Here is a 72,089-nt window from a genome sequence, read left to right on the forward strand (position 1 = left end):
CCTCCTCTGTCTGTATCCATAACCCAGTGTACTCAGATAAACTGAGTTTCTGAAAGAATTCTACTTGCAGTCCGTCTTCACTGACATTGAATGCAATTGTTTGGTCACAGATCAATTTCAGTTGAAAGAAAAGTATGTGCCAGGAGTTCCTGTGATCCATACTTCATTTCTTCTTCTACTCTCTTTCAATTCTTCCTCCCCAGTAAAAGAATCAGAAGAGAATTACCATCTGACTACGCAGTATCACAAACAAAAAGATACCAAATTTGGCTCTTGCCCCTCTCCTATCTTTTCCTTCAATTTTATCAAGGTATCAAATTATGCAGCAGTCTGGGTTTATACTGAACCCCGAATTCAGAAACGTGTGGCACCATAGTCACATCTCTACCGAGAAACTTACAGATATAAAAATGAGCATGCTGCTAGGTATTTTCACCAGCTAGACCCCCCTGACCCCACCTTTATAGCCCACCTGCTTTTTCACTAACCGTTGCCTTACATTTTTCCTTAAACTCTGCTTTCCAGCTTCTCTCTTAACTCAGGCAGATGAAACCTGGAACCACCCTTGAGCTGATAGCAACTGCTGACAAGACCTCCTGCCAGCCCAGACCACACAGACATTTTGAGTTAAACACCTGACTGGTGCCTGTGTAGATGGACCGTGGAGTAATCCGTGCAATGACAGGCAGTTACCTTTTCCTCATCAGAATACTAAAATCTCTGCCCAGGGAGGACCCTCAGCCTCATTTACATAACCTGCAATGTATGTATAGGCTTGTTTCCTTAGGGAGCATGCACGACCTCATGCCTGCCTCTACTGTGCTGTCAAGACACAAGGCTCCCCTATCTAAATATTAATCCTAAGTCTAAACAAAAGGTACCATTCACCTTCTCTTGGGGAGTCACAGCTTTAAAAGCCATTCCTCATGATCTCCTTATTTATTGTAAATAGTTTGCTTTGTGTGACACCTCATCTGGTGTCCTTTCTGTGACTCACCAAGGAGTGAACTCTTGTTGGTTTGGTTACAGTATGAACACTAAATTTCCTTAGTGTAGCATGTCTTTTATTATACTGGCTCCCTAAAAATGAGATTACAGAAAACTCTTTTTACTTGGTAATTCTGAGAATGAATTTTTGGAATAGTTTAATGGAGAATGCCCCCATGGAAATATCAGGTGGCCCATGTCACAGTGTCCTGCCTTAATAGTTCGTAGGAATGTCTCTTGCCAGATCTTTGAGGTCTCTGAGGACAGGAACTGGGTCTTGCTCATTTTTGTATATATTGCTGAATATTTCATAGGTACTCAAAAATGTGCATTGAATAAAAGAGTAAATGAATGAATAAATGGACCAATGAAAGAAATAGAGGAGAGTAGCTTATAGAAATGAAAGACAAGTAGAATGGTAAAAAATCCAAATAAGATTATTTAAATCTTTGATTACTAGGGGATAGATTAAATCTTTTTCTTTTTTCTTCCTGGAAATAGCAAGAGGAGTAAATTCTTACTCCTTGCTTTAAATGCCTCTGTCCTTCAAGGTCAGTAAAATCAAACAATTTAGTCTTGTGAAGATGGCTTAAAGTGACTTGGGTTAAAAGTGAAGATTTATTATGTTACTTTTTATTATTTTAAGTAAGCAGGTGTAATGAGCAGTGACTTGAGGGAAATGAGAGAGTAAGGAGTGAGGATATCTGGGCGAATACTGTCCCAAGCAGACACACTGCAGGAGCACAGACCCTGAAGTCTGCTAAGGAAGCAGTGACTGGGGCCCAGAGAGTTGGGAGGAGAGGGGAGAGGCTCTCAGAGATCAGACTGAATAAAGACTTGGAATTTTACTCCGAATGATGTAGGAAGACTTTAAGGAGCTGGAGTAGAGGAATGTAATAATTGAGTGACATTTTCAAAGAATCATTCTGGTTACTGTGATATCAGGGTAGAGACACAAGAATGGAAATCAGAAACCTGGAGGAAATGGAAACAGATGGAAAAGATCATCTCAGAAAATGATAAACACAGGCAACAATGGTGATGTGATAGAGGCTGGGGATGGAGGGGCTATTTTTCACTTCAGATAACATCATAGGGTCAGTCTTTCATAGAAAGTAACTTAGTTTGCGGGGCGCCTGGGTGGCGCAGTCGGTTAAGCGTCCGACTTCAGCCAGGTCACGATCTCGCGGTCCGTGAGTTCGAGCCCCGCGTCAGGCTCTGGGCTGATGGCTCAGAGCCTGGAGCCTGTTTCCGATTCTGTGTCTCCCTCTCTCTCTGCCCCTCCCTCGTTCATGCTCTGTCTCTCTCTGTCCCAAAAATAAATAAAACGCTGAAAAAAAAAATAAAAAAAAAATAAAAAAAAAAAGAAAGTAACTTAGTTTAGCTTAGACCTGAAGATGAGAGAAGCCAGCTGTATGAATAAGTAGGGACTGGGGATTCTTGGCCGAAGAATAGCAAGGGGGAGCATTGCTCACTCTTGATCACACAGACAGCACTGCAAGAATTTTTCAGCTAACTCTAAGCCATCAAGCCACAATTTTAACCTTTAAATGTGGCTCAAATTGGAAGGTGTGAGGTATAGCTGAAGTGCACAGGCTTCAGAACCAAGCTACTTTTACATTATTTCACAGTTTTCCCCTTATCAGTTTTTCTGTCCTGATCAGTCACTAAACCCCTCTGAGCTTCTCTTTCCTGGCTTAAAAATGGGAATGATAAAACCAACTAGACAGGGGCGTCTAGGTGGCTCAGTTGGTTGAGTGTCGACTCTTGATTTCAGCTCAGGCCATAATCCCAGGGTCATGGGATTGAGCCCTGCACTGGGCTCCATGCTGTGCATGGATCCTGCTTAAGATTCTCTCTTCTTCTGCTCCTCTCCCACCCCACCTTGCACTCTTTCTCTAAAAGTAAAATAAAATAAAATAAAATAAAATAAAATAAAATAAAATAGAATAAATCTATCAGTGCTGTTATGAGGATTAAACACATAAAGCACATAAAGCAGCTAGAATGTCTCCTGATATATGTTTTGTGTTCTTCTTAAAATGAAGAAAAGGGTAATGTGTCATCATACCTGGATAGAACAAAGATGCCTTTTCTTTGTAGTAGACGTTGCTAACCTGGAGCTTAGGGAAGTGCTTTCCTCTGCTTCTCGGTGTTGGCTTCACGTACAGATGGGTTCTGCCCACACTCTGTTGGAGGATGTGGGTGGGTTTAGAGTTGACAGTCATACAGTACGAATGCTGCGTGGGCCACCTTTGGCCTAACCTTCCTTCTGGTTAACAGTTCACCTTTATGCTATGCTGGCCTAGAGTAGAAGATTCTTTGGTAAATTGAACAGGAAACATCCCCAGGCATAAGTCCAAGAGACCACAGGAGTGTGGAGGCCACAGCTGATGCTCACTTAGGTGCTATCTGCAACAAAACATTTTTTTTTTAAACACAAAACCTTAAGCTTACTGATCCATAATTTTAAATGTAAATATTAAATAAATGATGGAAAAGTTTTTGTTGGTTATGTTACTCTGAGAAAGTATTTTTAACGTTTCAGTAGTATGAATCTCTGCCTACACGCAGACTTTAGCACTTCAGAAACGTAACTTTGTTTTTCTATAACCCAATAGAATTCTGCTTCAAGACCTCATTCCCCTGATGACAGGAACTAAAATCTCAATCAATTCAAGGTCCTGCCCCTTTCCACCAGGATAGTGGCTAAATTCTGTAGCTCATGTTGCAGGGCACAGCGATGTCTGGTTTTTGACTGTCATCTGTCCATGCAGACATTTTCTGTGATATCAGTTATCAGGTCTGGTTCTGGGTCATCAGTCCTGCAGATTTCTACTGTGCTCTCCTTTGCTCTAGGTCTGGCTCTCTCTGCTGCCTCAGAGCCCCTCCTGGCACATGAAAACCCATTGACTGCTCTCCCTGCCTACTCTAAAGCTTGGAAGCTGGGGGAAGGGGTGGGGCAAGGTGCTGTCAGGCATGTACTTTAGTGTTTGTACTTTAGTGTTCCTGGGGCCCCCTTTCTCAGGAATCTCGTCCACTTCTCAGTTCTCTCCAATCCCCTCTGATTTTCTTCTATCTAGACTTTTATATCTCAAAAGCCACAAACCGTACTAGGCATTTTTCTGGGTTATCTCACCTGTGTTATCATAAAGACAAGATGTCCACTTGCTTTAATTAGGAGAAGGGGTTGGATAATGAGAAATACCTTGGAAAAACTATTGATTAATATTTAAAAATATTACTCTGCTTCATTTCTATTGCACAGTAATCTTGGCATGACCACTGCTTATGTAGAACAAATGCAATTAATGAAATAACCTTTTATTAACTTTAATCAAAGCTGATCATACATGTAGAGAGAGGAAGATATTCACTCCATAAACAGTAAGAAGGTCAATGTTCATTGTTGTGTCCCTAGTATGACTCCTGGCTTTGGTTCCTCAATGTTCTTCTAAAGATAATGGAACTTTGTTTAGTGACTCAGGTTACCATGGTTTAAACGTGGCCTCCATCTCATATTCTTAGATGGTTCTGTCTAAATCATGTCCCCTAGTATCAAAAGCAAACTGGTTTAGATTTATTTTACACTAGTAAAACATGGTCCTAGAGATTATGATCATGAAAAATTCCAACATATACTATATTAATTCTAGCCAAAGCCAGTGATGTAAACTCCTGAAACTAAAAGAAGAATATAATGGCTTAAATATTTGGAAGGAGTTTGATTCTGTTTATCAAAATTCATTGACACAGAAGATATTGTTAGAGGTTTCTTTGTTCTTGGGTCTGTCTCATCCATCTTCATCTTTCAGCTCTTTTTCCTTCGGCATGTAGTTATAATTCTCAGACTTTCTGTGGTAGGTGAGATGACCAACCTTATGTGCTTATAGATTATTATTTAAGGAAAAAAAAAGGACTCTTTTTTTTATTGTTACTCTCCAAACATCAGTTATCTGGAAGGCTTATATTTTCTTGGGTTGTGTGTCCATTCGTAACTCAATCACTGGAACCAAAGAGATAGAGTTCTCTGATTGGTTGGTTTTTATGTATTTAAAAAAATTTTTTAAATGCTTATTTATTTTTGAGAGAGAGAGAGAGCACGAACAGGAGACAGGCAGAGAGAGAGGGAGACACAAAATCTGAAGCAGGCTCCAGGCTCTGAGCTATCAGCAAAGGGCCTGACGTGGGTCTCCAACTTACAGACCGGACCGTGAGTTCATGACCTGAGCAGAAGTCAGATGCTTAACTGACTGAGCCACCCAGGGGCCTCTGATTGGTTGATCTTAATCACTTGCTCACAACTATAATTGACAGCTCCGCTAGGTCTACATGGAATGTGGAAACATTAATTTATGATAGAAAAAGCAGTTTTCTTTTGCCAGGAGAATAAAGAAAGACTACAGTAACAAAACAGGTGTCTCTACAAATGGGAGGAGGGAGGAAGACTGAAGCTCTCTTTCCGTGTTTCTTTACAAATCTGGTTTTGTTTTGTTTTGTTTTGTTTTGTTTTAATTTTTTTTAACGTTTATTTATTTTTGAGACAGAGAGAGATAGAGCATGAATGGGGGAGGGGCAGAGAGAGAGGGAGACACAGAATTGGAAGCAGGCTCCAGGCTCTGAGCTATCAGCCCAGAGCCCGACGCAGAGCTCAAACTCACCGACTGTGAGATCGTGACCCTAGCTGAAGTTGGACGCTTAACTGACTGAGCCACCCAGGCGCCCCATGGTTTTGAAGTTTTGTCCACATTTATGATGTTCCATGAACTATGATGGGAAACCCCTAATACTCAAGGCACCCCGTAAGAAACAGCAATGGCTATTTCCATATCTTTCAATTAGTTTTTCACCTTGTTTTTAAAAATACTCTGAATTTTGTCATTAATGCATATTTTGTTATTTTTCTTCCTCTATATCCTGCTCCATCCTATATCATTAAATACAAAGGGGCTTTTTAAGTTTGCACAGTTGGTTGAGCGGGTGATTTAGTAAGCCTCATAAGATGGTGACAAATACCCCTTTGGGTGGCATTTGATGCATTGTGTTTTTAAAAATTATTTCCTAGTTTCTTTGGAGGTTACCTCATTCTAGGTGAAAAAAAGAAAGAATCCCAAGAGCTGAACTATAGGATCCTTCATCATCTATCATACTCGTATCTCAGAATCTAATTCCTCTTCCTCACTTTGTTTCTTTGGCATGACACATGCTCCTGCCAAAGTCAGAATTATCAGTGATACGGAGAATGAGACTAAGTCAGATTTACTGTAGCTTCTGGATAAAGCACCTCCATATCAGGCGGCAAATGTCAATATCATTGACCTCAAGGGAGATATGTGGTTTTTGCACATTGTAGCTTTGGGCTTGTCAGCCAGCAGCGAAGCATCAAAACACCTGCAGAGAAGGGTATTCTCATGATCAGAATGTAAAGTGCCATCGCTGATCCAGACTCAGGAAGGGCCGTAACAATCCTGAGACTGTGCAGAGAAAACTGAACATGGGGTCAAGTATCTGAAATTCTAGCCCCGGATCTTCCTCTGCATTTGTAAGGGTTCATGCTTAACCACTGGACCGCTTTCTGCATTACTTTCATCTTTGTTTGCTATAAATTTGATGGCAACCAATGACATCTGGACTAGACATTTCTGCTCTTTTATTTATGGCTGTAAGTCTTCCATCAATAATATTGTGCTGGTTAATTTTATGTATAACTTGATTGGGCTAAGGGATGCCCCCAGTTAGCTGTAAAACATTAGTTCTGAGAGTGTTTCTGGAAAAGATTAGCATTTGAATCAGTAGACAGAGTAAAGATTGTCCTCACTGATGCAGATGGGTATCATCATATCCACTGAGGATGTAGAGGAAGAGTAAATTCTTTCTGTCTTCTCGAGTTGAGACATCTTCTCCTGCCCTCCGACATTGGTGCTCCTGGTTCCTAGCCTTTGAACTCAGACTGGGACTCCCACCCTCCATCCCCTGATTCTCAGGGCTTCAGACTCTGACTCAATCACACCACCTGTTTTCCTTGTTTGCCAGCTTGCAGATGACAGATCATGGGGCTTTTTGGCCTGCATAACCATGTGAGTCAATTCCTATAATAAATCTCCTTTTATCTATGTAGAGAGATACATATATCCTATTGGTTCTATTTCTCTGGAGAACCCTGACTACTACGAACAAAGCCTTGAGTAACATGGAAAGTCCCAGGACTTAAACTTCTATCTCTGTATTCTTGACACAGTGCTTATTCTTTCCCTTCTTTTTTTTTTTTTTCATTTTTTTTTAATGTTCATTTATTTTTGAGAAAGAGAGAGAAAGCATGAGTGGGAGAGGGGCAGAGAGAGAGAGAGAGGGAAACACAGAATCCGAAGCAGGCTCCAGGCTCTGAGCTGTCAGCACAGCGTGGGGCTTGAACCCATGAACCATGAAATAATGACCTGAACCGAAGTCAGACACTTAACGGACTGAGACACCCAGGCACCCCTTAGTCTTTCCCTTCTTTTTAGTTTTGTGATTATTGTAGGTACTCCTTTCTTTGCTAGTAAACCCTTTTCACTCTAAAGCCACAAATTTCTTTTTTCCCTATGTCCTCTGTGTTTCTTTGTAAAAAGTTAATAGGAGCTAATGTTTCATACACATATACTGTATGGCAAAATTTATGCAAAATGCTTTACACTCATGGCCTCTTTTATTTCTGGCTGCAACCCTATAATTTTGGAGACTATTCTTATTCTAATTTTACTTAAGGAATGTACATGAGAATCTACATAAATGAATGAAGATTATGGAAAATCTTCCAGTATTACACATACTCCAACAGTATGTGTAAAGTAATAAAATACAACACTTTCTAATTTTTAAGGCCTTTAAAAATAGTTGACTGTTTATGGGGCACCTGGGTGGCTCACTGAGTTAAGCGTCTGACTTTAGCTCAGGTCATGATCTCATGGGTTCGTGGGTTCAAGCCCCGTGTAGGGCTCTGTGCTGACAGCTCCGAGCCTGGAGCCTTGGATTCTGTGTCTCCCTCTCTCTCTGCCCCTCCCCCACTTGTGCTTTCTCTCTCTCTCTCTCTCTCAAAATTAAATAAATGTTAAAAAAATTTTGAAAAAATAAAAAAATAGTTGACCGTTTAAAGCAAAAACATAAAAATAAAAATAACCAAGGAGATTTATATATGTGTAAATGTGAAATGTACGATAACAAGACCACAAAAGAGATTAGGGAGGAAATGAAGGCTTCTTGTTTTAAGTTTCTTGTACTATACAGGAAGTGCTTAATATTATATGAAAATAAACCATGATAATTTGAAGATGTGTATTGTAAACCATAGAGCAATGACTGAAAAAAAATCATACAGAAAGGCAGGGCTAATAAGCCTATAAAGAAAATTAGACAAAAACATAAAAAATATTGTTACTTTTTTAGAAGATATAAAAAGAAGGGAAGAGCCTGTTTTAATAATCTAGAAGGAAGATGGCAGTTTCTTGGATTGTGGTTGTTGTACAGGATATTGTAAGATGTTTTGTGCTGGTCTCAGCCTATCTATAACCAATGTGGTGGCTGGACTTGCCCTTGGGGTCCTTTTTTTTAAGGGTATTTTTTTAAGGGTGTTTTTTTAAATTTTATTTTTAAGTAATCTCTATACCCAACGTGGAGCTTGAATGTACAACCCCAAGATCAAGAGTTGCAGTCTCCCCCGACTGAGCCAGCCAGGCGCCCCTGTGGTTCATATTATGATTGCAAAACATTCTCAGCAGTAACTATTAGGAAACTTTGAAAACTCAAGGTTCGTTACTTACAAGTTCTATAAATTACATGGCACACCTGGGGCCACACAGTGAGGTTGCAGGGAATGGGGTGAGAGAGAGATACTTGGGCCTGGCGTGCTACCTTTATTGGGGTAGAGGTGGGGGCCTAGGGTTTCACAGGCTCACTCTTTATTGGTAGATTTAAAACATAAGAGTGGAAACTTAAAGTGTGAAAAGAGAAAAAACAAGTAGCCCAATTGGTTATTTATGGAAGTCAACCAAGATCTCTAAGACAAAGTTGGGAGTGGCTCAGAACTTTTAGTAATTTGGGCATGGTTACAAAGTAAGTGGGGCACTGGGATTGGAATTAGATGATTTGACTTCTGAGTCCAAGCCTTATGATATAGTCTACAGTCATCGTGCAAGTTCTCTAACATATTGGCTCAGGACTGACAGAGGCCAGCCCAAACTGGCCTGCCATTACAGGAAGGGTTTATTCTTGACTGTTTTGTGCCTCACTTGATTTTCCTGCTCATGCAGAGTGAAAGCAGAGGAAAAGAACACAAGCACACAATGATCCATCTTTATTTCTTACCTCTCAACTCTGACAACCAGACTGTGCCGGAAGCCGAGCTATCCAACCAGCCTGATGGCAGGGCCCGGATGGTGGGCAGATCGGGACTGCAGGGCTGCTCACCAACAGTGAAGCTTCCTGTACTCCCACTTTTATGTAATTTGGCCTTAATAAAAGTCCCTGGGGAATTGTCTGTTGGGGAATTGCCCTCTGAGAAAAGAACCATTGGAGAAGGAAATAAGATTCCGCGAGGAAATTGTGCAGCCCTACATCTAGTCCTTCCTAACGGAAGGATAGCCCCATACATTTCCCAGCCAAGGAAGGAATAAATGGATTTAAAAGCCCCACTCCAGCAACAAAGGAGTGTATCTATGGGTACAAGTTACTCCAACCCCTAGGACCACTTGGCCCCCAGGAGGCATTCCAGATGATAATTGAACCTAGTCGGTTAAGGTATAGAATGGTTCATTAGTTCCTAGGTGCATTGTCTCTCTGAGAATGCATAAGACATGGGTTCCCAAGGCCCTCTTGGCCCCCTCCTGGCACCTCGGACAGAGGCGAATACTTTTGTCCCTCAAACCACAAATGGTTCGGGGAAACAACTAAGAGGTCATGTCCCTGTAACTGTTCCGCTTGAGGTGTTGAGAGATAGGTGACCTTTCATGAAAACAGCAAAGCAAATGCTTTATAGATTATAGATAAACGTAGATACATAATGAAAATAATGTAAGAAATTAATCAATAAGCAAAGGGCAGGAGGGAATGTTATGAGAAAATAGCCATGTTATTCCTTAAAGGGTGATTATACATAGGAACATTTTTAGAATTAGGTAATGCCAGAAAACATAGATGACGCACTCTACAAGGAAATTGCTAACAAATATAATGCCACATTTGCCACAATAAAGTGGCCAGTCCAACACACTGCTGTTGTCTGTGTCCATTTTTATTTTTGTTTTATTTTGTTTTCACTTTTTCACCGATGCCGTTCATCCTTTGGGAACCCCTGGACCTACTGGAGCCGGACTCCAGCAAGACTGCATTTCCTGACTTAGCTCCAGGACAGGCAATTCTTAACCCAAGTGCAGATTTTATAGCTGGCTTCAAAGATCCAGCCGGACTCCTGCTGCCCCGCACTTACCCGTGGCAGTCACAGATCCTGGCTCTTATGATGGGAACGTCCCTGGCTCAAGTCATAATTACAGAGGACATTGCTACTGAACCCGAGGTTTCTAAGCAACAGATAAAGAGCCAGTTTGGCTGCATATCCTGTCCTTCTACCACGTCCGTGGTGCTTGTTATAGAGACTCTTGGCTACTTTGCTGTGTGTCCATCTGCTAAAATGGCAACATGCCCTCTTGTTCTGTATTTGGATTCCTGCCGATGGCCATGGTTGCCAGGCCATGACAGACGCCTACAGATCAACACAAGTGTTAGATCTTTTCTAGCTCTGTCTCTTCTAGCAGCCGCAGACCTTGTAAGACATGATGTACAGATGATAAATGTCATCTGCCAAATAACATGACTATTTGCGAACGGGATTAGGGGAAGGAGCTGGGGCGAAGACAGGCTGTACCACATGTGAAACCTGGAGTGTCAAAATCCTCTATATCTTTGATGGCAGAACGGGTCTAGCTAGAGGGGAAGAGGAAAGCTCAGGACAGCAAGGCATGCCAATTGGTTACAAAACCTCAGGCAAACACAGACCTTGGAAGAGCAGGCATTACTGTGAACTTCCTCCAATAGAGGCGACTTGCCGAAAGCAGAATCTGACAAAGTTCGGAGAAGTCTGTGTAATGAACTAACTTCTCTTTATAATAGAGAAGATAAGCAGAGGATCTAAAATCTCATCTTCGTGTCTGAAACCTACGGGAAATTTTTTTCAACAGCCTTAGTTCTAGGCATTTGAAGCTCAGACAAATGCACTTCTGTATATTGCTTGTGAACCTGCTTATTTTATAATAAGCTGCAGAGTGATCGGAATGGGGTACAGAGGATACAGCTTTCTCAGATACCCTTTACTCTTATGGATCAAGAATAGGATGGGGCAAAAAACTTATTTGGTCTTTTAATCAAAAGTTTGATAATTAAGTCTGCAATAATTTTAGTATTAAAGGAATTAAATAGTTATCAAAAACACTATAGGCTGACATGTTTAAAGAGTATGTAAGAGTGCCTGAGTGGCTCAGTTGGTTAAGCATCCAACTCTTGGTTTTGAGTCACAGATCGTGAGTTTGAGACCCACGTCGGGTGCTGTGCTGACAGTGCAAGCCTTCTTAGGATTCTCTCTCCTCCCTCTTTCTCTGCCCTTCCTATGGTCTCTGTCTCTTTTTCTCAAAATAAATAGATAAACTTAAGAAAATACAAAGAGTATAATTTGATGAAACACTCTAGCATTTTTGAGATACTTTGTAGCAACATTTGAGATAGTTAATGCTGTTTTGATGAGTCCTAACAAGAAGAAAAAAATGCAAAAGCAGTTTTTGTGTCAACATTTTTGGGCACCTACTGCTTGCTGGGTATTACATATACAGACACACAGTATTCATACTGACGACTGCATGTGATAGATAGCTTTACCTTATTAATAATAGTAAGACAAAAATAATTATTAAATAATATATTATTATTAGTTCCAGTTACCTGAAGTAATTTTGTGAGGTTATTTGTTGTCCCCCAGGTACTTATACTCTAAGTTTAGGTGTAATCTAGGGAATTATTAAGTGTAAGTAGAATGTCAGGCAGATTTAGAACAACTTTGTTTCACACTTCTGTTCTAGTAGCAACAAATAGACTTGTAGGTTTCTGAGGGAAATAAGGGAGTTAGGTTTTATATATTTAATTGTATAAGTTGGACTGTAAGCTATGTATTGACAAGGAACACTTTTGTCTTCCTAGTTCCAAGAACAGGAACCAGGCATTGAATTTGTTGAATGAATAAATAGATGAGTAGTGAGATCAGTGATAACTGGCAATTTCTTCTAAATTTATTTGTTGTAAAATTAATATTCTCTGCAAACACACACACACACACACACACACACACACACACACACATACACACTTTTTTTTTCTTCCCCAGGAGAAGGTGCTGAGAGACCCATTAGGAGGATAAGATGATAACAGTCCAGGTCGGAAAGAACAAAAGCATGAGGCAAGGCTGTTGGCAGGGGGACAGAGCAGGAAATGTTGGAATAGCCCCTTCTGAAGAAAGTTGAGAAGTATTTACCCATGAAATGCATGCTATGAAGGCAGCAGGAGAAAGGAGGAACAGTTGAGGGTCCTCCCAGATATCCAGTAGACACCCTGGAAGACAGGATAATGCCTTGACAATAGCATTAAATGCTTTGAAATGCTTTGAAAAAGGAACACTGAGTTCAAAACTCAGTCTCAGGTCTGGAAGCATCAGACAACAGTCAAGAGTATGGACAACTGAGGGACGCCTGGGTGGCTCAGTCAGTTAAGCGTCCGACTTCAGCTCAGGTCGTGATCTTATAGTTTGCATTGGCTTTGGAGACAAGAAGATCCTTGTTATCTCTGGATCTTCAAGCAACTTACATGACTGTCTGACTCTCATGTGAAGCAGGTCATTTCTAGGGGACCCAGGAGAGGACAGTTGTAGGGGAGAGGCTGCTGCTGTCTGTGGTGGTTGTGAGGATGAAATTAGAGAAACAGAATGTCAGTTGTAGGTCACTAAAAAAACCAGTTCCCTTCTCTTTCCCTTCCTCATACACAAATCCATTACCACCAACCCATTTCCCCTCTCCCTCAGCCCCTTACACATGGCTTATAAGGAAAGGCTTTGCTGTAAATTAAATGGAAAGTTGGAGCCCCGCGTTGGGCTCTGTGCTGACAGCTCAGAGTCTGGAGCCTGCTTCAAGTTCTGTGTCTCCCCCTCTCTCTGCCCCTCCCCCACTCATGCTCTGTCTCTGTGTCTCAAAAATAAATAAATATTAAAAAATTAAAAAAAAGAGTGTGTACAACTGAGTCCCACTTGACCTTTTTTGTCACAGTTGCCACTTTTCTCAGCCCCTCAGAGACCTGCAAATGCTTGGCCCATAGTACGTGCTCAGTGAATGCAAACTGATTAAGGAAATGAATGTGTTTACCCAAGTTTCTCTGGAGGCTATGACTTCTCAAAAATACCAACAGCACCTGCCATATAATAGGAAATTACTGAAGAACAGTGGCTTCCTAAATAGACTCAGAGATTATGATTAGGGGCTTTTCAGTCTTTTAAGGGCTAGCCTTGAAGCAAAACCAAATTAAATGATAGATGTGTGTTTCCTGCACACAGATGACATTTATTCCCCTGACTCTTTGGTATTGCCTTAAAGGTCCTATTGGTTTTTGTTTTTATTACTGAGTTTTAAATGGTAACATTTCAGATGACATTTTCCTATCAGAAAGTTTGTTGCCATTAGCAAGTATAACTAGTCACTCAGTGTTTCCCAAGTTATCCACATGTTTTCCCACATTATTTATATTTTATCAATAATTAATGAAGCGGTCTTAATGAAATAGCTTTATCTCCTATTAAATAAGACTTGAAAAAATTTAATGTTTTTTTTAATTTTTGAGAGAGAGAGAGAGAGATACAGCGAGAATGGAGGGAGGGGTAGAGAAAGAGAGGGAGATACAGAATGTGAAGCAGGCTCCAGGCTCTGAGCTGTCAGCACAGAACCCGATGCCCCAGGGCTCAAACTCACAACTGTGAGATCAAAACCTGAGCCGTAGTCAGATGCTTAACCGACTGAGCCACCCAGGTGCCCCTGTTTCCCACTAAATAAGACTTTTAATTGAGCTGTGATAAATGTATCCTCCAGGTTTCCCTTTTATTTATTCACATTTCTTTGTAACCTCCGTTTAATGGATGATCACCAGGAACCCAAAGGATCTGAATCATTCACTAGAGGTATTGGGGTAGGAAAATAAAAGTAGAAAAGATCTTATTTTTTCCTTGACAGAAAAGAATGTACCACTGAGATCAAATTGGATGGAAAAGACAGATTCTAAAACCATCCCTACTTCTGTACCTGGACTAATCTGTCTGTTGTGTCAACTGTGACAGTTGGGTTTTTTTTTTTTTTTTTTTTTTTTGGAACGCAAGTGTGTGATTTAAGCTTTGATTGCTCAGGCATCCACTTCAAAGATGGCTATCTCAGATAAACACTTGGACAGCTACAAAACCAGAAGAGCATGCTGCCTGCCCTTCCATGCCAGGCTCTTTTGCTTTAGAGATCTTGGCTGATTTTGAAATCTGACCTTTGAACTGCTGGTGGTAGGGTTTTTTTTTTTTTTTTCCCTCCCTCTTCCCGAGCTTTTAATTCCCGCTCTTCTGTTTTAAATTCACAAATAAAGAGAGAGCCCATGAGCAGCCTTGACTCTGATGAAAGCAGACCCCAGACTCTACCCCGCTCCCCGCGTTTGCCCTCAACTGTGACTTCTGCGCTCCAGGACTTGTAAGTCATCAAGCCTCCTCCCCCCGACACGCCAGTTTCCTAATGGTTATCGCTGAGGACATCTTGCAGTCATACTGAGAACCACGAAGACTAGTCCAGCCACAGTACTGGTTAGTGAGGGGCTGAGAGCGGCACACAACATTGTCCCACTGGTGAGTAAAGTTCTTTTCCTCCCCTGTAGATAATCTTTATTCACGTCACTCTCTACATCTGGATTATCCAATTCTTAATAATTATTCAGCACCGAGTCCAGTTCCTCATGCCATTATGAAACATTTCATGTTCATTACAATCCATGATTTATCAAACACCAGTGGGCAAGCCATTACATTATATTTATTTGACAATTCTATATGAGAAATGTTAGAATAAAGGATTGGAAAATAGTGCTACAAAAATGAAGAGCTTTTTCTTTCCTTCTGCTTATCATTTTTGCCACTTAAATATGTTGCTTGTTGCATTTTTTGTTGTTGTTGTAAAATTTAACTTTTGTAAAATTGAGTCTGTTTTCATGACAGAAAAAAATGTAGAAGGGATAGTAACAGAGGGAGTGATGGAAAGTATGTGTATAGGTCGATTATTGGTTAAGAAATGCAGTTAGGGGCACCTGGGTGGCTCAGGGGATTAAGCGTCTGACTTAATTTCGGTTGAGGTCATGATCTCAGGGTTGTGGGATCCATACAGGGCATGAAGCCTGCTTGAGATTCTCTCTCCCTCTGCCACGTACCTGCTTGCACGGCATGCAGGAGCTCTCCCTCTCTCTTTCTAAAACTAACTATTCGTTTATACACAAATAAATGCAGTTAATCTGCTAGTCTGCCTGGGATTTAGGGACTAAGACACTGGATGGCTTCTGTGTGTGTGTACATGTGTTTCCTTTTCCTTTTTCTTTTTGAAAAAGATGAAATCTAGTTCTTGGTTAGGAAGAGTTGAATGTTAAGAACTGTGGGCCCACCCACCACCTGCACACCTGCACACCTGCCTTCTTCTCATGATTCCCCCCCACATGCATATTGAGTGACAAAGAATCATCATATGGGTTTAGGCCTTATAATGTGAAGTAAATAAATCCCATATGGTCCCCTGACATCTCTTTCTAATAATTGTATTAGCTAAATCTTTCTGTTTCACGTGTTCATTTGGCTCCCTTAAGAAAAAGGGAGCCAATGGGGCGCCTGGGTGGCGCAGTCGGTTGAGCGTCCGACTTCAGCCAGGTCACGATCTCGCGGTCCATGAGTTCGAGCCCCGCGTCGGGCTCTGGGCTGGTGGCTCAGAGCCTGGGGCCTGTTTCCGATTCTGTGTTTCCCTCTCTCTCTGCCCCTCCCCCGTTCATGCTCTGTCTCTCTCTGTCCCAAAAATAAATAAATGTTGAAAAAAAAAATTAAAAAAAAAAAAAAAAAAAAAGAAAAAGGGAGCCAAAGCCATGTATCATGACCTTTGGAAAGACCCACAAAACAGGATCAGAATGATTGCCCTGAGCCTCCAAACAAAGAGGTAACTTTCTGTGGTTTCTTTCTTCAATACCTTCTTCTTTCCCAAAAGCAAATTAGTAGCTGATAAAATATGCTATCATAAATGGGAACCTTTATGGTAATGGGGCTGCTAAGGAACAATTTGCTAGGATGGAAAGTCAAGAACTCCTTATTCAGAGATCACTTATAGTTATGCTATTAAAACTGGGTGACTCAGGGGCGCCTGGGTGGCGCAGTCGGTTAAGCGTCCGACTTCAGCCAGGTCACGATCTCGCGGCGGTCCGTGAGTTCGAGCCCCGCGTCAGGCTCTGGGCTGATGGCTCGGAGCCTGGAGCCTGTTTCCGATTCTGTGTCTCCCTCTCTCTCTGCCCCTCCCCCGTTCATGCTCTGTCTCTCTCTGTCCCAAAAATAAATAAAAAAACGTTGAAAAAAAAAAAAAAACTGGGTGACTCAGTCAGTTACGCATCCAACTGGATTTGGGCTCAGGTCATGATCTCACGGTTTGAGAGTTCGAGCCCCTTGTGGGGCTCCACGCTGACAGTGCAGAGCCTACTTGGGATTCTCTCTCTCTCCCTCTCTCTCTCTGCCCCACCCCTGTTCATGCTTCCTCTCTTTCTCTCTCCCAAAATAAATAAATAAAAACTTAAAATAAATAAAATAAAATAAAACTGTTTGAGGAAGGTATGAACTCCTGAGTTCTAAAGGGCCATGGTGAAATGGTTTTCATTGGTGGTCAAAGAAGTACAGGTGGGAAGAGTCCTCTTAGGACTCTGGATTTCAACAGATCAGCTATGGTACATAGATGTCAGACAAATTTTTCAGTATTGGGCCAGCTGTCAAATTTTATATGATGTGTTTAATTTGTGTTAGAAGCAACGGAGGATGTGTATTCCTACTTGGCATACAGTAGATGGAGATTTGAGCTGAAGGCTTTGTGCAAGGTTGTACATAGGTGTGTCCCATTTGCTGTAAGGCAAAAAAGGGTAGTATGGCATGGAAATGGCATATTTACAGGAACACAAGGGATCTCTGTTAAGTGAAAGGAGTAACGTAGTCAAGTGTTCTATTCAGTAATGAAAGGGCACTGAAAAGGGGCTGAAGAAATAGTAGATACCTGTGAACAAAATATAATCTTCAAGTTAGGTTGCAAATTCTAGAACTTAGTGTGTGTTTAAGAATATAGAAGACTGAGCATCACCATCTTAATGTTCTTGGAGAGATTTTGTGGGATAGAGAAGATAGCTCTGGGAAGGACTGTTGGACACCTAAGACTAAGATGATGAGTTATGTTCCTTTGAGGCCTCTTATGGTTGTTCCAGTCCATGGTCACCAGAGCTCTTGCCAATGAATGATGTTGGTCATAAGAAAGCCAGCTGAGTAGGGTACAGCTTGGTGCAAACTCACAGTGCTTATGCATTGGGGATCTAAGTATGGGGACATAAAACACTATAACTTTAACTATTTTAGTGTTCTGGGGAGAACACAAATACTGGGTGCCCTGCTATACATACTATACCAGGAGGTAAGTCCATGACTCTATGGAATTACATAGAGGGGTGCCTGACATACTAGTGGCATGGTGGGTGCCGGAGAAGGCTGCCCAGAGGAGAGGAATTTAAAAGGAAACCAAGGAGAAAAAATTAGCAGGGAAGAATCAAAGGTTTGATTACAGTGTGGAAAATGCCTTGCTGACGAATGGAATATTTCAGACAGGAGGAAAATTAAAATATATACCATATTAATGAATGACAGTTTCATCACCCTCTCCAGAGGACAATTTATTTTTTATTATTTTATTTTATTTTTAAGTAACCTCTACACTCAACGTGAGGCTCAAAACCACAACCCTGGGATCAAGAGCCACACGCTCTACCAACCAAGCCATCCAGGCACCCCATCATCACATTTTTTTAATGTTTACAGTATGACTAGGTTCATAGTTTGGTTTATGTTATGTGTAATTAAGACCAATTTACTTATTTTCTCTCTTGATTGGCTAAAAAAATGTTATTCTTTAAAAAAATTTTTTTTTAATGTTTATTTATTATTGAGAGACAGAGACAGAGCATGAGCATGGGAGGGGCAAAGAGAGAGGGAGACACAGAATCTGAAGCAGGCTCCAGGCTCTGAGCTGTCAGCACAGAGCTGGACGTGGGGCTCGAACTCACAAACAGTGACATCATGACCTGAGCTGAAGTTGGACGCTTAACTGACTGAGCCACCTAGGCTACCCCCAAAATGTTATTCTTCTAATTATCCTTGGATAATTTCTTTTAACTTGGCTTTGTAGAAGTAAAAGGGAGTGAAGGTGTTGGTAGACCAGGGAGTTTTGCCCTGATGAAATGATCCAATGATCAAAAACACCTGAGGATCAAAATCAGCAAAATCAAAAGATATGCTGTCTTAAAAGATTGGGTACATTTGGTTCTTTGGGGATGGTGTGAAATAAGCCCTGGAGTCAGGGAATCAGGGTTCAAATCCCAGATAATCTCCATGATTTTGGAAAAATATATGATCTCTGTATGTATCACTTTATTTTATCTTATCTCATTTTGTTTGGAAAATGCGGGGAGTTAGACTTGATGATTGATCGTATACCTTTCAGTTTTTTATCTAATTTTGTATTTAATTCAATTGTCTTGTGATGACAGCATCTAGCAACATTAAAAAAAAAAAGATCTGTCTTCCTTTAAGTGTGGGCTAAAGATAGAAAGGTAGCTATAACGTGATGGTTTATTGTCTAGGTTTTGAAAATGAACTGAGTTCAGACCTTAGCTCTGTAACTTAATAGCTTTGAGAACCTATTGTTTACCTATTTATTACCCTTATTAGTAAAGTGGCTATAATGGAAATACCTTATGTCATGGGGCTGTTGTGAGGAATACAGGTCTTAATACATGGAAAGCTTTGGCATCGTATCTAGCATATAGTAAATTCTCATAAATGTTCTTACAAGTATTCACTATCTTATTTGGGATGTTTAATAAATATTTCAGACAGATTAAAAGGCCATTTTGATAAAAATGACAAAAGTGCTAAAAATGGAAAGTGATGAGTTGGACACCTTTTAACAGCCACTTTGGTTTTTAGCCAACGTTCACCAGTGAATAGAAGAAAAGACACAGTCTGTCTTCCAACATATGTGAAACAGTTTTGGAAAAGGTGTGGAACAAAACTATAATAAATGAGGAAAGAAGGCTGGAAAGTCAGTGATCAGAACATCCTAGATGGAGGGGAGAAAGTCCTTGGAATTTGAGGTGAAGCATGAAATGACTAATGACAGAAGGATGCTCATGCAGCATGTAAGAGTCAAGGGTCAACTCCTCCTTCTCTGCTTCTACATAATATTATTTAATATTAACAGTAATCTCCTTAAAGCCTGGTTTGGTTTTCCCAAGAGAGTCTAACACAATCTGGATTATTGTACATTAGGAAGTGGGTGGATGTATAGCTTGCTTGTTTTGGGGGTGCTCGGGGCTGGAAAATCAAGATCTCTGCTCATGATCAGTGTGCCACCGTGAGCAGGTCTGTGGGCCAAGTGAAGTCAAGTGTGTTGCCAGAGTGGAAAACCAGGACTGTAATAACAAAATGGCTGAGATCATGGCTGGAAACAGGGTGCCAAGAAAAACAAGCAAGCAACAAGGAGGAGGCGCAACAAGGTTGGATCCAGGAGGTGGGGGACTTAGGGCAGACAAGTATAATTAAGCACGGTGATTAAGAATAGGGCTCTGTTATTCCTCTGCTTGGGATTCCAATTTGTAATCTCACAAGTGTGAGGCATTTGTGTGAGCTGGGACCTTGTTAAGCCTAGTTTTTCAAAAGTGATAGTGCTGGCTGACTCATAATCCTTGCCACTCAAGGGATGTTGGCACTGAAGAAATGCCAGCTCTTCCCCTCCCCCATTCCCTTTGCCTCACCCCTCCTGTGAGCGAAGGCTGAGCATATATAGGGATTGGAAAGCATGACACAGAACATGTAATGTGGATTGTCACTCCTTTACTTTAGTTGGAAGAACAGAATAGGACCTGAAACATGGTGGTGGGTAGGCATATACTGAGAAGGGCATTTGGAAAACATGCTTGGTGAAAAGTCTGCGACATCGCATTCTTTTGTGATAATCCAGGAAAAGGAATAGACGTGAACCTTGTCCTTCTGTGGAGAAGAAAGGAGTCTGGGGATGATTCCCTAGGCGGTAGGCAGTAGGGAGCTTTTGGGGGCAATATAGGGTAGTTACTCAATGAAGCCAAGCTACAGTTCAGGGATATATGTGGCCTATGCTTGGATGAGCTAAAAGACAATCTGCTGTAAACGTCTGTTGTAAATGTCTGTTTGATGGGAAGGAAGAGGGTGAAGTAGGGTAATGGTAGTGCAGACGGAAAGAATGGAGGAAGACAAGATGTAGTGGTTTGAGGGGCGCCTGGGTGGCTCAGTCGATTAAGCGTCCAACTTCGGCTCAGGTCATGATCTCGTGGTCCATGAGTTCGAGCCCCGCATCGGGCTCCGTGCTGACAGCTCAGAGGCTGGAGCCTGTTTCGGATTCTGTGTCTCCTTCTCTCTCTGACCCTCCCCGGTTCATGCTCTGTCTCTCTCTGTCTCAAAAATAAATAAATGTCAAAAAAATTTAAGAAAAAGAAAGATGTAGTGGTTTGAAGGTTGGACAAATGGTGTTTATATATGAGCTTCTGTCTAACTTAGTTCTTCGTGAGAAGGAACTTGTTGGTTATGTGTCTCAGCAAAATTGAGGAAGGTTAATTTGTCCTTCTAACTGTTCTATCTAGGGTCTCTGTCTTACCATCCCATTTTTCCTTTTTCTTTCAAAGTTTTCCCTGTGAGAAAGAATGAACAGATTCACACAAATTGGTAAAGGCATAATTTGTTAATAAGGCATAGTATATTCATAAAAGCTTTCTTTGGGGCCCTGGGCTGGCTCAGTAGGTAGAGCAAGCGACTCTTAAGCTCAAGCCCCATGTTGGGCATGGATCCTAGTTAAAATTAAAGAAAAGAAAAAAGCTTATTTTGCTACAAAAGGCACTGCATCTAAAATGCTTAGCACAATGTCTGGCTCATGGTAAACCTCCAGTATATTAGCTATTACTACTAGTAATAGTTAGAACAGCAATAATGGCCCTTATAGTCTAATCATTATTATTGCCTTTTATGTGAAAATGATTTTAGCCTGGCAGGAGAAGTGATTATTCTCCAAGCTAGCATCATTCTAGGGAGCTCTGATAGATAGCTAATTAATGGCAGAGGCAACCATTAAAATGATAGATATAAAGACAAGGTACCACCAGGTCTAAGAGAACATACTTTTTAAAGATCTATCTTCTGATATCATTTTAAGAAGCCAAAAATTCATGAGAAGAAAAGTTAGGCTGAATTATGATATAATTCTCATTGTAGCTGTGTTATGGTGGTCTAATTTATTTTCCTCTTTTCTTGATGTCTAAATTTTTCTGATTTTTTTTTTTTTTGTAATTGAGTCATAAGTTGGATTCTGCCAGTTACCTTGGATTCTACCCTGATACCTTCAGTAAGTTATTTATCCTTTCTAAACCTGAACTTAATAATTTAAAAATGGAAATAATAATCCTCCCTCATAAAATTGTTTTGAGCAGCGGGTAAAGGAATGCCTATCAAGACCTTGAGCATAGTAGCTGATACATTATAAGTGCTCAAGGTATTTTGTCACAATAAATCCTTAATGATAGAAGTTAAGACTTATGACATAAAATAACAAACTATACAGTACAATTCAGCTAATTTATTTAATTTGTCCATTAAGGATTTATAAATTTATTAATTTGTTTAACAAGTATATATTAGGCATCTACTATGTGGGTTAGCATTGTTTTAGGTGCTGGGAACACAGAAGCGTCAAAAGCAGACAAAAACCCTCACCCTCATGATACTTAAAGTCCTAATAAATTTATTTTGTTGTAAGTACAAGAAGGTGGAAATAAACAAACACGAAGTGTACAAAACCAAGCCAGCGTGTGCTTCCATGGGAAATATATCTAGGTCTGAGGAGTTTCCTCAGATCTCATGATTTAGGTGTCCGCTTTAGCTGGTCACCAGAGGATGATGTATGATATACAGGCTGGGACGTTTTAAAACATGTGTCTGGGATGCTGACATATATCAACTGGGCTCAAAGTCCTTTAAAGATACTGAATGCTCCATGAATGAAATGGTTTCTAGGTAATTTAAAATCTTTGTGACTCTCTTTCTAAAATTCTATTTAAGTAATGTGTTATCACTGCAAGGAGAAAAAGGAAAAAAAAAAGACAATCAATGAACAGGAACAAAAGATAATGAATCAAAAGTGGCATGAATGAGTAAAAGGAGCTCAAATTGAAAGGAGCAAGACAGCTGCCAAGCCTGAGAAAGGGGGGAGGGGCAGCAAAGATTTACATTTATGAGGATTTAAAAAAAATGTATCAGACAAACTAATTAAAACTACACATTTTAATTGGAGTTAATTAGATTGGGTAGCTGAATGAAGGACGTGGTGGGGAAAACCCTGCACTCTTTTCTCTCCTATGAAACACACTAAAGGATGATGAAGCAGTGGCAGTTAATCGGGACAAAGCCCTCTCTGAATCTCAGAATGTCAGAACCCAAGGTTTTTAAATCAACTGTCTAACACCTTCATTTGACAGATGGGGACTCCAAGAGCAGGGAAGAACCCAAGGTCACCCACGGTGCCAATCCGGGGAAGGACTTGTGCCCAATTTCCCAAATTAGAACTTTTCCTACCGCACACTATTGCAGCTGAAATGGGTGTGTGCCACTCCAGAAACAAACAGAAGAGATTTTCAAGTCAATGCCATTTAGAAACAAAGTTACCAGGTGTATCTGGAAATAACTGTTTTGACCAGGGAATCCACATAATCAAAATAGCAGTTGGGCATTCCTTGCCCTGGTGTGAACATGAAGTGGTTGCAAAGAAATGAGGGAAGGAGCAATGAAGCTGGCTTTTTTTAAACATTATTATTATTTTTTTTTTATTTTTAAATCTCTACATCCAACGTGGGGCTCAGACTAACAACCCCAAGATCAGGAGTTGTGTGCTGTACCACCTGAGCTAGCCAGGCGCCTCGTGAAGCTGGCTTTGATTGCAAAAGCTAACGTGAGATCCAGTTTGCTTATATCCCTAAGGTGACCTAAATATTTTCTTCTCTTCTCTCTGTGCCCTGTGAAGGACCTTTTGTGCTGAATTGCATGACTGTTTAACAAAGTAATTTATTTTCTCTGTTTTGGTGTAAAGAAAAACTAATTATTTTGGCAGTGAAACATCCGTGGAATTCAATGGAAAGAAAGGAAGGTGTTTTTACTAAATGGCATTCAAACTACTAGATGTCCAATGGAAAAAGAAGTGAACATTGATACCTACCTCACACTGTATATAAAAGTTAATATGAGATAGATCATAGATCTGAATGTGAGGGCTGAGGGAAAACATTGGACTGTGGTTTTGAAACATTGCAGGAAAACTTTGGAGGATGTCTTTGTGACCTTAGTGTAGGTGAAGATATTAAGCATTAAGCAATAACAACAACAACAAAGAAATGATAAATTGGGCTTTATCAAAGTTAAAAAACTACTCATCACAAAGCACCAGTAAAAGAGGGAGCAAATAGATGCGAGAGAAATATTCATAATATAATTCATAATACATGTATATTACATAATACATGACAAAGCTCTCATATCCTTAAAAAATATACAATTCTGATGGATCAGTGAGAAAAAGACATCTTCCCTACACCTATAGCTGAGTGCTTGAATAGACACTTAAAAAAGAAGATATCCAAATGGCCCATAAGCATGTGAAGAAAATGTTTGATACCGTTACTCACAAGAAAGTGCAAATTAAAACCACAATATCGGTGCAGTGGGATCCCAGCAGCAGCTGCAGCGGCTCTTGTCTTTTCTGACTGTCCTTGCTATCTCCCTTTTGCGTCCGGAAACATGGCCCCTGGTGTGGCAGTCTCTGATCGTGTCATCAAAGTCTTTGATGACATGAAGGTTCATAATTCCTCAACACCAGAGGAGGTGAAGAAGCGCAAGAAGGCGGTACTCTTCTGCCTGAGCAAGGACAAGAAGAACATCATCCTGGAGGAGGGCAAGGAGATCCTGGTGAGTGATGTGGGCCAGACCGTAGACGACCCCTATGCCACCTTTGTCACGTTGCTGCCAGACAAGGACTGCCGCTATGCCCTCTGTGATGCCCCCTACAAGACCAAGGAGAGCAAGAAGGAGGACCTGGTGTTTATCTTCCGGGCACCTGAATGTGCACCCCTTAAGAGCAAAGTGATTTATGCCAGCTCCAAGGACGCCATCAAGAAGAAGCTGACAGGGATCAAGCGTGAATTACAAGCAAACTGATACGAGGAGGTCAAGGACCAGTGCACCCTGGCCGAGAAACTGGGGGGCAGCGCCTCATCTCCTTTGTGAGCCCCTTCCAGCCCCCTGCCTAGAGCATCTGGCAGCCCCAGACCTGCCCGTGGGGGTTGCAGGCTGCCGCCTTCCTGCCAGACCGTAGGGGCTGGGGGGATCCCAACAGGGGGAGGGCAATCCCTTCACCCCAGTTGCCAGTCACCTCACCCCCTGGACCTTCCTCCTTCCTCCATCCCTGACGGTTCTGGCCTTTCCAAACAGTACTGATTCCTCTTGGGTTGAAGCCAACCAAGTTCCCCCCAGGCACCCCAGCTTAGGGGGGGCTGTATTTTTTTTAACGATACCCCATTCCCCACCTGTTCCTCCCTTTTCCTGTGCTGCCAACTTCTAACTGCAATAGTGACTCTGTGCTTGTCAGTTTAGTTCTGTGTATAAATGGAATGTTGTGGAGATGACTCCTTGCACTGCTGGTTCACCTCCCTTTGCCCCTAATCTTCGCCACTCATGGAGGCAGGACCAGTAAGGGACCTTCAATTAAAAAACAAAAACCACATACACACACACACACACACACACATGCACACAATATCACTGCACTTGAATCAGAATGGCAAAAAATTAAAATTTTTTCAATGTTTATTTATTTTTGAGAGAGAGACAGAGACAGAGCACGAGTGGCAGAGGAGCAGAGAGGGAGACACAGAATCCGAAGCAGGCTCCAGGCTCTGAGCTGTCAGCACAGAGCCAGACGTGGGGCTGGAACTCATGAACCATGAGATCCTGACCTGAGCCAAAGTTGGACACTTAGCTGACTGAGCCACCCAGGTGCCCCACGAATGGCGAAAAATTAAAAACAAAACAAAAGCAAAAGCTAATGATACCAAATGTTGGGGCAAGTGAAACTCTTACGTATTGCTCTTGAAACTGTACAATAGCTCTAATATTTTGGAAAACTTTCTAATCAAGTTAAATGTGCACTCACCTAATAACCTAGCCATGCCACTCCTAGATAAAAAGTAAAAAGCTGATGTGTTCATAAAAAGACCTGTACAAAATGTACACAGTAGCTTTAATTGTAACAATCCTAAGATGAAAACAACCTACATATTTAGCAACAAGAGAATGCATAGATAATGACAACAGGTTACTGTGAAGTAACAAAAAAGAAAAAACACAACGTGGTCAACTATCAGAAATGATTTTGAACAAAATAGGTCATACACAAGAGTCCCTACTGTATGGTTATGTGTTTTGAATTTCAAGAACAGACAAAATTAATCTATGTTGATAGAAATTAGCATAGTGACTACTTCTGGATGATTTAGTAGTAGCCACATTGAGGGGAATAGGCAGGAGGGGACTTTCTAGAAGATGGACATGGTATAGATCTTGATCTGGCTAGTGGTCATGTGGTGTATATGAAGAGCAGCACAAGAGCAGGATGTAGAACAGGTTTTACATTAGACTGTATGTAAATTATACCTCAGTTAAAAAAAAATGTAGGGAAATGATCAAATGGAAAATTTGAAATGGTGTAGCAGAGCTCGGTAAGCTTTTGGCCCTTTTCCCCCCAGAGACTGATGTCTTTCCCCTCCTTGTTCTCTTCCTCTCCCCTCTTTCCCTACCCTCTCCTTCCCTCTCCCCTTCTCCTGCCCTTCCTTCTCCCCCTCTTTGTAAGCTGCTTATGTATAGGCGAGTTTTTTTTGTTTTGTTTTTGTCTGTTGGATGAACCTAATTGATAGGAAGAGGGTGACCCCAAGTTAACCATATATTGTCCAAAAAACAAGACATTTCTGAGAATGTAAGGATGCTCTAAAACTAATTAGATATTTTAAAACTATTTGTTTATTACCCCCGAATTGTTCTTAATGTGCTTAGACTATCTTCAAACTATTTTCAAAAATAAATTAAAAAATAAAAATAACAGATATTCCTAAAAGTTAAAGCAAATAAGTAGATATCGCCCTACCCTTCATTATGTTGGCTGAGCAATAAAAAATAAGATAAGCATAACAATTATTCTTAGTATATTTTCACATACTTTAATCAGTTTTTTGGATGTACCTATCTTTAGGATTGTGTCACTGATATTTTTCTGAAAAATGTATTTTAATATAGTCTTATTAAAGCTTTGATAAAAGCTTTGGGTTAATAAATTTGAAAGTGCTGACATCTTCAATTGACTTTCCTTTGGTGGCTCATGTTTTTAACTGGAAAAAAAATCTCTCCTGTGTACAGAGGTACTGGGTAGGCTCAGAGAAAATGGTTCTAGATGAAGTATATTCTCAATTTAAGTTTTGTTTTGTATTGAAATGTGTAAGTAGTTCCACTCAAATATTTTCACTGTACTGTCTTTGTGTCTTTATTCATATTTCACCTTACATATTTTTACAAGACAAAATCATACAATTAGTTTTCTCTGTTTATGATTTTTTTTGCAAGTTTCATCAAAATTAGATGTTTAGCACAGAAAGCCTTCTCAGGTTTATTCCAATTTTGCACAGAATATAAATATATTGAATTGAAAATAAGAGCTCCATTAAAAGACTCTTCAAAAGTCAAGCTATATTAAAATGCCCTTATAGAATTTCAGAATACAGAATTATATTTGTACATATCTTTTGATTGCCACTAACCCCACTAGCTGGTGGTCTGATGGATTTTTACACTTTGCATGCTGTGGTGCAGGAAAAGTGACTAATGTGTCCAGTAGCTGAGAGGTATCACAGAATCAAATAATTGTCCACTGGTACCTCAATCCAGAGGAGTTTGCTTTCCCTGGTGTCTTGAGTCTGAGGTTCCTTTGTTTTATGAACAGCTGTCCTTGAAATGGAGTTCCTGAGAAAGATCATGAAACCAGAGAGGGATTATCACTAGTCATATTTCAAATTTATCTTCCTACTATAGTGAGTATTCTGTTAATTGCCCATGTGGCTCATACACTGCCGGGAGAGACCATGGCAGAAATTGGGAGCAGTTAGTGGAGGGGAGTCTGCAAAATCCATTCTAGCATATTCTTATACAGTTATTAATAATGAAACTTCATACAAGATGAGAAACATGAAACAAAAACTAACCTGGATGGGAAGTCAAACACGTCAATGCAGACTGTTTTAGATACGGTAGGGTGTATGGTCACTGTAGCTTTGGGGCCTAGGTCAAGCTGGGAAGGTCATCACCTTTAGAGTTGCCTGGAAATACACAGAGCCAAGGAGGATAGATTAAAGCATGGCTAAGGGGAAGAATGAATTGAGTATCTTAGGGGGACTAGAACAGGCATCAAGCTGTAGAAGGGCTAGTGAAGCATGATAATAAACATTGTGGTCAGTACCAATTTAGGAAAAGGTTCAGGACACATAGTGAAAAGTATGTGGCAAGGCATATGTGATTGGAAGCTAACTATGTGAACCCTAAGCACGAGGTAGGATATAGTAAGTATTAACAATAACAACAACAAAATAACTTATTTATTGGGCCAGTTACTCTACTAGGCATCTAATCAATACAACTATCAGCAAGATTTGCATTAATATCTCCATGACACAGATGAGAAATATGGAAATAAAGGAGAGGTAAGGAATGATTAGGGGAAGAATGCAGGCGTTGAATCCCAGATCTGTTCTGCTCCAAAACACACATGCTTTCTACTATGACACTCTCGTCTCCCTATTTGTGTTACATGGAACTAAACTCTGAAATTTTGCAACCTGAGCTGCCCATCCCACTATTTTTATCCATCCTCTCAAATTTGACCTTTACATTGACTCAGGTTTGGATTCAAAGCAGCTGAGTTACTTGAATATATAGGAGTCATGTTGGCTTAGAATCCATGTCTGTTTCACACTTAACTCCATTCTGACATACTTGCTGTAATCTCTACTTCCTTGTAGAGTCTGGGATGTAGTTCAGGCCCTTGTTTCACCTGTGAGCTCCCTTATTTTGGATCCTGGACCAAAGAAATCTGGGGCCCCTTCTCAAACTTTGGCATTTAAAATTTTTGTTAAAAATAAACTGAAACCATGGGGTGCCTGGGTGGCTCAGGCTAAGCATCCGACTCTTGGTTTTGGCTCAGGTCATGATCTCACTGTTCGTGGGTTCGAACCCCACGTCAGGGTCTGTGCTGCAGGGCCTGCTTGGGATTCTCTCTCTCCCTGTCTGTCTGCCCCTGCCCTTTCCCTGGTCTCTCTCTCTCTGTCTCTCTAAGAAAAAATAAATAAATAAACAGAATCAAAATTATTGAGCTCTGTACAGCCCCTTTAGGAAAATTCATTTTTCCCCTCCAGTGACATAGAAAAAACACCATAAAAAGAAAACAGAAGATGGGGCACCCATGTGGCTCAGTTGGTTAAGCGGCTAACTCTTGATTTCTGCTCAGGTCATCATCTCACGGTTCGTGACATGGAGCCCGGTGTCAGGCTCCACACTGACAGTGCAGAGCTTGCTTGGGATTCTCTCCCTGCCCCTACACTGCTTGTGTGCTCTCTCTCCCCCCCTCTCAAAATAAATAATAAACATTTAAAAAAAAGGAAAAAAGAAGAATTCTTAACCTATTCATGGTTTTAGACCTGAATTTAGCTTTGTCCTGCTCTTAAAACATCTGATCTCACTTCATTGCTACGTCTCCTATTTCTTGTTTTATCTTTGTTGGGACTTGGCATTATTTTCCTGGGTTTTCTCTTGACCATATTAGTTTATTTTCTCCTTAAAGCCTCTTTAAATTGGTACCTCCCTATGGGTAGCACATTCACAAAATTTGTTTCAGTGTCCAAGATGTGATAATCCCCGAGTAAATGCAACCTGATTCAAAACTGATAGCTCCAATTGAGAGGCTATGTATAATTGTTTGACAATAACACTAAGAGAATTAAAAATCAAATACTACTGTGGCCTCAAATAGCTTCAACCCAGTGATATCTGCCTGTATCTAATGTCCTGATAAAATTTGCTTATAAAAAGCAAGTAGAGGGTTAAAGCTTGGGCCTTATCTATATCCACATAAAGAAAATTAATGAAACTATAAACTTTTAGGGCCGATGACCTGGCAGACTGCAGATAGAAGTCAGTCTTCTCAAGAAACAAGGGATGATGTTATGAAAAAAACATCTGGTAGAGTCTTTAAAAGTCTGCACACTGTTTAAGGTTCTCATTAACTATAGGACAAGCATCTTCTCTTTCAGAAGTTTAAGCAGGAACAACCACCATGATGGACTTCAGGGGCCTGTGTGGTGGCCTAGCTGAGAGATGGGCAGCAGGAAAAGCCTGAATCTGCCAGTTTGGGGACCTCATGGGCCCTTGCCCTAGGAAGAGATGCAAACTGTCCATGTGAACAATAGCCATCTCTCTGCTTGTAGGGTAAAAGCCACTGCATTTTTATCTCATCACTTGTGATTTTCTCTTTTTACAATGTATTAATCGTTTCACTTGTTGCTTACTCTCTTTATCACATAATAATTGTTCAACCTTGGACAAGAGTTGCAACTTCTTTGAGCCTGTATTTGAAGGTATAAAATCAGCGGATTGTATTAATCAGGTTTTCTTGACCTTGGCGTTACTGACATTTGGGGCTGGATAATTCTTTGTTGCGAGGAGGGGGCAGTCCTGTGTGTTGTAGATGTTTAGCAGCATCTTTAGCCTCTACTCAGTAGATGCCAGTAGGCTGCCCCCTCCTCAGGTATGACAACCAGAAATGTTTGCAGGCACTGCATACATTCCTGAGGTCACAACTGCTGCTGGTTTTGAACCACTGTTCTCAAAGTTCTCTAACTTCCCTTCTACTTTGTATATTCTGTCATATATATTCTATTGCTTGGAAATACATTCTTGCCTTTTCACTAGATAAAATCATGAGGATGAGGGGCACAGTGATCTAAGCTCATAATTAATAATTCATGCTTTTTGGGAAATCTGGCTTTGGGCATTTGTTTCTTCTTCATATAAAGTTTATTTTCTCATTTACAAAGTAGTGTACTGTTGTTCACTATTATATTAAACAACAGAAAAGTATCATGAAGAAAAATGTCAGTCTTATCTAAATAACTAAGGAAAGTCACATCAATATTCTGGCATTTTTTGTAGGCATTTTTTGTAGGCATTTTTTTGACCTAAATTCTTCAATAAAGATCTACAATCATATTTAGTGGACTTTTGAACCTGTTGGTAAACTTGCCTGAGAAATGGGGAATTTTTGTGCAGTGTCACAGTGTTATTCCCATAGAACAGGATAATAATTTCAAATGAGAATTGTTAAAAATTTTGTATTTACTTTGAGGTAGAGAGAGGCAGAGAGGGGGAGAGAAGGAGAACCCAAAGCAGGCTCCATTGTGTCAGTGCCAAGACCAGTGTCCATGACCCGTGACATCATGACCTGAACCAAAATCTAGAGGTGGATGCTTAACGAATTGAGTTACCCAGGCACCTCTAAAATGAGAATGTTTACTTTTAAGCTTCGTTTTAGTGTTATTGTGAAAAGAATTCTAAATACTTCTTGTGGGTTCAGTGCTGTGTTAGGCTTAGTTACTCACTGGCATTGGCACTATGCTGATGATTTATTAGAGTCCCATAGGAACATGTTCCAGGATTTTTTTACTCTGTGAATTTTTTATTGTGGGTTTCCTATTTTGCCTTCCTATTTGCCCAAGTTAAGTGAGTGACACATTCTTAGTTCTTTTATATTTGAGAATGTCTTTTTTTCTGTTATTAATGTGTAAGAGATAAATTGGCTGACTGTAGTCTCTAAAGTTTATATCGTTTCCCTTCTCAAATTCTCTGTAAATTACTTCATTGTTTTCTGACATTAAACATCTTAAGATGGGATCTGAGGAAGGCATAGTTCTTGGTTTTTTGTACATTAACTGTTTTTGTTTTGTTTTGTTTTTGTTTTTGGTTTTGGTTTTTTTTTTTTTGCACAGATACTTGGTGGATTTTTTTCCTTATTCATCTAGTTCAAAGATTTTTCTGGGATATATCTAATGAGGCATTGTGCCTTATTCGTTTTCTTGCAATATATTGAGTTCTCTATACATAGATTTTGCTTTGTTCAGTTGTGAACGGAATTTTAGACTTTTTTTTGTGTCATCTTTTTGGATTTCTCTCTTAATAGCATTATTCTAATGACCTAGCCTATAGGATGGAGGTGGGAGGTGAGGGAAGAATTAGAGTGACCATACATGAGAATTTTTCCAGGTCAGTCCTGGTTTCTGTTGGTTGTCCTGGTGTAAATATTAATTAAAATATTAATAAGCTCTCTCAAAAGTGTCCAGTTTGAACTGTTCATTCCATTGGCTGCTCAACCCAGGATGGTTATTACTCTATAGTCCATGGGTGGTGAAGCTCTGTCCTTCCTGCTCCATTACAGTAACAGGGAAGGAAATGGTCTACCCAGGGCAAAGTGGGGACACGCCGTTGGCGTTCTTGGAGGAGAGAAAGCGGATAGCAATCCCTGGCCTTCTTGCATTCTGAGCCATTCTTTCCCCTGGTGAACATGTCTGTGATACATTACTTTCTCTCACATTTAGAGCTATCGTACACAGAATGACTGAAAATAAAAGGTAGAAAAAGGCAGAACAGGCAAATAGCAGCTAAATGAAAGTTTGGTATACTTATAAAGTCAGACCAAAAAACAAAACCCAAACCAAACCAAGACAAAAAAAAAAAAAAAAAAAAAAAGGAGACAAAAACAAATTACCAAAACATGCCAAGCATCAATGAAAGTTACTCTATACTGATAATGATCAAGAGTATCTAAAGCTCCTGAATACCTATGCAGTTAACAATATAATGTCAAAATACACATAGTTCTAATATAGGTAATAATGGGAAGATATAGATAAAATATCCATGGTAGTTGAAAGATTTTAACAACTCCTCAAAAAATGAAACATCGAGATGACAAGATAAAAATTAATCAGCTCAATATAAACTATGCCTATAGAGTTTTACACCAATAAACATAGAATACTCATTCTCTTTAATGCACCTGCCACTGTCAAAAACATTAAATTTACACAGATGTCTTAGATGAGCTGCCCTGGAAACAGCAGCTGAGGTGGAGAGTTGCATGCAGAATGTTTATCGGGATGTACACACTCTAAGGGACTTGCCCGTACACAGGTGACAGTGGCATATTAGGAAACTGACCCACAGTGAAGTTGCAAGTGAACCTTAACCAACGCTTACAGAAACTCTGGGTTGGGGAGGACCTTCAGAGATAAGGGGACTCCGTATTCCACTGGCTGCAAGTTGCACCAGGGAAGGGTCATAACCTTGAGAGAGACATTTCTTTGCATCTCAAGGTGATTTCCATTGAGAGACATGCTGGAAGTCATAGGCGGCTGATATTCCCAGCAGCTGGGGAATATGTGAATCAGCCCTGAAGAGCCCAATTTATCAGAGCATCGCGGCTTCCATTATACTAGATCACAAAGAAAGCCTCAACACATTCAAAAGAATGAGTGTGGTACAGACTGTATTCTCTGGTAACAAGACACGAATGCATTAGAATTAGAAATCAGTAACCAAAAAACAGCTTAAAATCCCATATGCCTTGAAACTTAAAACCAGACAAAACAAACTATGACATTATCATCTGGTTAGAGAGGAAGCCATGAAGATAAAATGATGAAATACTTAGAATTCAATGGCAATAAAAACACCACATGTGGAAATTTGTGAGATGAATGTGAAGTAGTACTTGATAAAAAAAAAAATTAAAGCTTTGACTATGTTTATGAGGAAACAGCAATGATTTAAAACAAGTGAGCAACGAAAGAAGCTAAAAAATTGGAATAAACACAAAGAATCAGGAAAAAAAGAAATAGTAAAGTTAAGGACAAGAGTAAAAATACGGAGGGGGATTAAAAGAGGTAAAATTAATAAAACGAAAGCACAGTTTTTGGAAAGGTCTAAAAAGATTGGTAAACCTTTGGTAAGACTGAGGGGGAAAAAGGAGAAAGGACAGGAGGAGATTTAAAAAAAAGAATGACAAAAGGGGAGATAATTACATCTATGTGAAGAGATTAATTATTGTAAAAGAATATTACAAAGTATTAGTACATTTGAAAGATGAAATTGACAATGAAAAAATAAAATGGAATAATGGACATCAGAAGAAATAGAAAAGGGAACAGTAACAGTGCAGATGAAATTATAATATCTTTCTCCCCAAAACCACACACAGATGTTATCAGGGAGCTAATATTTATCTAATACAAGTTGTTCTAGAAAATTTTTTTAAAAATAGGAAAATTATCTAATTCATTTTATGAGGCTAATACAGCCTTGATTCTAGAATTGAATAAGGGACAAAATGAGGAAAAGAAGAGAATAATTTCACTCATAAACATATCTGAAAATATCCTAAACAAAATAATGCAAGACCAAACCAAGTAGGCTAAAGTGAATAATATTTATAAAAATAAGTATATGAAGATGGCTCAGCTTAGAAGATCTATCAAGACCAAAACATGGAAAACAAAAACATTAAGTCAATGGAAAAAACAGTAAGAAAAAATCTGAGAAATCTAGGTGGGAAAGAGTTTCTAAACCTAATTTGAAAAATACTAGCCACGGGAGAAAAACCTGTGATGGATTTTATTATAATTTGTCATATCAATATACTTAAGGAGAACAATTCAAATAACCATGCCAGATTCAGAAAAGTATTTGAAAAAGCTGTCCACTTATTTACGATGAAAGAATTCTCAGGAAACTAAGATGCTAAAGATACATATTCCCTTTGAAGTTAAGACAGTGATTCCTCTGTCACTTCAACTGTCTGTCCACATACTGGAGATTCTGACAAATGCACATACTATAATTAAGAAAGATGTATTTAAAAAAATTAGAATTGTCATTATTTGCAGATGATTTAATTTTCCATAGAAAATACAATAAAACCAATAATAATCTGCAAAAACCAATACGAACATTTGGAAAGTTGTGGAATACAATGTGCCACAAAATTAATGCCACTTCTCAATATCAAAAATAGTGAAATAAAATAATAGAAAGGTATTGTTTGATAAATTAAAAAAATATTGTTTAGGAATTAACCTATTTAGAGATGCATAGAAGCTATAGTGCAGAAAAAAAAAAAAGAAAAAAAAACCTCTAACAGTGCATAAAAGAACATCTGAAGACCATATTTGTGGCTGGGACAATTTAACATGTGAAGATATTAATCATCCTTTCATCTTTAAATTCAATTTTGATTCTAATCAAATAGAAAATTTTAAGTAATTCAAAATTTAAATGGAAAAGTAAATATTCTCAAATATATCAGGTAATTTTGAAAATAAGACTTACCAGATAGTAAGACAGTACAAAGTCATCATAATTTAAAAACTGAGGTTGTGTTAATGGAACACAGATTTCAGTGGAACAGAGCAGAGAGCCCAGAGACAGATCTATGCAGATATAGGAACTTGGTGTATGGCAGGAGTGGCATCAGAAATTGGTGTGGAATAAATTATATTCATTGTATGGATAATTATATAAAATACATACATATATCAATATTTACTTCGTTATATAAGTATATAAATACATTATTATATGTAATATATTTACATAATTAATATCATCAATACCTTATTAGTAACACATTAATTGTATCATAAGATATTATTTATATGAAGTTATTATGTATTTATATAGAAATTACATATAATTAATAATTATTAATATATTAATATAATGTATAATTATATGCGATATATGTTCCATGGTTATATAGTTATATAATTATATAGAATGGGAAGGACTTCTACCATACATCCAGTAAAGTCAAGTTTGTGCACATGACTTACTTTGGTCAACAAAACGCAACAACTGTCAACATTTCAATTAGAGACAGGTCAAGGAGAAGATCATGGACATGTAGCATGTTGGGAAATAAATCTTTATTGTAGGCAAGTTAATGGAGTCATTTGTTACCGCAGCATAATCTAATCCATACTGATATAATAAGTTAAATATGACATATGCCTATGATGGACTATGATGTATACTTCAGAAGCAATAAACTACATTTACAAATGTAAATGTACATTTACTATAAAAAATAGCAGTTGATCTCAGCTCCATAACAATGAGTTGAAGGTAGACGTGTGAAACCATGAGATGGTACAAGCATGAAACTATGAGATCTATGGAAAACACAATTTGTTTAAATTAAAAACTACACACAAACAATAACACTTTTTTTGGTAATGCTGTTTTTTTTGGCAGATGTGCCAGAAGCAGAGAATGTGGAAGAACTAGTGTTTGAAGAGATAATAGTTGAGAAATAAAGTGTGTGTGTGTGTGAATACAAACACATTATATGTATGTATATATATACAAACACAGGCATACATATACATATTTATATATTTTCAATTTGAGAATCCTATTGGAAAAATATCATATTGAGTTTTTAGGAGGATGAAAAAAATTCACGTTAGTGAATTTCACTGCATAGTGAAACTTCAGAAACCAAAAATAATGAGAAAATAACAATATTTTTAAAAAGTAGGAAAGGGAAGTCCAATTACCTACTAATTAATAAAATTTTATTTTCTTCAATAAAAGTTGATGCTAGGAGATAGTGAAATATTACATTTGTAAATTCTTCTCCAGGCATGTAATTTAGTGGCTACCTTTTAAAATCAATAAAATTTGAAAAGGGAAACGTAAGTGGATTTTTTTCATCATGAACATATATTCCAGTCCTCACCATTTCTCACTACTTAATTACTTGACTTAATCAATTAGTTGCCCATATCTGCTGTCTCACTTCCTTACGCTTTCTCTTTTGCTCATTATGCTCAGTAATATGGCCTCCCAGCTGTTTCTGGTACATATGAAAGTTGAACTCATCTTAGCTCTTTCCTCCATGGTTGGAATATTCTCCTGTCTTGCAGTATCCATCTGAATTTATTTCTGATCTCATCATTCAGTTTTCAGCTTCCATCCTCAGAAATGTAGTCTTTGTTCACCCTAACTGGAATAGCCAGCCAATGTTCTTTCAATTACATGACTTGTTAATTTTCCATTTAAACACCACAAGAGAAGGCATTTAGTCTATCTGTTCATGGCTATATCTGTAAAATATAGAATAAAGCTTGAGACATAGTAAGCACTCCATAGTTATTTACCTAAATTAGTGAATAACTTAGCAAAATGCTGTAGCAGATCTGGGAGTAATAATAACTTGATTTCTATTTTTTTAAGTTTATTTATTTATTTTGAGAGAGAGACACGAGCAAGGAAGAGGCAGAGAGACAAGAGAAAGAATCCCAAGCTGGCTCCACACTGTCAGTGCAGAGCTTGACTGCTCTGGGTGGGGGTGGGGGGGGGTGTGCGGTTGATTTCATGAACCTTGAGATCATGATCTGAGCCCAAATCACGAGTCAGATGCTTAACCGACTAAGCCACCCAGTGCCCCAACTTGATTTCTAATATACAAAGAACTTCACATTTATTAACTTATATAGTCCTTGTGACAATTTTTATGAAAAAGAGGAAACAGAATAAAATGAACAAAGGCCATCCTGGTTGGCAGAGTAATTAATTATCCCCATTTTCCTGAGGAGGAAACCAAGAGTTAAAGTAGTCAAATGATTTACTAAGATCACATACTGCTAGTGATGAGGCTTGTGGTAGGCAAAATAATGTCCCTTCTCCCCATGTCCATGTCTGATTCCTGGAAGCTGTGAAAATATTACCTTACATGGAAACAGGGACCTTGCAAATGCAATTAAGTTAAAGACCTTGAGATGGGGTGATTATACTGGATGATCTGCACGGGCTCTATCTAATTTTATGAATTCCTTAAAAGGATTTTAGTGTCTGAGTTCAGGGTCAGAGGGAATGTGGCTGTGGAAAAATGATTGAGGAGATTCAAAATTGCTGACTTTGAGGCTGGAGGAAGGGAACCCCAAGACAAAAAAATGGAGGCAGCCTCTAGAAATTGGAAAAATCAAGGAAATATGATTTTTCTCCCAGTAAGACCTGGGTCAGACTTGTAATCTACAGAATTTTAAGATAAATTTGTTCTTTTAAGCCATTAAATTCCTGTTAGTTTATTACAGTGGTAATAAAAAGTGAATATAGGGCTGAAATTAGAACTCAGATCAGCTGACTCCTTATGTGGTGCTCATTCCACTACACTACATCTCATCTTTAGAAATTCACCATTCCCCTAACTCAGTGGCAAACAGAATAAGTACTGAATGAACAAACAGTGCTGTGACAGGGAAATGTCTCCTAGCTTGGAGATATTGTAGTACACATATATAAAGTGTATGTGACAGATTCTTTAATTAGCAAGCTATTTTTTTTATTTCAAAAAAAGATAACAACATCATGAAACAGGGCTATATAGAGCAATGATGGAGGAGTCAGAAATCTGAGCAGTGTATTTTGAGTAGATTTTATTTGAATCCATTTATCATTCTCATTATGTTCATCATAATGAGAAAAGAGCTCTGTTGTTATTATAATCTATGTCATTGTAATGTAATATACAGCATTGTTCTGAAAAGCAGAGCCAAATAGCACCTTCTTTTTTTCTTTTTAGCAGGCTTTTTCTTTTCTTTTTCTTTCTTTTTTTTTCTTTCATTTTCATGCAGGTTTGGGAGATAGACTAGGCCAATAAGGAAAAGGAGAAAGAAAAAAGAGAACTAAATGAATGAAGGAAAGGCCAGAAAGGGTCAAAGCAATGTGAAACCAAAGCATACACTGATGAAATATGCATATGTGTTTGGGATACTGTTGGATGGGCTGGAGCTGGTTTGTTGCTTACCACATTCCTGAAACAAAGCAGTTAACATGGTCTTAGGAGATATTTTTGAAAGTAGATTTATTAATTTGAAAACTCCTAAGGAGATAAGTAAATTAAATCATATTTAGTTGTGTGACATTGTTTAATCTAACGGAAGAAAAGACTAGAAAAGCATTTAGTAAAAATATAACTGTTAGTCAATAAAAGAAATATTTAGATCCTTGAAATAGAGTCTATTACAGAAAAAATCCTGAGATGACTAGTCCTTTTAGAATGACAGGTAACTTGACTGTCAAGTGGTCAAGTAAACAAGTTTATTTAGCGTGATTTATACATTTGAATACATATGCATACCACCATCCTGAATAGGAGGTATGATGGTAGCGTTTACATTGGAAGTTATTTTTTAAATTATTATTTAAGGGGCGCCTGGGTGGCGCAGTCGGTTAAGCGTCCGACTTCAGCCAGGTCACGATCTCGCGGCGGTCCGTGAGTTCGAGCCCCGCGTCAGGCTCTGGGCTGATGGCTCGGAGCCTGGAGCCTGTTTCCGATTCTGTGTCTCCCTCTCTCTCTGCCCCTCCCCCGTTCATGCTCTGTCTCTCTCTGTCCCAAAAATAAATTAAAAAAACGTTGAAAAAAAAATTTAAATTATTATTTAAAATATTCAGAGTAAATAATGTAGGTTACGTGCATACAAGTTAACTCCAATGTACATTTTAGTGGTTGTTAAGATTTGAAAAACCCACTGAAAATGTGTTAATGGGTGTCTGTAGTGCCTTTATCACACATACACTCTCAAGTATGATGTTTTTAGTATATAGCAATAGCATTATGAAGGCCTATATAAGAAGGCTTTGCTAGCATAATCAGCATTAGAAATATCTTTTTATTAATTGTTTATTTATTTTGAGTGAAAGAGAGAGAGAGAGAGAGAGAGAGAGAGAGAGAGAGAATATGTGAGCGGGGGAGGGGCAGAGAGCAAGGGGGAAAGAATCCCAAGGAGGCTTCATGCTCAGCTCAGAGCCTGAAGCGGGGCTCTATCATGGTATCATGACCTGAGCTGAAATCAAGGGTCAGATGCTAAACCAGCTGAGCCACCCAGGCACCCCAGAAATAAATGGTGTCAAAAATGAGTAATGATAACAATGACATGTTTGGGCAAATTGGGTGGATTTGTATATTGATAATAAAACCATATTAAATATTTTCTTACTTTTGATAAATCAAGTGATAGACCATATTTCATGTAGTCACTCAGCAAATGCCAGGAATCTTCTATGAATTATTTATCATGAGTCTGGCACTATGTTGAACTCTAAGATTACAGAGATGAATAAACCATAGATGTCACACTTACAGAACTCATTGTCCAATAAAGCAAATATTTTGGGAAAAAATATCACAGATACTCTGCTGTAACTTGACAAGGGGATTCTCTCAAACATCAACTCTTATGAAAAATAAAGTAAGATTATTGTAAAATTCCTGAACTCAGTCTGCACAGAGATAGCCTTCCTAAAATCCAAGGGTTGAGCGTATATTTTTCCATCACAGATGTAATTTGAAGGAAACTAGGGCTGCTTGTCTGTTCCAGCTTCAACAAGGATAGAGAAAATTATGGTGTTAAGGCTTTCCTGGACCTCGTCAGTGATTCTACTTATAAATCATGGGAAGTTGGACCCAAAAAACACTAGAAGGTAGGATATCCACTGTCTACCCCAGCAATGCTTCACAAGATGTGATGGCCTTCAATGTCCCTTTCCCCATGTGAATATGAAAAGTTAGCTCACCTTCTGTCCACTATAAAAACAGGATAGGTGAAGTAGCTAATTACCAACTGAGTAATACCAAATTTCTCATTATTGTGGGGAAATATATATTGAATTATAATTTACATATAAAGTACTACAATAGGAAATACAGTCTTAAGTAAGAGCACAAGTCCATAGAGGAGAGACTCTCTAACTCTGTCCAGAGGAATAGAATTGTACAGAAAGGGTCTGTATTTGAGTGCAGACTTGATACATGAGTAGGTGGTCAGCAGGCAGAAGATGGAAGGATGCAGAAAGGAAAGCTTGTCACAGGCAAAAAGAACATCCTACAAAAGCAATGATGGGCTGGAGCACAGACCGCCAGGAGAAGTGTTTATTTATGTGTTTTGGAGTAGAAGGGCTAGTTAAAGCAGTAATGGCAGGTGTAAGTAAGGTACATTGTTTAGAAGGATACTATGTACTGACACTAGTCTCTGTCCATAGAGAGCAACACATCACTCTGTGCAGTTTGGAGTGGGGAGGTTGGGAGGAAAGACTAACAACATGTATTCCAGGGCAAAGATATAAGAACCTGGATTAAGCTGGATGTACTGCATATTGTAATAGAGTTGCTAGATTTAAAAACATCAAACAAAACTCTCCAAAACAAAAACAAGAGTTCGGTTAAAGTCAACTTTCAGGTAAACAATGAATAATCTTTAGTATGGATATGTCGCAGGCAACATTTGGGATATACTTACACTAAAAAATGTGTTGTTTACATGATATTCAAATTTAACTGAGTATCCTGTATATGTTTTCTAGTAACCCTAATATTGAAGAAAAGAAGAAAAGAGTTTATAAAATGTCTCTTTGGTCTAACTTTACCTCTGAAAGCAGCAAATTCTTTCATAAACAATAGAAATGTACGCAATGCAAACTAAGTTTCATTAAACTACCCTGTGCCGTTTGAATGTGATTAATTCTGGTGTATTTCAAGCAATGCCCCTTCCTTTGAAAACTTTGGGAGCTCTTTCATTGACCAAAATGTATAATTCCCATTTTTCTTTAAAGTACTCTCTCTCGAGCCAAAGCATAAGAGACTGTTGAGAACTGAGAAGAAACTAAGGGTTGATGGGGGGTGGGAGGGAGGAGAGGGTGGGTGATGGGTATTGAGGAGGGCACCTTTTGGGATGAGCACTGGGTGTTGTATGGAAACCAATTTGACAATAAATTTCATATATAAATAAAAAAATAAAGTACTCTCTCTCTCTATGCCTAATTGCAAACAAAAACATTTACTGAGAATAGATTACAGGGAAAGCACAGTAGTGCCAACATCATTGACAATGCCCTTAATGCCATAAAAGTAATAGTTATGTCTGTGGGCTAAAATCCCTTTTCACTTTGAGTATTTTTTAGGGGGACTGTACAGCCCCACTCCCCCTAAATAGGAATGATTATTTCTATGTGTAGAAGTCTATATTCATATACTGCTCAAATTTTTCTTTTAGTTGTATGTAGTTTGATGTATAGCCTTATACTGGAGTCAATCAATCAGCAAGAACTCGCTGAGGCTGTGAAAAGAACTAGCTCTTACTGATCATTTACTGAGTACTAGGAAGCATGTTATGTGCTTTGCCTCTGTTTTCCCTGCATCTTATCCCTGTGAGGTGGATATTATTAGCCCCACTTTCTTATTTATTATTTAAAAATTTTGAGTGTTTATTCATCTTTGAGGGGAGGGGAGGGGAGGGGCAAAGAGGGAGGGAGGCACAGAATCCAAAGCAGGCTTCAGGCTCTGAGCTGTCAGGACAGAGCCTGATGCAGGGCTCAAACTCATGGACCACTAGATCATGACCTGAGCCGAAGCCAGACACTTAACCGACTGAGTCACCCAGGCGCCGCAGCCCCTCTTTTAAGTAAGGAAATTAGGTCTCAGAGAAGGAAGGTAACTTGCCCAAAGTCACACTGTTGGGCAGAGTGGGAATTTGAGACTGGGTTATTATTAATATATATGGCCTTCTGGATTACTGTAGAGCAATGGTTCTCAACTGGAGTGATCTTGCACCTCAGGGGACAGTTGGCAATACCTAAGAACATTTTTATTATCTTGAATGAGGATAAGGATATGCTTCTGGTATTTAGTGGGTAGAGGACAGGGATACTTCTAGAAACTGTACAATGACATGACAGTCCCCATGGTAAATAATGCTGAAATGGAAAAATTCTGCTCTAGAGTGTTGAATTGCACTCAAATCTATAGTGAAACAAATTTAGAGTAGACTTAAGACTTTTCCAACCATGTAATTTATCCCAGTGTGAAACAATATGTGCAAGGCTGAGTTTCCCAACACTCTATTGAGTATCCAACTGTAGGCTGGATGAATACCAATTAGGCCTTTTGTTGACAGGCTTCAGCCATTGGGTGACAGTATGAAACTGATGAACTCTGAGCTGCTATGGTTTCCCCATGTTCTATGTCACGTGTGATAAAATAATTTACAATATATTTATAAAGCACATTAACTAGGTTGAGTTTTTGCCTGTTTTAAATTAACCTAGCTTAGAAGAAAATAAAAGAAATATAGCTCCAAGTATAGAAAACTTCATAAGGCTTTTGGAATAATCAAAATTAGAAATAATCATGGATGCCTGGGTGGCTCAGTTGGTTAAGCATCCAACTGTTGATCTCAACAGGTCTTGATCTCAGGGAGTGAGTTCAAGCCCTGGGTTGAGCTCCATGCTGGGCATGAAACCTACTAAAAAAACAAATAAAAAGAATCATATAGGAGAAGTACAGAGTATTTTAGCACAATGTAATCTGAATTACACATGCCTGTTAAAATTTAAGAAAGCAGCAAAAGATATTTGGCTTTCAGCTTTCACAGGGGACTGCCTCTGAATACCAATATTCCAAAATCTTTGTCCATTCTCTTCAATTCCTCCAACCACCTTTATTCAGATGTTATTGTCTTTTGCTTGGAATATAGCTACTCTCTCCTAACTGATCTTTCTCACTTCAGGTTAGCTTAAGAAATTGATCATTTCCATTATTCACATCAAAACTTGATAGCTATTACTTTTTCAGTAACATATTATATCAGATTCACTACAATAATAGAATTTTCTTTTCTATCTACCTTGAGTTACAAAATGTAGCTCATTGTCTGTTACCAGCAAAAGTCTGCATAATATGGATGTTTTGATCTACAGCATTTTATACTGAGTCTCTTATACAATGTATTCATTAAATTCCTTTTGATTTAAGCTTTCATCAGTATGCTTCATTATTTGTCTAGCTTCAGAACCCTGGCAATATTAGCAAATAAAACACCAAATGGAAAGAATTATTTAAACAAACATCACTTTACTAATCAAATATTGGAGAACATATTTCCTTTCCCCAAAATGTTTTTTTAATTCAAATATGACATGTACAGTAAAAAAATGATTATTTATAAGTGTAGAGGATGATGACTTTTGACAAGCTTATTATTATGGCCACTTTTTTTTTTAAGAGGTTTCTTTTCTTTTTTAAGTTTATTTATTTTGAGAGAGACAGAGACAGAGAGAGAGAGAGAGACAGAGAAAACATGAGTGGTGGTGGGGTAGAGAGAGAAGGAGAAAGAATCCAAAGCAGGCTCCACATTCTCAGAGCAGAGTCGAATGTGGGGCTCGAACTTATGAACTGTGAGATCACGACCTGACCCGAAATCAAGCGCTGGCTTATCACTTACATATAATTGAGTTCTTCTGGGAAAAGGCAGTGCCTTCAAGCAGGTCTGAAGTGGTTTGAGAGAGCAATGAGGGTAGACTGGACTGGTTTATTGTTGCTAGGAATGAGGTTAGGGTGCAAATTCCTGAGGTCCAACAGAGGTTTGCATGGTTTGAATCTCCTGCCTGTGTGAAAGAAGTATCACCCAGGCTTTCTTATGAGCTTACCCACATATGGAGCACAAGAGAATGAAGCTCATGAGGCAGGGAGGCTTCAAATGTGTTGGCAAAGATAAAAAAAAAAAAATGGAATCAGGCTCCTCCTTATGTACCATGTAACCACCATCCCAATCAACATAGGGACCATTTTATCATTCAGAAATTTCCCTCATGCTTCCTTCCAGCCAGTCCCTACCTCATACCCCAAACCCCAGTATTCTTATTTCTATCAGGAAAGATTCACACACATGCTCTTGTGTGTCTTTTCTCAACATATTGCTTTTTTTGGGGGGAAAAAAAGCTTTATTTATTTGAAAAGTTTTAGATATACAGAAAAACTGTGAAGGTAATACAGTGAGTTCCTGTATATTCCACACCTAGTGTCCCAAATTATTAACATCTTATATTTCTATGGTATTTTGTTGTAATTACTGAACCAATATTAATACATTATTATTAACTGGAGCCCACCTGTTATTCAAATGACCTTTGTTTTTACCTAATGTTCCTTGTCTATTCCAGGATCCCATTCAGGATATCACATTACAATTTAGTTGTCATATCTTTTTATGGCTGTTTTTGGCTATGGCAGTTTCTCAGACTTTCCTTTTTTCTTAATGACCTTGACAGTTTTGAGGAGTACTGGTCAGATATATTTAGAATGTCTCTCTATTGGAATTTATCTAACATTTTATCGCGACTAGACTAGGATTAGAATACATACCATTTGCATGACTTACTATGGTTGATGTTGACTTTGATCACCTGCCTGAGGTTGTGTTTTTCAGTTTCTCCACTATAAATTCACCCTTTGCCTCCTCCCTTTCCATACTGTCCTCTCTGCATGGAAGTCACAATGTTCAGGCCATACTTAAGAGGAATTCTACCCCACCTCCTACAGGGAAAGGATCTACATAAATTATTTAGACTCCTTCTGCATGGGAGATTTATCTCTTCTCCATTTCCTTATTTGTTCAATATCTATATTATATGGATTCATGGATATTTATTTTGTACTTTGGATTATAATCCAATACTGCACTATTGATTTATTGTTGCTCAAATTGTTCCAGATTAGCCTATTGTAAACTCGTTCAGTTGGCCAGCTGTATTGGTCTGCTCAGGCTGTCATAACATAATAGACTGGGTGGCTTAAACAACAGAAATGTGTTTTTCACAGCTCTGGAGGCTGGGAATTCTACGATCAAGGTGCCAGCCCCCTTCTCACTGTGTCCTCACAAGACCTTTTCTCAGTGCGTGAATGTGGACAGAAAGGGAGCTCTTTCTCTTCCTCTTCTTATAAAGCCCACCAATCCTATTGAATTAGGATCCTATCCTTAATGATTTCTTTAATCTTAATTACCTCCCCAAACGCCATCTCCAAATATAGTCACATTGAAGTGTAGGGAAGGAAAACGTTTTCGTTGACCCTCTTAGTGTCCCTGGCTGGGTCTGAAAATTAAACTTACAAAGAAAGATCAGCAGGGGAAAGGTGGTTACATTTTTTAATGTAAGTTTTATGTGATAAGGGAAACTTCATAAGGAAAAGAAGACCCAAAGACAAAGATCTGTGTGTTTTTATGCTGTGTGATGAAGAGTGGACGTTTGTGGAGAAATACTATAGGTTGAGTATAAGACATTTGCGATACACCTGGAGAAACTTAGCAAGACCTATTTGTTAGAATTCTTCTTAATGTCCCTTTGCCTTTGTCCTCCCTCATGCCCATGCCATCTCCTCTCTGTTTCTAAAATGACATCTTTAAATATACACATGATAACAACAATAACAACTGATATTTATGGAGCATTTATACGGTGTGAGTAAGACAAGTGAGATAAACTCATTAACTTGATTTAGTCTCCAAACATAATATTGTTTCATTTTTATACATGACTCCTCAGAGGCTAAGTTGATTGTCTCATGTCACTTTGCTAGAATTTTCACTATGTTCTAAGCCACCATGTCAAACTTGTCACTTCTTTACTTAAAAAAAAATCTCTGCATATTACTTAAATATGATTAATCAAGACATACAGAAATCTTAGTCTGTCCCAAGTCTGCTCTACCAGTATTATCTATTACCTTTCCTTTGTTTCAATGTGGTGTTTCTTCCTATTATTCCAATATATCACACTATTTCTCTCCTACAAACCTTCGCCCAGTATTCTGCTCTTTGACTTGAGTACTGTCGTTTTGTCCATTCAGGAAGATTTTTCAAATGGTGGATGCTTTATAATTTCCTCCCATGCCCTAGTAGCAGTTTATGAATGATACTATGACTGGTTATACCATTTTGATTGCTTATGTAATTCATTTTATACAATAGTCATGATTCTCAAAGTGTGGTCTGAGGACTGCATAAGGTAAAAATTATTTTCATAACAATAGTAAGACATTATTTACATTTTTTACTTGCATTTTCTCCTGAGTTGTCCAGGGTCTACATGGTACGTGATGTCATAAAGATTGAATGCAAAAATGGGTAGGAAAATCCAGCTGTCTCTATTAAGCCAGACATTAAGTAGATTTTCAAAAATATAAAATATCATCCTTGTTGATGTTTTTTTGAAAATGAACTTGTTTTTCACAAAATATGTTATTTTGCTAGCATGTAATGGGCTTAATGTTGCTATTTAAAAATATCTCAGTTGAAATTTTTAATATGATAAATGTCAATAAATATAAACCACATATATGAAAATTCTTTAGGGTCCTCAATAATTTTTAAGAGTATAAAGTGATCTTGAGAACAAAAAGCTTGGAATTGCAGTAGGATAGCATATATATTTATGGATGCGAAGTGTATATATTATTCATTCATATAAGGCCTGAATGTAGCTCAGAGCCTACCCCAAACCAATAGCTTTTGTATGTCTGTTTGCCAAGAAAAAAGTAAAGTTGAAAAAACCTAACATAAATTGATATCCTAACCTAATTATCAATGTGATTAAATTTGAATCATTGTGTAATAACTGATGAGTTTAACGATGATCCCTGGTTTCATTATTGTCTTTCAATGCATTCGTCAACAAGCCTCAAGTATTTAGAAGCTAAAATAGCATAGAAGCTACCACAGTGCAATACTCATGATAATCATTTTTAAAACTAAGTTGTTAGGGGTGCCTGGGTGGCTCAGTTGGTTGAGTGACCAACTTCGGCTCAGGTCATGATCTCACGGTTCGTGAGTTCGAGCCCCGCGTTGGGCTCTGTGCTGACAGCTCAGAGCCTGGAGCCTGCTTCAGATTCTGTGTCTCCCTCTCTCTCTGCCCCTCCCCCACTCATGCTCTGTTTCTTTCTGTCTCAGAAATAAATAAACATTAAAAAAACAAACAAACAAAACTAAGTTGTTAGACCAAACTCTAAAAGAAGGGTCACAAAATTCCAGTTGAAGTGATGATGATAAACATTTAAGGTAACTCCAAACTAGTAGACTTTCATCTTGGTTCATATAAAAGAAAATATACCATATTTGATGCTAATTTCCTTATGTTCTTCTAGGATTGATTCACTCTTTGCTAGACATATGCAAATAAAGCAACATACGAAAACTTTAGTTGTTGTTCATAGTCATCATTATTACTGGCTATATTTGGAAGCAAAACTGAAAAACACACATAGCTGTCCAGCCTAAGCCATGTCTAAGAGTGCCTAAAGAATTAGTACATTGCCCTGGATGATTACAAGTTACAAAAGATGGTCCAGAAATTTAGACTTTAATGTTCAAACTACGGTGGATAGTGTGCTAAAGGGGTTAATTCATTTTGTACTTCTTGAGTATTAGATCACAAGTGGACCTAGGAAATTTGGTCTTCATGTTAACTCTTCAAAATATCCCAGTAAAGATTAGAAATAAATAACATGACCATGGAATGAAAAACTGACATGTTTCCCTCCAGCTTGGTGCACTGGCTTAAGTTTTCATACGTGATTACAAAATTTTGCAAATTTCCCACGTTTAGGGAGGCCTCAAGTTTGTTTTTGTCTGAGATCAAGATGTGCCATGCATACTTTACTACATGTCAAATGAATCCCAAGAGTCATAGATTCCAACTTTTGCTGATGATGCTGCCAAATGAGCAGGGTCTCATAGCAGTAGGCATAGCCTTCAGACTGGACTTTCTGTGCCAGTGGGAGTCAGCCATCCATCAGTCCTCTCTGGAACCACCCCTGCACACCTTCCCTGTGCTGTGGTATATTCTGGGGACTCTGAGTCAGTCCTCAGATATAGAATGCCTCCAGTTATTTTTCGCTAAATTAATTGATCAAATTTTTGTCAACTGCTGGGTTTTAGACTTCTTGATTTAGCCACTGTTTAATGTAATGGTGGAAATTAGTAATATAGATTGTTTGTGGGCAAAATCCCCAGGAAACTTGAAAAGTGTTTCTGAATATTGTGAAAAAAAATCTAAGAATCACTCATAGGACAGTAAACAAGTTAAAGTTGTGCCTTGGTGACAGTTTTCCTACTACAATAGTGTGCAGTTTATGAGGTGTGGAGCTAATACGGATTAGGCAACACACATCAGTGCAGACCTTGTTAAGTAACTATTGGGATTGTGACACCACAGTTTGGGCTATTTAACTTGAGGAGATATATATAGTGTTGTGAACAAAGTATATTTTAGGAGTAGATCTAAATTGAAAGAAGTTCCTACAATAACACTCTATCTTAATCAATTTACAGGTCCTCTTTGAAAGTAGAAAGAGTGATTTTATTGCATGTTGGGCATTTAAAAGAGCATTTATTCGTTTTTGTTTTTGTTTTCTCTTCCTTAGCTACTCTTTGATTCTACTCAAAGGTGGTGCCAGTTACCATTACATTATTTTTGTTTTGTTATGTTCTTTGTTTTGTTGTTCCAAGCACCACACAAGATAGCGCCTCTCCAGGACAGGGTGAAAGGGAACAGTTACATAAGATTGATATAGTACATTGATTTCCTTCACTTACTTTGTTTCAGACACTTACAGCAGTCTGTGCCAACATGAATAAAAGTTGATTCCCAAATCTGAGTTAAGAAGAGTAACATTTTGTCCTGAAAGTTTGACTAATTTTTTCTACCTAAAGAATTTAACAGTTTCAGTCCTGAATGCTTTTCTATGCATTTCTTTCTATGCATTTCCTATGCAATTCTTCCATAAATAAACCCTAATATTTATGAGAAAAAGAATTACAAAGGATTCTGAGATGTGATATATCAGGTCTATGCAGTTAATTTTTTATATGTGGGAAATTTAGATATTTACATGAAACCATATAATTTATTTCATATTATTTTAAATCTGGATCCATCAGTGATCAAGCACAAAGGTTAGCCTTGTTTCTCTTTCTGTAATATTATCTAAAAGAAAGTATATAGGAAAAAGCAAAATGAAGTGATTAATTTTGAAGGAGGTATGGCAATCATGGATTTAAGATTTTCCAGGGATTATCCAGGTCACTAAATTTCACAATTTAGAAGGCTGGTCTGAAGTCCCTCTAATATTTTTCAAAGTACCACATTCCCAGAGTTGATTGAAAACCATTACTATAATGTCTTGCGGCTCTTTTCATTAAGGAGTGATGTCTACATTCCCATCCCTTGAATTTGGGCTTGTCTTGCACCTTGCTTTGATCGGCAGAATGTAACCTCAGTGTTACAGCTTTTTAACTGTTACTTATTTTAAGGACTTAACTTTTTAGAGCAGTTTTATGTTCACAGCAAAATTGAGAGGAAGGTTCAGAGATATCCCATATACCCCTGCCCTCACACATGTATAGCCTCCCCTATCACCAACCACACTGGCCAGAATGGCACATTGGTTGGTTGGTTTGTTTGTTTGTTTTACCAAGGATGAACCTTCATAAAAAAAGGTTGACAGACCATAATAACCCAAAGTCCATCTTTTACCTTAGGGTTTGCTCTTGGTGTTGTACAGTCTATGGATTTAGACAAATGTGTGATGGCATATATTCATCACTACAATAGCAACAGAGTATTTCCACTGCCCCCAGATTCTCTGTGTTCCACTTATTTATCTCTCTCACCCAACCCCTGACGATCATTGATCTTTTTGTCTCCATGGTTTTGCCTTTTCCAGAATGCCATATAGTTGGAATGATAGAGTGTACGCTTTTCAGACTGGCTTTTTTCACTTAGTAATATGCCTTTAAAGTTCCTCTATGTCTTTTCATGGCTTGATAGTTTATTTCAAGTGCTGAATAATTCCATCATCTGGATGTACCACACTTTATTTATCCATTGGTCTACTGAAAGGCATCTTGGTTGTTTCCAGGTTTTGGCAATTATGAATAAAGTTGCTATAAACATCAATGTGCAGGTTTTTGTGCAGACACAAGTTTTCAACTCCTCTGCACAAATACCAAGGAACCCATCTGTTAGATCATATGGTTATGAGTATGTTTAGTTTTGTAACAAATCTTCACGAACTGTCTTCCAATGTGGCTGTACTATTTTGCATCCCACCAGTAATGTGTGAGAGTTCCTGTTGCTTCACATCCTTGCCAGTGTTTAGTGTTGTCAGTGTTTCAGATTTTGGGTATCTAATAGGCATGTAGTCATATCTCACTGTGGTTTTAAGTTTTATTTCCCTAATGGCATATGATGTGAAGTATCTTTTTATATGCTTATTTGTCATTTGTATATCTACTTTGGTGATGTGTCTGTTAAGGTCTTTGGCCTGTTTTTTAATTGGGTTGTGTATTTTCTTGTATATATGTATGTATGTGTGTGTGTATTTGAGAGAGTGTGTGTGTGAGTGGGGGAGGGGCAGAGGGAGAGGGAGAGAGAGAATCTCAAGCAGGCTCCATGCTCAGCACAAATCCCAACATGGGGCTTGATCCCATGACCATGAGATCATGACTTGAACTGAAATCAAGAGTCAGATGTTTAACCAACCAATTGAGCCACCAAGGCACCCTGGGTTGCATATTTTCTAATTGTTGAGTTTTAGGAATTCTTTGTATATTTTGGATGACAGTTGTTTATCAGAAATATCTTTTGCAAATATTTACTCCCTGCCTATGGCTTGCCTTCAAATTCTCTTGACATTGTATTTTGCAGAGCAGAAGTTTTTAATTTTAATGAAGTTTAGCTTATCAATTATTTATTTATGGATTTTGCCTTTGGCATTGCATCTAAAAAGTTATTATAATACCCAAGGTCATCTAGACTTTCTCATGTGTTATTGTCTAAGAGTTTTATAGTTTTGCATCTTAAAAAATGCATAGATTTGCATCTAAATCTATTATCACATTTTTAGTTGATTTTTGTGAATATTGTAAAGTCTGAGTTTAGGTTCATTTTTTAACATGTATATGTTCAGTTGTTCCAGCACCATTTGTTGAAGAGGCTTGCTCCATTGCCTTTTCTCATTTATCAAAGATTAGTTGACTATATTTATGTGGCTCTATTTCTAGGCTCTCTGCTTTGTTCTATTGATCTATTTATCTATTCTTTCACCAAAGCACATTGTCTTGATTACTGTAGCTTTAGAGTAAGTCTTGAGGTTGGAAGACCCATCAGTCCTCCAACTTTGTCCTTCTCCTTCAATATTGTATTGGCTATTCTGTCTTTTGACTCTCCATTTAAATGTGTAGTCATTTTGTTGATATCTACAAAATAACTTGCTATCTGTTTGAATGGCATTGCATTGAATCCATAGACCAAGTTCGGAAGAACTGACATCATGGCAAATATTGAGTCTTCTTTTTTTTTTTAATGTTTTTATTTTACTTTTGAGAGAGAGAAAGAGAGAGAGAGACAGCACAAGCAGGGGAGGGGCACACACAGAATCTGAAACAGGCTCCAAGTTCTGAATTGTCAGCATGGAGCCTGACATGGGTCTCGAACCCACACCTGTGAGATCATGACCTGAGCTGAAGTCAGAGACTTAACTGACTGAGCCACCCAGGTGCCCCAAATATTGAGTCTTCTTATTCATGAACATGAAATATCTCTCCATTTATTTAGTTTTTTTTAATCATTCGAGTTTTATGCTTTTTCTCATATAGATATTGTACATATTTTATTAGATTTACACCTAAGTATTTCACTTTCAGGAGTGGTACTGTAAATTGTATTGTGCTTTTAATTTCATTATTAAAATTTTTTTTTGATTTTTTTTTTCTTATTTATTTTTGAGAGAGAGAAACAGGGTGTGAGTACGGGAAGGACAGAGAGAGAGGGAGACACAGAATCTGAAGCAGGCTCCAGTCTCTGAGCTGTCAGCACAGAGCCCGATACAGGGCTCAAAGTCAAGAACCATGAGATCATGACCTGGGCTGAAGTTGGACGCTTAAGCGACTGAGCCACCCAGGCGCTCCTCACCCTTTTTTTCTAATTTTTAAAATTAACCTTAAATTACACTGTTCATTGCTATATACAGGAAAGTGATTGACTTTTGTATGTTAACTTTGTAGCCTTCAACCTTGCTATAATCAAGGAGATTTTTTGTTGATATTTTTGGGGAGGGGGATATTCTACATAGATGATCATGTCATCTGTAAACAAAGACACTTTTTATTTCTTTCTTCGCAGTCAGTCCAGCTTTTATTTCCTTTTCTTATTGCATTAGCATGGAGCTCCAGTGCAATGGAAGGAGTGAGAAGGGACATTCTTGCCATCTACCTGATGTTTGTGGGAAAGCTTTGAGTTCCTCATCAAGTATGACATCAGTTGTAGGTTTTTTGAAGATTTTTTTAAAATCAGATTGAAAAAAATTCCTTTCTATTCTTAGTTTACTGAGAGTTTTTATCATGAATGGGTGTAAGATTTTTGCCAAATACTTTTTCCACTCTTATTGATATGATCATATGATTTTTCTTTTTTAGTCTGTTGATGTGATAGATTACATGAATTGATTTTCAAATGTTCAACCAGCCTGGCATAACTGGGATAAATCCCACTTGGTCATGTTATATTATTTTTTAAATACATAGTTACATTCAATTTTCTAATATTGTTGATTTTCCAATTTCATTGGTGCTATCGATTCTGTAATATTGTTGAGGATTTTTGTATTTATGTTTATGAGAGATGTTGGTCTGTAGTTTCCTTCTAATGTCTTTGGTTTGGTATTAGGGCAATGCGGGCCTCATATAATGAGTTAGGAAGCATTATCCTTGCTTCTATCTTCTGCAAGAGATTATAGAGAATGGATATAATTTTTTCCTTAAATGTTTGCCAGTGAATTCATCTGGGTCTGGTGCTTTCTGTTTTGGAAGATTATTAATTACTGATTCAATTTATTTACTAGGTATAGACCTATTCAGGTGATCTATTTCTTCTTGGATGAGCTTTGGAAGATTGGTTTTTCAAGGAATAGTCCATTTAATCTAGGTTATCAAATTTGTGGGCATAGAATTATTCATCGTATTCCTTTATTAATCTTTTAATTTTCATAGTATCTGTTGTGATTTCCCTGCTTTAATTTCTGGTATTAGTAATTTATATCCTCTCTCTTTTTTCCTAGGTAGCCTGAGTAGAGGTTTATTGATCTTATTGATCTTTCAAAGAACCATCCTTTGGTTTCATTAATTTCCATTTTTAATAATTTGCAGTTTTCTTATCCATTGATTTCTGCTCTAATTTTTATTATGTCTTTTCTTCTGCTTACTCTGAGTTTAATTTGCTCTTCTTTTTCTAGTTTCTAGAAAGTGGATACTTAGATTACTGATTTTTCTAATGTATTCACTCAATGCGTTGTTTCCCCCTAAGTACTGCTTTCACTGCAGTAGACTGGAGTTGATTATTCCCCTTCTCCTAAATGGAAGGCTAGAGCTAGCTGGAGTTGGGTAGTTCCCTTTACCCAGGTCAGTTATTCCCTGATAATACTCCAAGAGGTTAGACTCTGCTTAACTAGTTCTTTGAGGGCAGACTTTGTTAAGAACAGAGTATGCTAGCATATTTCAAAATGGTTTCTTTTCCCTCTTCTGCCAGAAGCATGAAGGGATTATTCTCTGGTATTTACTGTGGAAACAAGTATGAGCCCCTAGAGATAGAACTCAGAAAATTCTGGAGGCCCCTATGACGGCATCTCCCTGGAATTTTTAACTCTCAGACTTGTCTACACTGAGCCTCGAGTGGTATCATCAGTTACCCCAGCATTGGTTCCTACAGCAGTTTCTGCACTTGAGCCTCTGCTCTGGTAAAATTGTTATGCCCTGTAGTTGCCTGTTAGTGTCTCCAGTCTTAGGGGCAGTAGTGTGTGTGTCCTCATTTATCTTACAAATTCTAGAAGAGTTGTGGAGTTTTTATCTGTTTAGCTTTTTGTTTGGGGGATGGAGTGGTGGCTTTCCAAGCTCTTCATATGCAGAACGGGAAACCAGAAGCACAGTTTCTATTTGACCTCTTGAAAGACAGCCTTGAAGAGGAAAAAAAAAAAGCCAAGGATAAAAAGTCACATGAAAATACAGATCCAGCCATTCTAGCTGTAACCAAGTAAGTCCATCCCCAAGGTGACCCCCACACTCCACCCCCAACTGAATGCCACACATAAATGAGCTCAGGTAAACCAGCATGAATTGTGAGAAATAATAAATTGTTGATTTAAAGCCATTAGGTATTGTGTTATAAGGTAGGCAACTGAAAGAGATAGTGATACCTGAAAGTGGGATATAATCAGTAAGGGATATACTCTCATAGATCTGTCTTTTGCCCAAATGATCACGTCATTTGAAAAACTGTATTAAAATGGTCATTGCTAAAGACACTGAAACCTCATATATTTCTAAACATTATAGGAATCATTGGGACATTTGTTTTATTTCTTTCTTTTTTTTAGCTTTATTGAGGTATAATTGACAAAATTGTAAGATATTTAAAATATACAGTGTGATAATTTGGTACATGTATACATTGTGGAAGGATTCTACACATTGCGTTAATTAACAAATCCATCACCTCAGATACTTATTGATTTTTGGTGAGACCACTTTAGTTCTACTCGCTTAGCAAATTTCACTGATACAATATAGTGTTATCAACTATAGTTACCAGGTTATATGTTAGATCCTCAGACCTTATTCATCTTATAACTAGAAGTTTATACCCTTTTACCAACCTCTTCCTTTTTCTCCCCCTCTTCCCCAGCTCTTGGCAGCCACTTTTCTACTCTTGTTTCTATGAGTTCATTTTTTCTCTTTTTTTTAGATACTGTGCAATATTTGTCTCTTCTGTTCTGTCTTATTTCAATTAGCATAATGCCCTCCAATTTCATCCATGTTGTTACAAATGGCAAGATTTCCTTTTTTATGGGAATAATATTCCATTGTGTGTGTTTTCTTTATCCACTCATCTGTCATCAGATGCTTAGGTTGTTTCAGTATCTTGGCTCTTGTGAGTAGTGTTGCCATAAACAAGGGAGTATAGATGTCTTTCTGAGATAATGATTTTGTTTCCTTTAGATATATACCCACAAGTGGGATTGCTGGATTGCAGGGTAGTTCTATTTTTAATTTGGGGGGGGAACCTCCATACTGTTTTCCATAATGTATATATCACTTTGCATTCCCACCAGTAGTGCACAAGGGCTCCCTTTTCTCAACATCCTTACCTACATTTGTTATCTTTTGTCTTTTTGATAATAGACATCCCAACAGGTGTGAAGTGATAACTCACTGTGGTTGGCATTTCCCTGATAATTAGTAATGTTGAGCATTTTTTCATGTACCTGTGACCATGTGTATGTCTTCTTTGGCGAAAAAAAACATTAATCTATAAATCTATTCTTATTTTTTTCTTTCATGTATATCTGAGAGTTTTCTTGTAGCTTTTATGTGAAAATATCCATTGTGAATTTCGTTTCCTTTTCTGTGTCAGCTTATCATATCTGCCCATATTGCCTTTCAATGTTCTCTCTGATTTCTTAGAGGCACAGAAGGCTTCTGATTTGTGTTAGCCCCCAATATTCTCTCCATCCTTCACTGGTTTAATGTTTAGAAGCAAATGAGCCATTAAGATAATAATCCCTGTTCTTACATTTTTGTCCTGAGGCTTGTTAGCTTGTATTCTTTTCACAGACTCTAGTCATTGCTTTCATCAAGTCAAGTTATTGTAAAGGTTTCTTACAGTTTTTTTCCCCCTTTCTGAGGCTCACCATTCTGACTTCATTTTCATTGACCCTCTGCTTCAGCCTCATTGCTAGACATAATTACATTTCTGTTTCAGGATAGTTGAACGGTTAAAACTGCTGGCTCTGCAATTAGAGCCAGCCTCTACTCCTTACTACCTATGTGATTTTGGTTAAGTAATTAATCTTCTCATCTGTATAATAGAACATTACTAGTAGTAATAATAACAACAAACATTTATTAAGCACTTATATTTGTTAGCTATTTCTGTATAATAATCTATCCAGTGTTCCAGTGACCCTATGAATTGAATAGTATTCACCTTCCTATTTTAAGATGATAGAAGTGAGGATCAGACTTATGGATTTATTTATATTGGAGATGTTGGAAGTACTATTGAAACTAGTCCCAGGTAGCACAGGGAGCAAATAAATTGTGTTTGCTTAAACCAGTCAAAGGCCTTGAAATTAAGAATAATATTCAGTGGGAAGAAGGTGCCTCTGGGACAGAACATCTGGAATAATGCAGTATCTAAAGCATATACCTGGCCACAAATATCCAAGCATCTCCTGACATGTTCTTTAGGACCTAGGTCTGGTAGGCAGGCTTGAATAAAGTTGCATCTATTGCCAGGATATATTTGCTGCAGAGGTACAGAGAGTATGAAGAAGCTCTGGACACACAACTCGCTCGCCTCTATCCTGGCTTGATATTTGTGAACTGTCCGCCCTACCAGCCATTATTTCCAAGAAGATACAGTTTGTAGTCAAGAGATCTTTCAGTTATAGCCCCCAACATGGAGCAAGACAGTTAGTTCATTCTCAATATAAACTTGTTGTATGAAAGAACAAATGAACTCCAGATCAGTGGTCAGACCACTTAAATTTGCTTCCCAGTTTGTTGAGGTTTTATCTGCTAAAGACGTGATTTATTAAAGGTGGTTGCATCTGCTTCCAAGAAGGGGGAGGAATAATCCCTGCTCTATCTCAATAATAGGCTTAGCAACAAGATTAAATGAGATAATGGATGTGAGCATGTTTGTGACATTTTTAAATGTCTATTATTAATTGAGATGGGTTTTAATCTCCACTCAGCATTTTAACTTCCCTCATTACCATGGTGAGTCCCATTAATCTTTGCTTGCATTGCTGCCCCTTATTTTCCTCCTTTGCAGAATATTCTCAGTCTATGGTCTCTATGGCATATCATACCATATCTTTGCTAAATACCTTATAAAAGAACACTGTATGTCCTTCCAGTTAGAGTTCTGCAATTAAAAAAATTCGATAATAAAATAAAATAACTTTTTGATCTTTTGTCAGCTTTAACATGTCCTTGAGGTCATTGAAGTTAAGGCAGTGTTTAGTGCCATTGACTAAGATTCCAGCCAATTCCATGCCCTGGAATGTCTGAAGCTTTCTTCACATTTTTTCTCAATACCTGGGGACATTTACTCTCAATTTCTCCTTGTTTGGGTCCTTCCTGTGCACATTTTTTTGTTGCTTGCTTTGGTTTGTTTCCCTGGCATCCACCTGAACACAGGAATAAATACCTCTTTGAATTTCCCAAAAGAATATCTTCACACAACAGTGTTAGTGAGCAATGTAGAATTTACTTCAGAGTTTTTAGGGGAAGTTAAAAAAAAAGACTCTTAAGCAATTCTGTTTTCTCCAACCTTCTTTGCTGCTGCTGCTTCGGGTTCTTGTCGCCCTCTCTTCCCCCAGTATCCTTATGCTTTTCCTTCCTCTCTCCTTCTGCATAGCTCCACCTGTGCAGCTCCTCACCCAGTGAAATTCCCCATTCTTCTTCTATTGTGCAGAACAGTTGACCTCTTTTCTGAATCAACCTTGTGACAGCCAACACCTAGACCCTGTAAATTATGTTGGAAATCTGGAAGGCCTGAAGTTCACACCAAACACCTACCAGCCTATTCTTACTGTTAATGATAGAGCTTTCTCTCTGAGAAAAAATCCTTATGAGCAAAACTTTCTCCATATCATTACAGGCATAGTTCACTTTGAGTCTAGTGGGCTGGGCTGTCTTTTTTTTTCCCCTACAGACTGAAAAACGGATTGGACATGAACAGTCACAGACTAGAAAAAAAAGATTTACTGATTGTGATGTTGAAGATTTATTGACACTATTTCCTAGGTATCGTTCTAAGGGCTTTAGTTAATTACTCATTTAGTTCTTCCAGTAACCCCATGAGATAGGTAGTAGGTTTTCAAAATATTTACTTATTTATTTTGAGAGAGAGACAGAGAGCACAAGCAGGGGAGGGGCACAGGGACAGGGAGAGAGTATCCCAAGCAGGCTCCCTGCCAACAGGGGCTCGATCCCACAAACTGCAGGATCATGACCTGAGCTGAAATCAAGAGTTGGACACTCAACTGACTGAGCCACTTAGGTGCTCCAGTAGTAGTATTTTTACTTTTTAAAAAATGTTGATTTATTTATTTTGAGAGAAAGAGAGAGAGTAGAGGGTGGAGCAAAGAGAGAGAGAGAGAGAGCGAGCGGGAGAGAGAGAATCCCAAGCAGGATCCATGCCCTTAGCACAGAGCCTGATGAGGGCTCAATTTCACAAACCTTGAGATCATGACCTGAGCCAAAATGAGGAGTCAGATGCTTAACTGATTGAGCCACCCAGGCACCTCTATTTTCATTTTTAAAGATATAGAAGTTGAGAAATATTGGGGTTAAGTAGCTTGCATAAAGTCAGAGTTAGTAAATGGCAGAGACATCATCAAACCCAGGATGTCTATCTTCAGAATCCATATGAGCTCATAAGTACTATTCTATATGGACTCCTACATGCTAACAAACTATATTTCCCTTTCCATAGTGTTGACATTTCACCCATCAGTCCATGGTTGGCTGAGCCACCATGGTGATAACCTGCAGTGTTGAATAGTAACATGTGCATCAGCAGTTCCTCTGAAACAATAAGGCTTTCTCTTATAGGCCACTGGGTGCCATTAAGATTTTTAGTGATCTATTCACAATCCTTGGCACTTAAGTTTAACTATTATTGCTCCTTGGTCCAACATATAAACACTCTTAGAGGTAGAAAGATATATTACTGTTAAAAAGGTTAGGTAATATTGCCATGGAATCATATCTTTTTTTTTTTCTGAATTCTTTTTTAATTTTTTGTTTCTTACTTTTTTTAAGCTTTCATTCAATTTATTTTTTTAATTTACATCCAAGTTAGTTAGCCTATAGTGCAACAATGATTTCAGGAGTAGATTCCTTAATGCCCCTTACTCATTTAGCCCATCCCCTCTCCCACAACCCCTCCAGTAACCCTCTATTTGTTCTCCATATTTAAGAGTCTCTTATATTTTTGTACCCCTCCCTGTTTTTGTATTACTTTTGCTTCCCTTCCCTATGTTCATCTGTTTTGTATCTTAAAGTCCTCATATGAGTGAAGTCATATGATTTTTGTCTTTCTCTGACTGACTAATTTCACTTAGCATAATACTCTCTAGTTCCATCCACATAGTTGCAAATGGCAAGATTTCACTCTTTTTGACTGCCAAGTAATACTCCATTATATATATATATATATATATATATATATATATATATATATATATATCACATCTTCTTTATCCATTTATCCATTGCTGCACATTTGGGCTCTTTCCATACTTTGGCTATTGTTGATAGTGCTGCTAGAAACATGGTAGTGCATGTGCCCCTTTGAAATAGCATCCCTATATCCCTTGGATAAATACCTAGTAGTGCAATTGCTGGGCCATAGGGTAGTTCTATTTTTAATTTTCTCAGGAACCTCCACACTGCTTTCCAGAGTGGCTGTACCAGTTTGCATTCCCACCAGCAGTGAAAAAGAGATCCTCTTTCTCTGCATCCTCACCAACATCTGTTGTTGAATGAGTTGTTCATGTTAGCCATTCTGACAGGTGTGAGGTAGTATCTCATTGTGGTTTTGATGTGTATTTCCCTGATGATGAGTGATGTTGAGCATTTTTTCATGTGTCGGTTGGCCATCTGGATGTCTTCCTTGGAGAAGTGTTTATTCATGTCTTTTGTCTGTTTCTTCACTGGATTATTTGTTTTTTGGGTGTTAAGTTTGAGAAGTTCTTTATAGATTTTGGGTACTAACCCTTTATCTGATATGTCATTTGCAAATATCTTCCTGCATTCTGTCGGTTGCCTTTTAGTTTTGCTGATTATTTCCTTCACTGTGCAGAAGCTTTTTATTTTGATGCGGTCCCAATAGTTCATTTTTGCTTTTGTTTTCCTTGCCTCCAGAGACGTGTTGAGAAAGAAGTTGCTGTGGCCAAGATCAAAAAGGTTTTTGCCTGCTTTCTCCTCGAGGATTTTGATGGCTTCCTGTCTTACGTTTAGGTCTTCTATGCATTTTGAGTTTATTTTTGTCTATGGTGTAAGAAAGTGGTCCAGGTTTATTCTTCTGCATGTCACTGTACAGTTTTCCCAGCACCATTTGCTGAGACTGTCTTTATTCTATTGAATATTCTTTCCTGCTTTGTCAAGGATTAGTTGGCCATACATTTGTGGGTCCATTTCTGTGTTCTCTATTCTGTTCCATTGATCTGAGTGTCTGTTCTTGTGCCAGTACCATACTGTCTTGATGATTACAGGTTTGTAACACAGCTTAAAGTCCGAGATTGTGATGCCTCCAGCTTTACTTTTCTTTTTCAAGATTGCTTTGGCTATTTGGGTTCTTTTCTGGTTCCATACAAATTTTAGGATTGTTTGTTCTAGCTCTGTGAAGAATGCTGATGTTGCTTTGATAGGGATTGCATTGAATATGTAGATTACTTTGAGTAGTATTGACATTTTAACAATATTTGTTCTTCCTATCCAGGAGCATGGACTATTTTCCCATTTTTTTGTGTGTTTTCTTCAATTTCTTTCATATGCTTTCTGTAGTTTTCAGTGTATAAATTTTTTACCTTCTGGCTAGATTTATTCCTAGGTATTTTGTGGTTTTTTCTGCAACTGTAAATGGGATCGATTCCTTGATTTCTCTTTCTGTTGCTTCATTGTTGGTATATAGGAATGCAACCTATTTCTGTGTATTCATTTTATATCCTGCAACTTTGCTGAATTCATGGATCAGATCTAACTGTTTTTGGTGGACTATTTTGGGTTTTCCATATAGAGTATTATGTCATCTGTGAAGAGTGAAATTTTGACCACCTCCTGGCCAATTTGGATGCCTTTTATTTCTTTGTGTTGTCTGATTGCTAAGACTAAGACTTCCAATACTATGTTGAATAACAGTGGCGAAAGTGGGCATCCCTATCTTGTTCCTGACCTTAGGGGGAAAGCTCTCAGTTTTTCCCCATTGAGGATGATATTAGCATTGAGGCTTTCATATATGACTTTTATGATCTCGAGGTATGCTCCTTCTATCCCTACTTTCTTGAGGGTTTTTTGTATCAAGAAAAATAATGCTGTATTTTGTCAAATGCTTTCTCTGCATCTATTGAAAGGATCATGGGGTTCTTGTCCTTGATTTTATTGATGTGATAAGTCAGATTGATTGTTTTGTGGATATTGAACCAGCCCTGCATCCCAGGTGTAAATCCCACTTGGTCGTGGTGAATAATTTTTTTTAATGTATTATTGGATCCTGTTGGCTAATATCTTGTTGAGGATTTTTGCCTCCATGTTCATCAGGGAAATTGGTGTATAGTTCTCCTTTTTAGTGGGGTCTTTGTTTTGGTTTTTGAATTAAGGTAATGCTGTCTTCATAGAAAGAGTTTGGAACTTTTCCTTCCATTTCTGTTTTGTGGAACAGTTTCAAGAGAATAGGTGTAACCTCTTCCTTAAATGTTTGCTAGAATTCCCCTGGAAAGCCATCTGGTCCTGGACTCTGTTTTTTGGGGGGAGATTTTTGATTACTAACTTGATTTCTTTACTGGTTATGGGTCTGTTCAAATATTTCTACTTCTTCCTGTTTCATTTTTGGTAGTGTATATGTTTCTAGGAATTTGTCCATTTCATCCAGGTAGCCCATTTCATTGGCATATAATTGCTCATAATATTCTCTTATTATTGCTTGTATTTCTGCTGTGTTGGTTGTGATCTCTCCTCTTTCATTCTGGATTTTATTTATTTGGGTCCTTTCCTTTTTCTTTTTGAGCAAACTGGCTAGTGGTTTATCAATTTTGTTAATGCTTTCAAAGAATCAGCTCTGTTTTCATTGATCTGTTCTACTGGGTTTTTTTGTTTTTGTTTTTGTTTTTTGTTTTTTGTTTTGGTTTTGATAGCATTGATTTCTGCTCTAGTCTTTATTATTTCTTGTCTTCTGCTGGATTTGGGTTATATTTGCTGTTCTTTTTCCAGCTCTTTAAGGTGTAAGGTTAGGTTGTGTATCTGAGACCTTTCTTCCTTCCAGGAAGGTCTGGATTGCTATATACTTTCCTTCTATGACCATCTTTGCTGCATCCCAAAGGTTTTGGGCTGTGGTGTTATCATTTTCATTGGCTTCCGTTGTACTTTTTAATTTCCTCTTTAACTTCTTGGTTAGCCCATTCATTCTTTAGTAGGATGTTCTTTAATCTCCAAGTATTTGCTGTCTTTCCAAATTTTTTCTTGTGGTTTATTTCAAGTTTCATAGCATTGTGCTCTGAATATGTGCACGATATGATCTCAATATTTTTGTACTTGTTGAGGGCTGATTTGTGTCCCAGCATGTGATCTATTCTGGAAAACATTCCATATGCACTGGAGAAGAATGTATATTCTTTTTTTTTTTCTTTTTTTCTCCCCTTAGAGATTCCCCTTTAAAATTTCTTGCAGGGCTGGTTTAGTGGTCATAAACTCCTTTAATTTTTGTTTGTCTGGAAAACTTTTAATCTCTCCTTCTATTCTGAGAGTCAGCTTTGCTGGATAAAGAATTCTTTGCTGCATATTTTTCCAATTCAGCACACTGAATATATCCTGCCACTCCTTTCTGGCCTGCCAAGTTCTGTCACAGGTCTGCTGGAAACCTGATCTGTATTCCCTTGCTGCTTTCATGATCCTGTCCTTGCCAGAGTATTGTGTGAATTTGACTATGACATGCCTTTTTGATGGTCAGTTTTTATTGAATCTATTCTCTGTTCTTCTTAGATTTTGATATCTGTGTCTTTCCCCAGGTTAGGAAAGGTTTTTTTTTTTTTTTTTTGCTATGATTTGCTCACATAAACCTTCTACCCCCTTATCTCTTTCTTCTTTTTATGTGACCCCTATGATTCTGATGTTATTCCTTTTTAATGAGCCACTGATTTCTCTAATTCTTAAGTCGTGCTCTTTTGCCTAGGTCTCTCTTTTTTTCTGCTTCATTATTCTTGGAAGTTTGTCCTCTATATTGCTGATTCACTGTTCTGCCTCATCCATCTTTGCCGCTGTGGCATCCATTCAAGATTGCAGCTCAGTTATAGCATTTTTTATTTCATCCTGACAAGTTTTTACTTCTTTTATCTCCGTAGAGAGGGGTTCTAATCTATTTTCGACCCCAGATAGTTATTATTATCATGATTCTAAATTCTGGTTCAGACGTCTTGCTTGTATCTGTGTTGGTTAAGTGTCTGTGTTGGCTGTCGTTTCTTCCTGCTCTTTGTTTTTGGGTGAATTCCTTCATTTCGTCATTTTGAAGGTAGAAAAGGGATTGATAAGGTAAAAAAAATTAAAATTAAACAATTGAAAACAACAAACACACAGAAGTCAAATAAATGATGCTTGATTCCAGGTGTGTTTTGGTTTGGTTATTGAAAGGAGCTTGATAGATTAGAGAAAAAAGGGGGAAAAAAGGGAAACATTTGAAAATTTGAGAAAATGAATACAATGAAATAGAATAAAATGAAATGATGGAAGTAAAATAGAATTTTAAAAATTTACAAAAAAGTAGAACATATAACAGAAAAAATAAATAATTTTTAATAAAAATTGAAAATAAAATAGGGGCACCTGGGTGGCTCAGTCAGTTAAGTGTCTGACTTCGGCTCAGGTCATGATCTCACAGTTCGTGAGTTCAAGCCCTGCATCGGGCTCTGTGCTGACAGCTCAGAGCCTGGAGCCTGCTTCAGATTCTGTGTCTCCCTCTCTCTCTGCCCCTTCCCTGCTCATGCTCTGTCTCTCTCTGTCTCAAAAATAAATAAACATTAAAAAAATTTTTAAAAAAAGAAAATAAAATAATTTTTTTCTCTTTTTGTATTCAATAAAAAGAAATGAAGAAGAGGAAAAAGAAAAAAAGAAAAGAAAATTGAATAGATGGACCAGCAAACAGACTGAAATATGATTGAAATTAAATAAGTTTCCCCTAGAAGTCAAACTGTGAGGCACTTTATATTTATAGTCCATAAACTAAGCAGGCAGAGAGACTTGTCATGTTCCTTGAAGAGCGAGATTGGCCCAGTTGGGTGGGGCTTAGTGTAATGGCCCTGTTCTCCACTAGATGGTGCTGCTTAGCCTACTGGGGTAGATTGTTGTGGCCCCTCTAAGTTTGTATGTGTATGCACAGGAGGGGTGAAAATGGCATTACCCAGCTACCCAGTCTCTAACTCTGTGCTTTCCCCAACCAGCAATCATGCACCTAACCTTTGTGTCTGCTTCTGTCTACTTCCCACTTTTACTCTGTTACCAAGCAGTCAGGGTGCCAGGAAGCACTTTCCTACTGAGTTTTATCTCAATTGCAGCTGTGTTTCCTGACCCCTCACTTCTGACGGACTGAGGCTTTGTCCGGCTCAGATCCTCTGTGGGAGGGTCTCACCAAGCAATGGCCAGGTGCGGGCCACACGCAGGAACTTTTGTGGGACCATGCTGCTTCTGATGCCCAGAGACTGCGGCTGGGTGCCATCCCGCCCCAGAAAAAGTTCACACAATTGTGTAGCAGCAGCGTTTCAGGGATCATGGAAGATCACAACACACATCTGGCACCAGGCTTCACCCTTAATGACCTTGTTCTGGCACCAGTGAATGTGATTGTTCCCTGGGGTCCACTGGGACTTGGTGTCCACATAGCCTCTACCAAATGTCCTTCCAGAAGTGGGACCATTTCTCCCCATGTGGCCCAAGGACTTCCCGGACCCCACTCTGCTCTTGGGGATTTGCCTTTCTCGCCAGAGCTTCACCAGGTATTGAGCTGCGGAGTTTCAGACTCTGCACTCCCCGTTTCCCTTCTCCTTTCTCCCTTTTTAGTTCAGTCCCTGCAGCTGTTTCCACTTTTCCACTTTCTCTCCAGCTGCTTTTTTGGGGGGATGCTTTTCCTGAACTCTCCCCCCGTCTCTGTCCTCTCTCCTCAAGCAAAAACAGCTACCTGCCCTCCGTGGCTTCTCTCTCCCCCAGTTCACCTCTCTGAGCCGCATACTTGCTGAGTTCTGTGGTTCAGGTTGTGCAGATTGTTGTGTTAATCCTGAAATCAGTTTTCTAGGTGTGTAGGATGGTTTAGTGTTGATATGGCTGTATTTCATGGACGCTAGACCCAAAAGAAACTTCTATGCCGTACTGCCTTCATGGCTCCTCCCACCATGGAATTGTATCTTAAGATAACTGTTACTTACAAGAAGTTTCTCATTTTAGTTATTAATTTATTTATTTGGAATCAGAGTATAGGTTATAAGATAGATTTTTAGTTCCAGACACAAGAGCCCTAATTCTGATTTCCTTGTTTACTGGTAGAACTGTCTGAGACTCAATTCCTCATATGTAAAATAGGGGAAAACAATTTTTATTATTTTGAAGGCATGGTGAGGGTAAAGCAATATAATAGTTGTGAAGTAATTAGCACAATGTGTTTAGCACAAAATAACTGCCATTTTTTGGGTCCTTATCATGTGACAACCACCAAACTCAGCATTTTATATACATTATCATATTGCATCTTGTACATCATAAGCTTCATTAAATTGGAGCATTTATTTATTGATGTGGATTTTTAATGGCTGGACAAGTTAGCCTTGGCATTTTTTTTCTCCCTTTGAAGAGACTTTGAAGTCCTTAGGTACACAGAAGTTGGATGTAACAAATTTATTAGGGTTGTCCTCTTCAGAGTAAGATTTTATGTACAGTATTGATCTGATGACATGCAGATGGATGCAGAAAGATGAATGTCAAAAATAATAGTACAATGGTATCAGATAATATCAGACTTCAGAATATACTGGGAGGATGTTATTCCTGCACTTCCAACCTCTGACAAGTTTTCTCTCTGGAACACTCATTGTATTTCTTTTCTTTTTTTCTTTATGTTGATTTTTCTTTTTCTTTTTTTAAATTTTAATGTTTATTTATTTTTGAGAGAGTGAGAGAGACAGAGCATGAGCGGGGGAGGGGCAGAGAGAAAGGGAGACACAGAATCTGAAGCAGGCTCCAGCCTCTGAGTTGTCATCATAGAGGCCAGCTTGGGGCTCAAACCCATGAGCCATGAGATCATGACTTGAGCTGAAGGTGGATGCTTAACCGACTGAACCACCCAGGGACCCCACTCATTGTATTTCTGATATTCCATGCTAAAAGCACAAACATAGCTTTCTCCTTTTCTACTTTGGTTTGCTTAGACTTCCATCATCTCTTGGCAAACAAGAGATGGAGAAGAAATAGCAAGATTAAGTTTCCCACTAGGTGGCAAAGAGGCACTACATTGATTTGCAGCTTTTCTCTGTGCAACATAAAAATGGGAGAGAAAAACCATGTCAGCTGTAGGCTGCCTTGGAATGAATATATATAAATGTTTATGTATATGTATATATACATATTTCTGCAGATTTTGCCCTTGGGAGAGAAATTGACTTATAATGATTACAAATCAGAAAGTGTGAGAAGGATAGAATTATTGAGGTAAGTAAGATTAGGGAATTTTAAAACTGTAAATGTTTAAACTTATCTTCAGGGAAGACAGAGTAGGAAATTCTAAATTGGTACCTTCGGTGCATTTACTAGCTGCCTTTTAGCTTGCTGGAGTATCTCTGGAGCCTTCTGTTATTTATTTCAGCAGCCAAAAGCAGGAAGGCACAGTGGTTACCTTTGGATCTGTGAACTTGATTTATCTTTGTTTAAAAATGTTTTAATATTTCCAAAATTTCTGGAGTTTCCTTTTCTTTTTAATTTTTTTTTTTATCTTGTGGACTCTGGGCCATGAGGAAAGCTAGTACTGCATGTACAAAGCATTTCTAAACTCTTCTGATTGCTCACCTAGGGTAAGGTGACAGAACTCAGAACAGGGAGTTCCTTGCAGGCTTTATGGACAAGTCTGAGGTCGGAGCAGGTGGATTTGTATATTTCCCTCTGTTGAAAATATGAATGGAGGATAGAGGAGATGAGTCATGAAGTACAGTGTCTTCTCCAAGTTCCCATTTTCTCAAGTGGCAACTGAATTGGTCAATATAACTTGACTGTTGGTTTAGTTTTGATTCCCTTGAGAGCTGAGCTTGATTCAGTCTCTCTACCCTCAGTTTTCTCATCTGTTAAATAGAAATAATAGTAGGACCCCCTTAAATGCTGCGGAGGATTGAATGAGATGATAACAATAAAAGGGATCCTGATAACTAACAACTTCGAAATGCTCACTTTGTAGCAGCTAGTGTGTGAAGACAGGACAGTTTAAATTCATCCCATGAGACTAAGACATTTATTTATGACTTTGGGTCAGGAAATTAATTTAACGTAGCCTCTTCTCTACTGTGTATTTATTGTGCTCATGTACAAAATAAAACACAGTAAAATGAAGTCAAATAACATACACCAAGCAAACTAATAAAACAAGGAAAGAGTACATGTGAGTGGATGCAGGTATATTCAGGTTCACACAGATATCATCAGTTGTATTTAAATCCTTGGGGAAGGTGTGGCTTGGTTTCCAGCTGGGAGCTCCCACTATACAGAGATCTCTTAGACCCTTTCCTGGTCTAACATTCTGTGATCAAGATCTAAGCACTTTAGTGAACTTATGGCAACCTATCCTGACAAATTTCACTTGCAATTTAGAGCCTTTGACTCCATGCCCAGGTGTCACACATGATGGCTCTCCTACTTAAATTTGCCACCTTTCGCTTGGTTCTTCCTAGTCACCAACACTCATTTATATTTTTCCCCAGGATACATTTATTTCGTCCCCCCATGATACATTTAACTTACTGCAGAGTTTACTTACCTGTTATATTTAGTTGTCTGTCTCCTCCAACTAAAATATAAGATCCTTGAGGGGAGGGCTTTTTGTTTGTTTTGTTCACTTCTATATCCTCAGATCATAAAGTGTAATTTTTCATTGAATACTTGGTGACTAAACAAATCAAGGACTGAATGAATACCTGAAGGGCGAGGGGACAAAAGACAATGGAAGGATCCTGAACTTCACGTTTTATTGATATCATAGTTTTATCTGTGCCTGTAGAGTTGTTTAACGTATTTACTAAATTGATATTATTGAGCCATGCATGATTACATGTCAGGAACCTCAGGAAGCTCACATTCTAGTGTGTCAGACAGACAATTAATAGTAAATAACTGAGCTAAAGAATAATATTTGAGGATGATCCGAGACCTCTCTAGAATTTTACAGGGATGTTAAGCACTGCAACCTATTTAGAAATTGGCGAGGTAACTAGGAAAGTTATCCTGAGATTGTGTTTGTGTGAGAGTCACATTGTTTATAATATACATTTTATGTGATTTGACTTGGCTTTGAGAGTGCTGATACAGATTATAGGGGGCCATATGTCTTCTTCCCTAAACTATTACACATGATACCTTTGATAAGTTCTATTAAGGAAATAATAAAGATGATGTGATCACTTATATTGGGGGATGCAATTTTAGGATAGTCTCCCTGAGATGCTACATTTTAAGCTGAAGCAAGAAGGATGGGAATGAGTTATTCAAGCAGCAAGATGAAGGAAGAGAGTGTCAGGCAGAGGGACCAGAACATGTAAAGGCTCAGAGGTGAAGAAGTACATCAGGAACAGAAATGTGACCGGTGCAGAAAGAGGGCAGAAGATTACATGGGTAAAGTTTTAGGGATGCAGTTGCAGATCACAAGAGTTCTTACAGTCTGTGGTGATAAGTTTTCTGTTTATTCTAAGGACAAATGGGAAGACATCCACTGGCTTTAAGCCAGCGAGTCACATGATTTGATCTGCATTATGTAACAATCTCTCTGGCTACTCTGAGGAAAAATGGTTTGGTGGGGAGCAAGAGAAGGCAGCTTATTTAGGAGGCCATTGTATTGGTTCAGGTAAATAGTGATGGAGGCTTAGACCAGGGAAGTGGCAGTGGAAAGGGAAGAAGTGGGGACTGGGGATACCAGTTAGTGGTAGAACCAAGAACACTTGCGAATGGGTTCAATGTAGGGGTAAGGGGAAGAAAAAGACTCAAGGATGATTCTTGAATTTTTGGCTTCATTAATGAGGTGGATATTGTCCCCATCAACTGATGGTGGAAGACTGGGAGAAAAACATGCAATTAAAAAAAAAAAAAACCTGGAAGGAAGTTGGGCACCTGCATCAGTCATTCAGAATGGTAGCTACTAATTGTTTCATGTTAGTTGTGGAGTTTTACTAAATCCTATGGCTCTGGTATTCTTGACAAAGAGAGTATTCACAAAGTAGTGGAAATGGAAGCCAGATTAGAATGTTCCTGTCTCTGGATAACTACACTTCTCCCTATCTCACAAAGAAAATAAATACTCCCTCTAGGCATTTAGATCATGGCCCTATTATAGCACATTCCACATTGAACTTAATTTATTTAGTTACTCTGCTACTTGTCTGTGTAGATTGTGAGGATTTTGGAGGACTAGAGATCATTTAGCATTCAGTCATAAGTCCATGGTACCTGGCACATAGTTGGTGCTCGAGAATGAATGAATAAATAATTGCGTGGCTGACATAAATAAAATGGCAGAGTCGTATGCTTCTCAGAGATTTCCTATGAGACAATATTTGGTTTTGATCCTCTGGATATCAAACATTTGAAAGGAAATGCATATAAGGTCTTAGCTGAGTGAGGCACTAGTAACCTTTTTTGAAAATTCAGATGAGTATGGTGTTGAAGTGGTCTCAGGGTTAACTTTTATAATAAATGGCTTTGTCTTTCAGAATAGAGTGGCTACAAGTTCCATCAATTTAGGCTCAGTCTTATCTTCAGAAATCTTCTTTTATACCTGACAAGTGTTTAGAGCTAGCTCTCTTTGCTTGTGACTATGATGTTACACTATGGCTAGAGGAATTGTATATGACTTCCTGGTGGCATCAAATACCTTCTCAAGTGGAGTTAGAAGGAAGGTTGAAGGCTGGGATTCTGAGGACAGAGTAGCTGATAAATGTTCTCACCCACCTATACTTTTGCAGCCAGTCCCCTATTATGTATTTGTAGGCAATTTTTTAAAGTTTATTTATTTTGAGAGAGAGAGAGAGAGAGAGAGAGAGAGAGAGCATGCATGTGAGTTGGGGAGGGGCAGAGAGAGAGGGAGAGAGAGAATCCCAAGCAGGTTCTGCACTGTTAGTTCAATTTCAGGAACCATGAAATCATGACTTCAGCAGAAATCAAGAGTTGGATGCTCAACCAACTGAGCCACCCAGGCACCTGTAGTAGGCAAATTTTTGTTGGCCCCTAGAAGGACTCTGCCAAAATGAAAAACAACAAATGGTTTTGCATGATCTCAGTCAAATCATTATTGTAAAAAGATGGTTAAATTTAGCCCCATCTCAGCTTTTGTCTCAGGCTGGATATCTTTGAAATGTAGTGTCATTATCTGCAAAGCAGGGGTGTGTGACACTCATATATCTTCTAGGGTATGACTCTTTAAACTTAAATGAGCATATACATCCCCTAGAAAGTTTGTTAACATGCAGATTCTGATTTAGTAGGTCTGGACTGGGACCTAAAATTCTCCATTTCTGGCTGATGCTGATATAGGTGGTCCACAGATCATACTTTAAATAACAACGCTCCAGAGCTCTATAGGTGAAGGAACATCTAGATCAAAGATGGGTGTTTGTGCAGACCTATGATTTTTAATAGTGGCTTAATACTTTATCTTATGAACATACCATAATTTAGTTAATCAATTCCATATTCCTGGAAATGTACCCTTTGGCTTTTGAAAATATTATTCTAATGAACTTCCTTGTACATAAATATTTGTGCTACTGGTTATTCATTTATTTATTTTTGGATACATCACTAGAAGTATAATTGGTTTTTCAAAGTACACATTTCTGGGTGCAATTTAGCATATAGTCTCAAATTGGCAAGAATTTTCAAATGAACTCTTTGATGAAGTTATTCTGTGTAATGCCATCTTTGCAGCTTTCCCTGCCTACAGACTCATGCGGCATTCTGACACCAATGACATTTTTAATAATGCCTTAAGTAACATTTTATTCTAGCTACCTGATCATGCCCTAACTTTTTTATGCTAGTTAAATATTTTAAGTGTTGAGTTTGTGAAGAATCATCGCTGTTGCTGAGGAAAGAATTTATAAGAGCATCCTTGGTGCAGAATGCAAATATGGCATATGACACATAGATAATGTATGGAACCTCAAATCAGCCAAAATGGCTTTATTTCTTAAGGTACACACCCAACTCAATCAGTTGATTAAACATTATCCAAAACAGCTGGCAGCTGACAGGAATGACTTCTTTCAGAATAACTTTTATTCTCTCAATTTAAATATATAGAGAAAAAAGGGAAAAATCCTGAATTACAGCTTAACACACATAATAATAATAATTTGGAGGCCCATTGTGTTTTTGACTAAGTAAAAAGGATTTATCTGAATAGCACAGTGTTGGTCTGGTCCTCCACTCCAACACTGTTTAGTTTGTCCTGGGTCCTTTCTTTCCTGGTATCTAATATCTGGATCTCTTCTGCTCTGAATTGTCAAACGGCAAAAAATGGAAGAGTGTGTGCTCTTTTGAAAATCATAATGCTAGGGCAAAAGCCATGTAGT

The 72,089-nt window shown here is 38.3% G+C and overlaps 1 protein-coding gene across 1 annotated transcript; it reads left to right on the plus strand.

Moving 5' to 3' along the window:
* The first annotated feature begins 24,135 nt into the window (after positions 1-24,135).
* Positions 24,136-25,206, plus strand: LOC121043652 (cofilin-1-like). Its single transcript, XM_040495619.1, has one exon. It carries the CDS (start codon positions 24,215-24,217, stop codon positions 24,629-24,631), a length of 417 nt encoding a protein of 138 aa, XP_040351553.1. The 5' UTR covers positions 24,136-24,214; the 3' UTR covers positions 24,632-25,206.
* The last annotated feature ends 46,883 nt before the right edge of the window (positions 25,207-72,089 follow it).

This window comes from Herpailurus yagouaroundi, unplaced genomic scaffold, assembly GCF_014898765.1.
Source record: "Herpailurus yagouaroundi ecotype Mexico unplaced genomic scaffold, PumYag 187, whole genome shotgun sequence".
Classification (NCBI taxonomy): Eukaryota; Metazoa; Chordata; class Mammalia; order Carnivora; family Felidae; genus Herpailurus; species Herpailurus yagouaroundi.

Excerpts from the sequence above, each read along its gene's own strand:
- LOC121043652 (XM_040495619.1), top strand. The coding sequence starts at position 24,215 with ATGGCCCCTGGTGTGGCAGTCTCTGATCGTGTCATCAAAGTCTTTGAT.